This window comes from Acipenser ruthenus, chromosome 40, assembly GCF_902713425.1.
Source record: "Acipenser ruthenus chromosome 40, fAciRut3.2 maternal haplotype, whole genome shotgun sequence".
Taxonomy (NCBI): Eukaryota; Metazoa; Chordata; class Actinopteri; order Acipenseriformes; family Acipenseridae; genus Acipenser; species Acipenser ruthenus.
Window position 1 is genome coordinate 5,423,711 of NC_081228.1, and position 72,089 is coordinate 5,495,799.

The 72,089-nt window shown below is 40.9% G+C and overlaps 1 protein-coding gene across 3 annotated transcripts; it reads left to right on the forward strand.

Annotated features, from left to right (window-relative positions):
- Positions 1 to 9,729: 9,729 nt before the first annotated feature.
- On the forward strand, positions 9,730 to 49,653 carry LOC117397390 (protein c-ets-1-B). Of its 3 annotated transcripts, none has more exons than XM_059010107.1 (10): positions 9,730 to 9,848; positions 12,210 to 12,292; positions 14,273 to 14,420; positions 36,001 to 36,120; positions 37,074 to 37,274; positions 37,561 to 37,638; positions 38,178 to 38,423; positions 39,546 to 39,806; positions 44,534 to 44,652; positions 45,710 to 49,653. In XM_059010107.1, the coding sequence occupies exons 2-10, from the start codon at positions 12,224 to 12,226 to the stop codon at positions 45,923 to 45,925; spliced, it is 1,458 nt and encodes a 485-aa protein (XP_058866090.1). In that variant the 5' UTR covers positions 9,730 to 9,848; positions 12,210 to 12,223; the 3' UTR covers positions 45,926 to 49,653. The 3 variants fall into 3 exon arrangements, with proteins under 3 accessions (XP_058866090.1, XP_058866091.1, XP_058866092.1); XM_059010108.1 differs by having other exon boundaries at positions 9,731 to 9,848; positions 37,564 to 37,638; XM_059010109.1 differs by lacking the exons at positions 9,730 to 9,848; positions 12,210 to 12,292; positions 14,273 to 14,420 and adding an exon at positions 23,836 to 24,263.
- The last annotated feature ends 22,436 nt before the right edge of the window (positions 49,654 to 72,089 follow it).

Below are 72,089 nucleotides of genomic sequence, written 5' to 3' on the forward strand. Positions count from 1 at the left end.
AATAGTCTGATGCCTCCAGAGCTGTGTGATCTTCCACTCCACAATGACTAGGGGACTTGGAAAACAGCGCTTGAGTCAGTGATGGAGGACGGCTATTCAAATGCTAGCAAGCACATTGTGTTGAATATGTTTTGTCTGAATCTTGATACAAGCATTGTTGTAAGCTGAATTATATAATACCCTTGTTAACAATCACAAATGGCAACCTTGTTAACAATAAGTAATTCTTAGGAAAACTTTATACAGTATATATATATATATATATATATATATATAGTTATGTCCGAAACGCTGTAAATACTTTTGCATTTATGTTGTACTTTGTGCACCTTTAGTATTATTTTAAAGGTTGTTTTTTTTGTCTTTTTATATGTATGTATGTAGATTGGCTAAAGAAATGCTGATTAAAATAACAACAGCACTCTGGAGCATGCGTCCGGCCAATATGCTGAAGGGCTTTTTCGATTTTGTATAATGAAGACTTGTGTTTGTTTGAAACCCAATTCGGCTCTCGGTTTACTGCGTTCCCTGTTCACAGACATTTCACCAGGGGCCCCAAGCCCCCAGACGGGTTTGAAGTCAATGGTGTAGCAGCTGAGCTCAGTGTGGGCTGCTTACCAGGCTAAAAATGCATTCATCTCATGAAATCTGGAATTAATAAAGCAAACAGACATAGAGTCACATTGCAGGGGTGCAGTTTCAGTTTTCAGACACTAGGGGGCTCTCTACTATAGGCTACATTCAGCGAAGCGAACCAACCACCGACTCTTGTTACTGTCATCTGCTAAAGCAAATGTATTCAGACTAAGCACCAGCACTTGAGTTTTTGACAAATGAGCGAGAGTGAGTTAAATAGCTTTGCAGCAAACTGAGAAAACACATGCATGTATGACACCACTCTAAACCATACTCACTCAATCTGTACCCCTCTATACTGTAACAGAGCCCCCGACTCTCCCTCAGTCTGTACCCCTCTATACTGTAACAGAGCCCCCGACTCTCCCTCAATCTGTACCCCTCTATACTGTAACAGAGCCCCCGACTCTCCCACTGTCCCTCTGTCCTTCTCTGTACCTCATTGTAAGAGAACCACGTTCTGCTGTTGTTTATTCAAATACACTGGATTGCAGTCAGCTGGTATCGGGCAGCACGGGTGGGGTTGTTTTTTTTTTTTTTGGTGTAAAAATAAGCTCCAAAGTGAAATAAAATTAGCCAAACAATAAGGCGTCCATAACAAAACAAAAGAAAAACAGACTTCAAAGCAGTAGGAATGAGCGAGTCGGCCCGCACTGTGTTTGTATGAGCGACTCTGTGTTCCTGTAAAAACCGCAGCATTCTTACGCTCTGTTAAACTTGCATCTCTTGCTAAAACGCTGAGCACACGATAGAAGATACAGATACCGAGTTCTTCCTTTTTATTTTAAACTTCAAAACGCAAGACGTGATTCGAACATACCCCTAGGCATATTGAACCCGGGTCTCTACATATTGCATGGGACGTGGTAATAAAATGTTTACCCCCCCCCCCCCCCCCCCCCCCCCCCAGGGTTATAGAACGGGCACGCATTCTTTCGGTTAGGGTGAAGTTCAGCAGAAAGAGGCTACACGCGTTTTCTCACGACCCACAAACAAACAAAGGCATTTCTTTTTACATGCGGTGGGTTTTGGTTGAGTTGTAATATTATAAATGCAAATGTAAAACACATGTCTGTTACTACTACCCTATTACACATTTACAAACTTTCAATGAAAAGCAAACTAACACACAAACACTTTTTCTAATAAGCTATGTGGTTTAATGCACGCCTTAAATCAACGGGAATTCAATTGGCATCTATCTGGTTTCAGTTTAATTGTTGGCCAGTTTTACCTCACTGTCCCAAACTATCGTTTTACAAACAGCTTTGTAAAAATCAACCCCTTCAGTTGAACAATCCCTCTTTCTGCTGATAGAGGGCGCAGTGAGCTGAGAAACGAGTTTCTGTAGAATTCGTGCACAGTTTGATTACAGAACCCTGCCTTCGTTATTAACCTTTTTGGCAATCATTACTTTCAGGCAACGTTAGGTTTTCCTGTTTAGTGTTTTGTTCTCGTCTATTAAGGTAGCTATGGAGCAGTCGTTACATATTACAGTAACATAATATTGTAGCCTTCATGTTTTTGGTAAACTTCACTCTCTGATGCAAAAAAACGGGTGTTCCCCGTGTCTATGAGACCGGAATATGATTTATTATTATTTTTTTTTTGTAAAATGACAGTACCAGGATTCCATTTGTATTTACAAAGAACCCTAAATACAGTGTGCTCGTCAGTTCATGAGCAGCCCCACTCTCAGTTCATACAAGACAGCTCATTTAAACTCGTGCTTCATGTAACCCATCGTTTACTGTACAGCGTTCCTGTTGTCGTTCCATGGTCAGATGTTCTCGGTGTATTCTGCGATACCTGGAAGTCTGATTGAATTGAACCGTAGAACACAGAAATAAGTGCAGCTCAAAAGCAGGCATCGCTGTATTTGTGGATTGAATCACAACAACTTGACATTTCCCCTGTCATCTGGTGTCAGAGGAGAACGCTTTTTAAAACATTTCCATTCTTCATGAAAACTGTTCTGGTTGCATAGCACTGCTGCATCCATCGCTGTTACTACATTTTGGTATTACATTCTATTAGTTTATAATTACAACACATACATCTTTTGGAGTGAGTGAGTGAACCTCTCAAGTTTCGTCCTGGACTGTTATATCGCCTCAAGCTGCTGAGGGGCCCCTGACAACCAGATTGATGAGGGGCCAGATTAAACATGAGCTGAGCACCGAAGCCAGTGACACACTGCTGATAAGACTTTTCAAAGATTTTTATTAAGAGGAAGAGGGCGAGAGATACTGGAGAGAACGCCAGGCTGAAGGCTTCCTCCTGTTTCCTAGCAAACTCACGACCCAGGATAGAGTTTGCATCCTAAGCATGTCAAGAAACTTCTAAAAATATCTGGGGTGCCTGCCTGCACACAGAGGGGGGCTAGCAGAGAGCAGACACTGTTTATCCAGACCTGATCTGGCCCCCTAACAGCGCAAAACACTCCACGATCGGGGAAAGGCACAGCCATTTAGCTATTAATTACAGGAATGGTTCTGTAAACATTTCTCCAGGCAGGGCTTAAGGAGGATGAACCCAGGCTAAGGTTTATGAGCCTCTTCTCCGGCTCTTAGGGTCGATACAAACAGGTTGACTCCCGGGAGGTTGCTGGCTTTATTTAGAATAGCGGTTTAGAATGTGTTCCATAGCTTGGGGGGGATAAGGCTAACTTCTGCAGCCCAGATTTTGGCAAACCCAATCAGTTCATGGATCTTGACTGGACTTTAAAGAACAAACTGTGATGATATGTTTGCCTAGTGATTTTGCACACTCTTTCACAATGCTCTCCTGTGTGCCCTACAATGGCTGCTATAGGTTTACTATCATTCCCTATGTCATATTTTTGTCCTTTGCTATGGTTGTATTATGATTCTGCTATGATGTGTGTCTTTAACATGCTTCTTTTTCCTGTGACGGCTTTAACATGATTTTACTTGGTTCATTCTGCACTGCAATGCCTTTACTATACTTCAGATCCTCAGCAATGCTCTTGCTATTCCTCACTTTGCTTTGCTGTGATTTGATCTGTCTGATTCTGTGTTTACCCTGCTGCAATGCGCTCCACCCCACTTTTACTATCCCTTTATCATAGGGCAGTAAACTCTTCATGAGCGATCAGCTGCACTTTCTCAGAGATGCACAGATGACGTTTCCGGTTGTTAATGTAAATAGGTAATGGCACACACTTAGTTTTCCAAAATCATCAGTTCTTATCTCGCGTGATAGATAACAGGAGGCCAGTAGCGTGTAAATATAAAGTCTGCAGACCAGACGAGGTACAGCATATGCAAAAATGACGCTTTCAAAGATCTTGTTATAGATATAGTTTATGCACTCTCAGCTGTAGCCAGAGTGGAATCACTAGCCCAAACCCTCACAGTGCCACGTGTAACAGTTTCACAAGCAGGTCGGTGCAGTTCATGGGAGGTGTTAGCTTAAGGCTTTACAGAACTAATGCGCAAGATCTATTGAGCAGAGGGGGAGGAGGGGAGAGGGGAGGGTTGAAAAGGTCTCTGCTGACCCTGTGTCCCAAAGCACAAGCGATAAGACTGACCTGTATCCTTGCTTCACATCCCACTTTGCCCCACAAGATTTCTTCTTTTTTTCTGTATAATTAATAGGAACTTGTTACACAAGCTCTCAGCACACTCCCTTCCTCATTAGGAGACAAACATCTTGTTTTAGTGACTAATTAAGAGAAACGGCAAACGATGGGACCAAACAGAGGAGGGGGCTGAGGTTTGTCTTGGCTGTTTCCCAGGACCTTATCGAGAGCTCCCAGTGCTGCCAGCGCCTGTTTTCTCTCCAGCCGTGTGCTGCTCAGGGGATCCTCTCCTTATGATGCACATTTCTTTTAAAAATCCTTTTTTTAAGGCTTTACCAGCTGTTGGTAGAAGATACTTCAGACAGAATCAAATCAAATTTTTTTTGGCACTTACTGGTCTGAAAGTCCTTTGAATTAAGTTATCCAGTGCAGATAAGTCTCCCACAGTAAAAGCACAGCAAAGTGAATGCATGGTAAAAGCATGGGTAAGCATTGTAAACAGTAGCAAGGTATGGTAAAGCATATTAATAAACATGGCAAAGCATGGTAAACAATAGTAAATGCATAGAAAAACTTGGGGAAAACTGCAAAAATACTGTGCATGAATACCAGGGTATTTATGAAGGTGGGCATTTGAATCGATTTCACCGCAGAAGCCTTCAGTTAGGCTGCAGTTTAGCAACACTACTGGCTAGTTTCACAGACCCCGATTAGCACTTGTCTTGGACAGTATTAATTTATGTAAGGTAATCCAAGACTAGAGCTAATCAAGGTCTGTGAAACTAGGAGTAAAACTGCAGGTGCAATACCTTACCTAAATTAGCATTGTATTCTACTGAAAAACCACTACAAGCCACACAAGCTCATCCACTTCAGTGGAGACTTCAAATGTGGGGGTGAATTTTCTCAGAAAAAAAGAGAATTGAAGGTGCTAAATATTCTCTATAACACTTGCTTGAGCACTCAATTGATTCATGTAAAGAAACCTAAATAAAGGACTTCCTTTGATAAAGGGAAGTAAAACTAAACTTCACATGTGGCCAATATTGTCATAAAATATTACAGACTTACTTTTTTTCATTAATAAAAGCTTTTATCTAAAAATAGCCAGTCCAGTCAGTAATAAAAACCAAATCTGTTCAGAGATTACCCTCTACCTCTGAAAGTATCAAAGCTTGGAAGAAAGGGGGACGAAAATAGATATTTCACATAAAGGCCCTCTCCTCAGTAATTTTGGAAGCAACATCTGCAGTGCAGTTTGGGAAAGAAAAGGGTTGGGCAGGGAATCAAAGAGATCCTGGCTCTCCTGCAGATAGAGGGGGAGTGAAGTTTTCTTTTCAACTGCAACAATAAAGAGACACTTAAAAAAAACATATAATAATAGTAAGAGCCATTGGAAAGTCTTGCCAGAGAAACTCAGAAGAAAGAGATTATTACTGTGGCTGACTGATTTGATCCCATCTTGCAGGCAGGTGGCATTGTGTGGGGAGGGAGGTACTGCTGGCTGGCTTGGGTATGTTCAGCATGCAGGTTTAACCAGAGTCACACTACCACTGCGTGACTCGTTTGGTTTAGTTGGGCTCATATTTATGTTTTTCCCTTTTTTTAATGATTGAATAATTTTGCTGCCACTACACCGTGACTTCAAAAAAATTAAATAAATAGCATTGACATGCCAATAATCCCCATTCTTCATGAAACTGGTCTTGTTCTGCATGATCGCTAACAGGTGGCCTGGAGTGAGCACGGGGGACAGTGAGCTTCATACAAAGACATACACGTAGACCAGTTGGGATCACCAGTATCATTTTATTATATAGATTATATTATAGTATTTAGATTGTGTCTGCATTTTAAAAGCACACTTTTGAACACTGAAACATTACAGTAGTAGCCTGGAGTGTTTACTAAAGTTGTTTGAATCTCGACACACAATCCGATGGTTAAAAAGACCCTGTTTATAAGTGTCAAGGTTACAAAAAAGCTTTAACCCACGAGTGATTTAAAGGTTGTTAGTCACCCAAGGGGCAATCCCTTTAAAATAAGCTGCACTTGTCCAGCCTTTTGTTAAAGTGTTAACAAACTCTAAAACAGTTTCATAAAGAAAATATAAAACCAAACTTAAACTGGATATGATTTAAACAACTTGAGTTTATATATTTGCCAACAGGGCAACTATATAAACTGTTTAATATGAATCAGGATCAGGCAGCAGAAGGAGGGAGTACGTTCAGAAACGTGACGAAATCGACAGGGTGAAAGGTGCAGAGCGAGGGTTCAGTAACGTCTTGTGTGGAGCGCCGGTGTATCTACTGTATGCGCTGGCTTTGAACGGACAGGACGCTAATTGAAACAGGATTGGAGCATCAAAGGTCTGGATTCAATTCATTCTCTCAGTTCAGTTTGGCCTGTCAGAGAGTGCACCCCCCCCCCCCCCCACCCCTCCACACTGCAATAACTCATCCCCCATCACCCCCCCCCCCCCCCTTCCCCCCCCCCCAGCTCGCTGCTGCTCTGCTGGCTGAGGTGGCGAGGAGCTCAGCGACACGTTGAATATCTGCAGCTAGGCCTGGCGTCAGACAGGAAAATAGAGCATTAAAATGCTGGATGACACGCGAGTCAAGTTTTTTTTTTTCCCAGAAGTTTTCCCAGATCTTTCTGTCCAGATAATTTCCCAAATAACTTTGGCAAGGTTTCAAATAAGAGGTTTGCTCCACAAAACAATATAATGATTTTTTTACATTTTTCTTTTTAATATATACTGGTCTGCCCAAAAAAAAAAAAAAAAAAAAAATCTAGTTGCCGCTCAGATTACTTAATAAATACTATGGTCTTTAAATATTTGAAAATAATTCCAATACCCAATCCAACTCAATTGAATTGCTCATTTAACTGGCTGGTGGCTGGGAGGCAGGTTGCTAGGCGACCCACAGTTTGGCCTCTCTGCCTCTGAGCCCGTAGCTCCATGTCAGACTACGTCAAAGGAAACCAGGCCGGCTGACCGTCAGTTTGTCCTTTCCTCTCCTTCCTGTTTGTACATTTTATTAACTAGCCTTCCCTCCCTGCTCACCGACAAACTTGCAGGGTTAAACACTGAGACAGGAAGTGATGTCACTGGCAGAGTACTGATGGCTCACAAAATGGCCTTCACAGTCACTGCGTGATCTTTCCTGGCAGCTAGGTTTCCATGCGATTGGTAAATGGGGGGATGTGAACGGTGGGAGAAGAGTACGTTATGACATAGCTGAGGAGTGAGTAAGGGTCTCTCGTAGACTATTCCCTTAAGCATGGTACTGTTTCCAAAAATAAAAATGCCTGTTATTTACGCTGAAGGAGAGTCTCACTAGCATTGAAAACACAGTGGATCTGGAGGAAGATTATACAGCACAGCAGTGCTGGTTTGATAGCACACACTGGTATTGATCTGACAGTGCTACAATGGGTTACCATGGGGTGTAGCTGTTGTGGTGCCATTGGCACCTCACACCTTTGTAACAGAGCACAGTTTTTTTACAAGATTTCCAGATTGAAAAAATAAATGTTCTTCAATTCATTGACCCTGTAGCTACTCTGAAGCAGTTAAATTAACTGTGTGTGTGTGTGTGTGTGTATGTGTGTGTGTGTGTGTGTGTGTGTGTGTGTATAAAACAGTCGTAAAAATTTCTGTTAAGCAAGACACAATTGGGACTAACTTAAAATGGCTAGGTTGGTCCAATAAGTTAAACAGAATATGAATTCATAAATACATAATCAGAATTAGTGAACTAATTATCCATAAGATAGTTTATTTTATTTCTGAGCTCTCACAATGTAATACATTATTCTGCTGTTAACTTGCTGAGCAAGCGGCTACAGTTTTGCAATTAAAAAACAAAAAAGTGAATCCAGTAGGAAAACGGGGATGATTTAAACAGTTTTACTGTTTCCAACTGGGACAAAAAATGAAGGCTGAAAACTGGGGCAATCTATGAGGTAAGTGTTGCGAGGGATACTGCAGTAAATATCACAGTAAAATATCCCTATAGCACATTTACCATGCTAACACTTTCCACAACATGCCTCTAACTACACTGCAATTAAACTACACTTGCACAGGTGGTTAATTTGTAACAACGGGTTCCAGATTTCTACAGTCATATCTGACTACTAGAAGAGGCACTGATGAACCACAACTGCAGTGAACACTGCTGTAAAGAGTCCATTATGACCCCCCTCTATGCTGTTCCCATGGTTATACGATGCATTTACCATAGTTTACCCATGACTATTAATATGCTTTACCAGACCTTGCTGTGCTTTCCAATGCGTACCTATGTTTTACCATGCTTGTACTGTGCTTTACTACACTTTGCAATGCTTTTAATAGACTTTTAGAAGGGTTGCCCCTTAGGGACTTAAGTGTTGCATTACCAGTGACATCTAGTAACAAACCTAATAGTAACCCAATAACCCAATAGCTACTGTGCATAGTAATCTGTGCAGTTAACATGGTTACAGAATTAACATACAAGACAAAAGCATTGGTGAGATGTAACAACTTAGGAGGCTGTGTGGTCCAGTGGTTATAGAAATGGGCTTATAACCAGAAGATCCCCGGTTCAAATCCCACCTCAGCCATTGGCTCATTTTGTGATCCTGAGTAAGTCACTTAACCTCCTTGTACTCCGTCTTTCAGGTGAGAAGTTGTTGTAAGTGACTCTGCAGCTGATGCATAGTTCACACACCCTCTCGTATCTTGTAAAGTGCTTTGTGATGGTGGTCCACTATGAAAGGCGCTATATAAAGATTATTATTATTATTATTACTACATGGTACCATGTTGTGTTCTCAGTGGTCATTTAGAGGGAACAGTTACAAGGTAGACATAAATGTTAGTGCTTAATAAAACATGAATGGTAATAATTACTTACAGTTAGTAAGCTAAAACAATTCCCCAAATGAGCACAGTATAATGATTCCATTAGAATTCCCAAACAATTTCCCTGTAATTGCTATAGAGCCTAATTTGTTCCCTGTGACTGAAAACATTAACAGAATCAGAGGCATATCCATTGGGAAGAGATGACTTCCCGTCCTGTTCCGGAACCGAGCTGGATGGGGGGGGGGGGGTTCCATGAGGTTCCGCAGTCAAGCAACAAGAGAAAGCAATAGCTTGTCATTTACACTAATTTGATGTTTTGTTCTTCCTAATATGAAGGAACATCATTCCTGAGCCCCTCACTGGTAACCGCTGTTCCTAAAACACACGCCTGTGAAGAACGTACATCACGTTGCTCCTTCTATCATTGCTCTGCAATGCAAACTACACTTGAAAGCATTGCATAGCAAATAGGGAATACCGTTTTATTTATTTATTTACACTTCTGTTTTAGGCTGGCTGTTTTGCAGTGTTTTTTTGTTTTGTTTTAATGAATTACAGATACAACGTCCCCTTGTGTTTTGTAGAACCAGGAGAAAGTGTGTGCGTGTGTGTGACAGCGTGTGATAACTCAGACCCCGGAGAGACGCGTTTGTTCAGGGTGTGCTTACTCTTATAAATACGGTAGCTGCATCCTTCTTTATCCTGGACTCTAAAGGGGCAGTTGCAGGTAGTCTGGACAGACAGAGATACCAAGCAGGCGATTCAGCGTCTCACAACAGCAAGCTCGCATTCCCCCCACAACAACCGGTAAGTAGGCTATATATTGTATAATTCCATGTGCAATACTTTTAAATAAAAATGTATACGCTGTAATTCCTAGTAAAATTCCAACTTTGGTGTACTAATTACACTGGCTTGAGGTTCCACCGTAAACTAGGAACTGCGCTATTTGAAATTAGACTTAGTTATTTTTCTTTACTGCTACTTGCCTGGGTCGGGATCTTCTTGTAATTGAAAGTAAAACACGGGTTTCCAGCTTTCCAGACAAAACACGTTAACTGGAAAATGGTCAAAGACTTTGTCGTCATTATTATTATTATTATTATTATTATTATTATTATTATTATTATTATTATTATTATTATTATTATTATTATTATTCGGCTTCAGAATTACAGCTCAAAAATGTTGGTGTCATATTTTGTTAAAAGAAAAAAACGTAGTTAAAGTAAGTATGATACATAGATACACACTTACACGAATTAATACATAAATAAATAAGGGGCATCGCTGAAGATGTTTGTTTTCCTAACTACGGTTCCTGACGCAGTCGTATCAGATTAGTATTAGAATGAGAATCACAGATTAATCTCAAATGACTGTACTTTATAACTAACCCGTGTAACCTGGCAATCGGGGTTTTGATCTACAGTAGCTATATACACGGAATGCCACAGCCCGGCACGGGGAAACTTCAGTGAGTTCATTTAACTCAGCGGCATTGCGCCTGCAGTCTAACTGAAGGGTGCTGCGGTTGGTTTTGCCAATACTGCACCTTCACAGCAGCTGAGCGCAAGCGCTTTGACAGAGTGGTTCAGAGTACAAGGAACTGGCTCAACCACCCCAGATTGAAAACCACTAAACGATGCCTAGAAGTGCATATGATACATTTGGATTATTTTAAACAAAAAAACTAAGTGAACCATTTCCCTTTGATACATTTATGTAAGGGTTGTTTAATAATAATAATAATAATAATAATAATAATAATAATAATAATAATAATAATAATAATAATAATAATAATTATCTATCTATCTATCTATCTATCTATCTATCTATCTATCTATCTATCTATCTATCTATCTATATGATACGTGTACAGTAATTGCCTGCACACATTTACTGTGGTCTACCAAAGTATAGTAGGACACTCTTGGAAATGTGGAGATGTCTGATGTGTTAGATTCTGTCTCACTGTGTTAAATCTCAGCATTGGTCTACAGTAGTTTCAAGCTAGCCAGAGTTGTGCTGGCTTTCAAGTAATCATACTGGGTACTGTATTAGCAAGAAGAATACTACCATAGGTGTTATGAGGAGACAACATGTGCCCCTCCCCTCCCTGATGTGGTAAACATATTGAGGGGCTTTTACCAGCTTGGTCAACAAACAGGATGTGAACGGTGGGGTATTAAAAGAATAAAAAAGTAATAATAGAAACATTTGAACCACTTCCCCTTTTGAATACAGCAACAGCAATGCAATGGATCTTCTACAGCTGTGCCCAGGTGCAAACCCAACACAGCCAACACAGGCAATCCATTGTGAACCAGGCTCTAACATAGGAGACACTTATGAAAACTAAAACTTTATTTGGCCAAGGCTGTCAGGCTGTTAAATAAACTGATAAGGATATCAGCTGTGCACGCCACAGTGTGGAGGTAGATCATTGCCTGACACGGTCAGTGCAGTGTAGGGGTTTTAAACTGAAGCAGCACCCTCACAGCTAATCAAAACTCCACATGCCTTACCAGGTAGAACTCATCAGAGACAGAATCCGAGACTTTAAACACTTTAAACTTTCAATTTCTTTGAACTATCCAAAGCCAAAAAAAACCCCAAAGAGTTCTGTATGAAAATCAGCATGCAGCTAGAGTTTTGTATCTACCATTCTAAAGTGACAATCTTCTGTCGTAACTTACAATCAACAATCCAGAATTGTAAAGAGAGACCGTTAAGCTTTAAAAAACTAAAACTGAAAAAAAAAAAAACCACAAAGTGTCAGAATGGAAGCATAACTACTAATCTGTAGAAAAACTCTGCTGTTGAAATGCCTGCGGTGGTTTATTTGTGACTTATTAAACACTGTGCGCTTCATGGCCCCTGTGCTGCAGAAGATTGACAATGAAGACATTGCGATAACCATCCTGTTATATATACTGTGGTAAAGGCAAAGCAAAGTGACGTCAAGCACAGTAAAAGCATGGTGCAACACATTGCAAACTGCATTGAGAAGGAATGCTAAGCAATGCAAATTCCCTGCACAGATTTACCATGGTCAGTGTTTATTAGGGTTACATGATCTGCATGCTGTTGAGCTGTAATGAAGCTGTACTCATTGATGGTCTGATTTAACTGGATCTGTTTCTCGTTGGCCTCTCCTTGCAGTTGAAGATCTCAAGATGAGTTACTACATGGAGCCCATGTCTGTGTGTCTGGCCTCTCACTCCTGTGGGCGTCTGGGTCTCATGGTAAGGACCTGACATAAATCACCAGGCTTGGGTTGAGGTGCTGTGGCTTGTCCTGCTGCAGTGAGTGTGTGTGTGTGTGTGTGTGAGTGTGAGTGTGAGTGTAGGTGTGGGTCTGGACTTAACCACAACATCTGCAGGATTGAAGGCAGACTCACGTCAACCTGAATATATATCCTCAGAAATTGGGACACATGCAGAATTAGCCTGACTGAACTGTCAGAGCTAGAGAGAGAGATTTTATGAGATAGCAATGACCCCACATGTCATAGATGTATATGTATTAGGAGTTTCAAGCTGAATAGTCAGTTCTTTGAATTAATTTAAATATTTAGTCCTCGACTAGTGGATAGATCGACAGGTCACTGAGAGATTGTAGGGAGGAGAGGAGTTGGGATTGATATCCTGTTAGAATTCCAAGACATCACTGTTTTAATTTGTATGCATCGTGCGGACCGATTTGATACAGAAGAGGGGGTCACATGCTAATAATACCCTGACCTACCCTTTCACCAAGCCTCTCAGAGTAAGCGTGGGTGCAGCTAATTGGCTCAGGTGAGTTTATCTGACTTGATCTGATTTGAAATTGAGATTACTCTGCAGAAGACTCATGTAGTCAAAAGGTTAAAGCAATCCTTTGTTTTGCATTTCATTTTTCAATAGATGAAAACAATAGGGTTTTCGTAAGTTGCCAGTCTTTGTTCAAGCAGGGGTGCTGAATTGGAAAGCTAGTTAGAATAGTGGGTTGAAGTGATATAATTTACATTTTCCTAATATTTAATTTGTTGTAAACTCCACTCCTAAACACTGAATTTTCTAAACATTGCCTTGAGGTCCATTGACACTAAGTTCCAGTCTTCCTCCCAGTCTCTCAGCTCTAACCACTAGGCCACCACACTGCCTACCAGACCTTCAGCTCTAACCACGAGTCCACGCTGCCTCCTAGTCTCTCAGCTCTGACTTCTAGGCCAGTAACCAGTTCAGCCTGTCTCCCTCCCAGTCCCTGATCTCTAACTCCCACTCCAGCCTGCCTCTGACCGTCCCTCAGCTCTGCCCGCCAGCCGCTGCCACCTAGTCCTTCAGTTCTGACCTCCAGGTCACTCTTTCTCCCAGTCCCTGGGCTGCGACCCCCAGCCTGACCTGGCTCCTGTCAGTGTGCTCCTTCAGCGTATACAGAAGGAAGGCAGCAGCCCCTGTGTTGGTGCAGAGATAAGCAGCGCGAGCCCGGGCTGCATTAGCAGGTTGTAAAGCAGAGGCGCAGCTGATAAACCCCGGTCCTGCATTTGCAAAAGCCCTTATCAGATTGGCAGTCAGTTAGCACGATGCAAGACTCTGCAGACAGTCAGTAGCTCAGGATTAAGAGAAGAGGCACCCACACGCCTGTCCTAAAAGTTCTGTCAAGATTTTAAAAAAAAAAGTTAAATCTAGGTTTAAACATCAAGGGCTTCAAACGCTCACTCATAAATCCTGAAGTAAAAGTATATAAAATGTTTTGGCTTAAGCTTTAGACTTTCATTCCTAATGATTTACCTTAGAAATGTATGTGACACAGGGCTGGTATCACAGACTCTGAGAGTCCTAGATTAGTGCAAATGGGGGTCTGGGAAATTGGAAGCAAGCAAGGAATTCGGGCAAGTTTTACACACACAGTCACATGATAAGTTACAGGGTAAGGCTGTGAAAGTAATATGAATATGTTTAAGAAAATAACACAAAAAACTGGTACAGAAATAGCATCGGTTATTACTGTGTTCTGTTAGCGCTGATCATTTGAAATAGCGCCATCTACTGATGAGAGAGCTTGGTGCCACAGTCGCTGGCAATGATTCTAGTAGCAGGGGTTTAAAGCTCAGAAAGTAATTGACACGCCAGTTTAGAAATGTTTAAAATAGTGTGTAATGAGTTTCATTAATTAGACTCTCTTGTATGAAATATAAACTGTATAGGACAAGCTTCTAACAGAGGGTTCTTCTCTCATTGCAGAGACAAGATGCAGTGGACGTCTATCATGACCCCTATATATCAATGGGGTACCCCCCTCAACCCTACTACCAACCCAGGCCCCCTTACCCGACCCGAGGGGAGGTGTCAGCACAGGAGGTGCCGACCGGACATGAGTACTGCGCTTCAGGTAGGATGAAGCAGCGAGGCAGCTTGTACACCATGTCTGTTAATTACACACTGATAAAGATACCTGCCCAGGTTATCTCTGTAGAAACCCTAAGCAGGCTGGTGTCTAACACCAAGAGATGCCACAGATTGAATTTCAGATCTCTGTAGTGTGCATTTTGAAATATTGTGTGTAAAACAATTTAAAGTGCTGTTATCTAACTTTTATTATCGTGATCATTTTGCTTGCACACAGCGCCGTTCGGTGGTAGAATATGGTAACTGCGATTGCCAGTTCTCTACTGAAAATTCTATGCTTCTTTAAAATACAAAATTGGAAAAGAAAACCCTACTCCCTTGAGTAACACTGGTATCAAGAAAATGAAACATTACTGTGAAACTGACGGCTTTTCCAAAACAATGTATCCAGCGCTGAGTGCAAGCAGGAATCCAAGAGCACTCTTTAACGCTGCCACTGACCTCCAGGTGGTCTGCCTGCTTCGAATTCCCCACAATGTTTTATTTTCGCCTGTGTGTTATTTTTTATCAGATCTTTATTTGTATGGCTCCCAGAAGCATCTTACCCTCACAGCTTAAGCCCCACAGAGCCCTAGCCTGTTGAAACTCTGTAGGGGACTGACCCCAGCGCGATGCTTTTACCAGATGCATCATATTTTCCGTCCAAACCGGCCACATGCTAGGCATTTTTCAAAGTTTACTTTTCTGCCTATTTTTATCTTGAACATTCTTCCCAATGCGCTGCCCCTGTGTGACTCTCTCCCCCTCTCTCTGTCTCCTGTGTTTAACGTGATTTATTCAGTGGGGTGAGGGGCATACAGTGCTTGGGACACATTGTACCCTTGGCAGTAGTTTTGTTTTTTGAAGTCCCAGCACTACTTGAGGGTCTGTAATCTGTTCCCAAACTCACGCGTGCTATGGTGGAAAGAACTTCTGTTGGGTTTGTCCTGAGTTCATGAATGCTTGTCTGCTGACAGAGCACTAATAGCAACGTGCAAAAAGAATACTGTGGCTAAAATCACTTCACCCTTAAGGCTATAATATGTATCTATTTCTAAACAGAGGCAAATAGCGCCACCTGGTGGACAGATATTGCCATGCTTACCTTGGTTTTGTGCCAAACTGGCGTAGTGCAGTGTGGAGTCATTGAGTGAAAACAGAATCTTAAAAGCTCTCCCCCCTCTGCTTTACTCTCATTTCTCCATCTGTATTTTAACTGAATTTGTGATGATGTTGACCCCATCTATTTAGCTTCCTGGCAAACGTACCCCCCCCCCCCCCCCCCCCCCCCCGTTCAACAAAAAAGCATCAAACCATGTCCCCCACATAAAATAAATCATTAACCCAAATGATCCTGTGAAAGAGAAGGCAGCCCTGACGAGGGGAACTGTTATATAGTTCCCATTGAAGAAAATATCGTTTCATATATTGTGTAACCATTCCATCTTGGATTTAGACCCAGTCAGCGCTAAGCAGGGCTGGTCCTGTCCACCGCTAGAGTGGGAGACCTCCAAGGAACACCAGGTGCAGATGTGTATGCAGTAGTGCTGGGGTTCTCAATAAGGGGGCCACAGAGCCACAGAGCCAGCCTGACACATACAGATCTAGGGGTGTCATATACAGTCAAAGTGTCTCCATTGAAACCCCTTTTGGGTGCCAAATACGCTCTCTGCTTGTGCCCCGTGACAGACCATTAAAGGCTGCAATTGATATTTCCTTGTTAAATAAAGATTCTCCTAGATCTGGCCGGCTCCCTCTCTCTCTCTCTCTCTCTCTCTCTCTCTCTCTCTCTCTCTCTCTCTCTCTCTCTCTCTCTCTCTCTCTCTCTCTATCTCTCTCAATTCAAATTGGCTTTATTGGCATGACAGTAAAAAAATTGTGTTGTCAAAGCACATACATGGCATAAACAACATAAAAAGAGATAAAGAAAACATCTTTTAATTTTAAACAGTATCCCTCCTTCCTACATAGTGAATAACTCCCTCCCTCCCTCTATATTAAACAGCACCCCCCTCCCTCCCTCTATATTAAACAGTACTCCCTCCCGCTCTCTCTCTCTCTCTCTCTCTCTCCCTCTCTCTCTCTCTCTCTCTCTCTCTCTCTCTCTCTCTCTCTCTCTCTTTCTCTCTCTCTCTCTCTCTCTCTCCCCTCCCCCCCCTCTCTCTCTCTCTCTCTCTCTCTCTCTCTCTCTCTCCTCACAGCTGTGAGCTTGGCTGCAATAGGAAGGGGAGCATTGGGTTCTGTTTTATTTGATGTGACTTTTTTTTTGTTCTTGTAGGCTGCAGCTGGACAGAGTGTGAGAGAGGGAGGGAAGAAGGGAGGGTGGTGTGTGTGTGTGTGAGGGAGGGGGGGGGGCTAGTGGGTGGGGGGCACGTCCTCGCGGACGCAGGCACATTTTTTATTTCTAAAAGTAAACACGCCGCCTGCGGGGGTCTGGAGGTTATGGGAAAGGAGGAAGCAGCGATGCTAATCAGCCAGGCACACACTTCCCCCGACAATATTAAAATATATATATATATATATATATATATATATATATATATATATATATATATAAGCTCAAAGAGCTGTGTATATATATAACAGAGCCCCACCTCCTTCTGTTAACTTGTGAGTCACTGACACAGTCTTGAATATCCATGACAGAGTGTAATTATTATGGGTAGAAAGAGGTGGGTAAAAAATTGGTCCTGGATTGGTAGCATTGACGACAGAAGCCTTGTCTATTGATCCACAGAGCTGGGATATCTCCCCCATTGAAAGGGTGCGGTTCAGTCTCTGGGTCATTTGGTTAGGGCATTGGGCAGGTTATCAGAATCTAGGCTAAATGGAAGAACCTGTATGTCTGTTTGTCCGTCTGTGGTATTGAGTCATCGTTTGCCCTGATCACAGCCTTGACAGCCTTGATGCGACGTGACTCCACAAGGTGCTGGAAGGTGTCTCCAGGGATTGTTAACCCATCCAGTCTTTAATGGTGCAGAGAGGAGATGTAGGCAGAGGATCTATCACGTAAGGATCATTGGGGTGGCATGATAAGAAGTTGTTTCTGCCTGTTGTTAGTGACTGTCATTGCTAAGTCTCATTGCCCTGTCCGTCTGTCTTTCCCACTGTCTGCCTGTCTGGCAGCTAGCACTGTCTATCATGTGGTTTTGCACTGCGGCCCTGTGTGTTTGGATCTGGTTGAAAGACACTGTGTTAGTAAACATGCGTCTGGTGTGATGGAATCCGGCCACACGGCAGCTTTCGAAAGAGAAACTCAGCACAGTTAGGAAGAATACTGCCCTAATGAAACAGAGTACACTGCCCTACAACCTGGGTAATGTTGTGAACAAGTAGATGCACAAGTATAAAGTAAAACAAATTCTGATTCTTTAAGACATGCGCACAGCGCCATTTGGTGGACAAATATTGTAATTGCACTAAATGAATATTGTATTCATGCAAATCCTAATTTTTTCTTCACATCCTACGGACTAGGTACAGGGAATAAATGAAGCTAATTGAAAATACTTTAAAAAAAATTGTGTACAAAACATAAGAAGCAGAAAAATAACATCTTCCTGTGGATGCAGAGAGAGAGAGAGAGAGAGAGAGAGAGAGAGAGAGAGAGAGTCTTTCAAGGCCCACACTCAGGAGGGGAGGGTTTATTCAATTAGCTCCACAATAGAATGCTTGGGGGGCCACGTGGTGGCACTAATGGAGGGGGGAGATGTCCTTTAAGTGAAACTAATTGATTGGAAAGAGCCAGGGCTTTGTTACACCCAGCGTGATCTCTTAGGAGCTCGGTCCACCCCCTGCTTCTACAGACAACAGCCACACGGAGCAGGGCTGGCAGCTAAATAGAGGCTACAAGAGGGCTGTTACAGGGGCAGGGAAGGGATGTGTGGGGCCATGCAGAGAACACAGGGGTACTGACAAGCCTTCAATACACACAAACACAGAAACACTATATAGTGTACTATACCACTGCTTATATATTGATGCGTTGCAAATACATGTGATATATACATATATATATATATATATATATATATTATATTTATATATATATATATATACAGTGCCTTGCGAAAGTATTCGGCCCCCTTGAACTTTGCGACCTTTTGCCACATTTCAGGCTTCAAACATAAAGATATGAAACTGTAATTTTTTGTGAAGAATCAACAACAAGTGGGACACAATCATGAAGTGGAACGAAATTTATTGGATATTTCAAACTTTTTTAACAAATAAAAAACTGAAAAATTGGGCGTGCAAAATTATTCAGCCCCCTTAAGTTAATACTTTGTAGCGCCACCTTTTGCTGCGATTACAGCTGTAAGTCGCTTGGGGTATGTCTCTATCAGTTTTGCACATCGAGAGACTGAAATTTTTGCCCATTCCTCCTTGCAAAACAGCTCGAGCTCAGTGAGGTTGGATGGAGAGCATTTGTGAACAGCAGTTTTCAGTTCTTTCCACAGATTCTCGATTGGATTCAGGTCTGGACTTTGACTTGGCCATTCTAACACCTGGATATGTTTATTTGTGAACCATTCCATTGTAGATTTTGCTTTATGTTTTGGATCATTGTCTTGTTGGAAGACAAATCTCCGTCCCAGTCTCAGGTCTTTTGCAGACTCCATCAGGTTTTCTTCCAGAATGGTCCTGTATTTGGCTCCATCCATCTTCCCATCAATTTTAACCATCTTCCCTGTCCCTGCTGAAGAAAAGCAGGCCCAAACCATGATGCTGCCACCACCATGTTTGACAGTGGGGATGGTGTGTTCAGGGTGATGAGCTGTGTTGCTTTTACGCCAAACATAACGTTTTGCATTGTTGCCAAAAAATTCGATTTTGGTTTCATCTGACCAGAGCACCTTCTTCCACATGTTTGGTGTGTCTCCCAGGTGGCTTGTGGCAAACTGTAAACGACACTTTTTATGGATATCTTTAAGAAATGGCTTTCTTCTTGCCACTCTTCCATAAAGGCCAGATTTGTGCAGTATACGACTGATTGTTGTCCTATGGACAGAGTCTCCCACCTCAGCTGTAGATCTCTGCAGTTCATCCAGAGTGATCATGGGCCTCTTGGCTGTATCTCTGATCAGTCTTCTCCTTGTATGAGCTGAAAGTTTAGAGGGACGGCCAGGTCTTGGTAGATTTGCAGTGGTCTGATACTCCTTCCATTTCAATATTATCGCTTGCACAGTGCTCCTTGGGATGTTTAAAGCTTGGGAAATCTTTTTGTATCCAAATCCGGCTTTAAACTTCTCCACAACAGTATCTCGGACCTGCCTGGTGTGTTCCTTGTTCTTCATGATGCTCTCTGCGCTTTAAACGGACCTCTGAGACTATCACAGTGCAGGTGCATTTATACGGAGACTTGATTACACACAGGTGGATTCTATTTATCATCATTAGTCATTTAGGTCAACATTGGATCATTCAGAGATCCTCACTGAACTTCTGGAGAGAGTTTGCTGCACTGAAAGTAAAGGGGCTGAATAATTTTGCACGCCCAATTTTTCAGTTTTGTATTTGTTAAAAAAGTTTGAAATATCCAATAAATTTCGTTCCACTTCATGATTGTGTCCCACTTGTTGTTGATTCTTCACAAAAAATTACAGTTTCATATCTTTATGTTTGAAGCCTGAAATGTGGCAAAAGGTCGCAAAGTTCAAGGGGGCCGAATACTTTCGCAAGGCACTGTATATATATAATGATAAAGGCACATCAAATCTTTATAAAAATAAGGATGCTGACCATTATAAACGCTTTGAATACTAAAGAACGTCTCAAAAAAAACCCTTTACATTCTTTAAGACATGACCAGGTATAAATATATATATATATAGAAATAAATATTCTTTAATTTTGAGTTAGCTGGGAAAATGTGTACTATATTAAAGAAGATGTAAAATAACCCCAATCTCCCATGAAGTTAAAGAAAGGAGAGAAACACTCTCTGTACACTAAAATGTGTGTTATTTATTTATGCTACATCTATACAGTAAATACATATTCATGTATTTTTGGTCACTGAATGAATTTCAAGCAGTGCTTGTCTGAATATTTATCCCAGCACTATATGATAGTAGACCCTTTTCTTACCCTTTTAAGTGCGTGTGAAAGATGCTGTATATTTAATCACAGTATGTGTTTGCATAGTGTATAAACAGTGGTGACCATTCGGCAAAACATTGAGCATGTCACGATGTGTGGAACATTTACCATGTGTTTAATATTAATGCTTCTATTATAAAGCCAGCCTTTTTGATATCAGACTGGAGAGTCCAGTAGACTGGGTCGAAGTCTGAATTAACTTGGCATTGCAAGGGAAATATGGTAGACCTGACACCCTGTACAATTATGTATCCCAGAAAGAAAACACTGTACAGAAGAATGTGACTTCAATTATGCATTCATTTTTAATACCGACATTAATGCATTCTGTTATGGGAACGAACATGAACATCGTCATTTTGATACATCTCAAGCAGGCGTTGCATGAAAATTCAAATACGCGTCTCAGGAATAATTTTGTCCTTCTGATTTAAACAAGTTTTTGTTTTTTTATAAGTCAAGTCTTGAGTATTAACCATTCTGTAGACAACAAGATCACTACCTGAGTTTAAAGCTAAATGCCCCAGGTGAGATCTGAAAAGAGGGTCTTATTGGAGTTAATGGGTGCCATAATGGCTTTGTGCGGCCCTTTGAAAAAGAGCATACGTGGAGATCATTAAGAATAAAGAAGACAGATCAGTGAGTGAGTAAGGGAGCTGAGATTAGCAGCAGCATTCCCTGGCTTCTAGTTCTTAGCTCTGATCACTAAACCCCCCTGTGTCTCAGACATTGCCAGGCTGCAGCTGAGATCTGACAGGGGTAATACAATCCAGGCCAGCTAATGGATTCTCCTTCAGAAACAAAAAAAAATCTATAAAATCCAATAATCTATATACGATTCCTCCTAGGGACCTTTCCAAGGGACTTATACTCACAATTAGAATGTCTACAGATTCTTTCATAAAAGATTTGTGCTTATCATTGTAGAGGAACCCTATCAAGCTGTATTGATATTCAGATATAATTCTGTGATAGGACCATAGATTCATACCATTGTGATACCAGTAGTAAGAAAATATTATCACTGTGATGCCGTACCAACTATGCTATTGTAGCTACCATTGCAGAGTCACATATATCATTGGGCATGAGCACTGAGAGAATTATTGCATTTCACTTTCTAAGCTGTAGAAATTCCAATTAAAAATCGACATGCTGGGCTCTCTCAACTCAACCCCTTCCCCTCCTGGTTTCCTGGGTGCCCATTCTGCCAATTACTTTACACATGCATTGAATAAAGTGTTGCTAGAAATGATCAAAGTAATTGAATGCGAATTGTATCTTGAGTACTGTAACTCTCCCCTGTTTGCAGCCCCCCCCCCCCACGAAATAAACCTCCTGAAGCTGAGTAAGTTATTCCAGTTGTTGGACTTCACATAAGACCAGTGCGTCCGGCTCCTTGGACGTGGTGCTGCTCCATTGCAGCCCTTGTAAAGATCCAGGTCAGGTTTCAGAAGGGCCACAGCAGTTCTGTATCTCCACATTATTTGCACATCCGGTTCATGGTTTGTAAATAAGGACAGCCACCAAGATCTCGACCCACCTTCCTGTGTGGTGACTGTGGTAGGAGAGCCGTCTTAATGGGCTTAAATATTCTTTAAAGATGAAGCTGCTGTCAAGAAATCTTCAGCTGTTTAACAGAGACACCTCTAAGTTCAAGAATTAATTCATTAAAAGGCATAAAATAGTCACCAATTATTTAAAATCCAGTTTCTTACCTCTTATTAGCTTTATTAACTGGTCCACCTTTTAGTGTGTTCAGAATCCATCGGATTTAATATGTAACTAAACAAGCATGGCATTGTCTTTGAAATAGCTGCACTTTCCAAACGGGGATACAAAAACGGAACCAGTATTTATACAGTAGTTTGGCCCCTCATGCCAACCTAAGAGTGTCAGATTTAGCAAGCAGAGTGGTGGAGGAATGACAAGAATCTGCTTGTTTGTTGGGGGTGCTGGAGAGAAAAGGTTGCTGTGCTTTCTCCGGATTGTGTGAGTCACTGCGCAGAGGACTTCACTAACGAAATTACTAAAATGGCATGTTAATTGCCTGTTATTAAATTTGCTGTCTAAAAATAAAGCAAAATAAAATTTCACAAAAAAAGGAGTCAGATCCTGTTTGAGGACGGTCATGTAATTCAGTGTTCTAAGATAAAGAGCTCATTGACCTCAATACTGGGTGGAGAGCAGTGTGGTAGACACAGCAGAAGTCAGGGTCAGTAGAAGATTCTTGCCTGCAAACTGAGCCAGGACACCCTTGTAAAAGTTTACTGTGGTAAATTTGCACAGTAATTTTGCAGCTTTTCCCCGTTATACTATGCATTTACTATAGTTTACCATGTTTTGCCTTGTTTTTATAATATGCTTTACCATACCTCTGTGGGCTTTACAATGCTTACCCATGCTATCATGGTGCTTTATTACACGTTGCTACGCTTCTACTACGGGAATCTTTTGCAAGGGCAATCCACCAGCAATCCCTTTGAACGTTGTGTTGCAGCACATTTGAGCTGCAGCTGTATAGACAGTGTGTCCAGGCAATCAAACACCGGCAGCGATGCAGGATACTGCTTACTTGTTTGTTATTTTCTGTCCTTGGTGATTGTCTTTAGGGGGGGTCTGTCTGTTTCAGATGATCCTACCTTCAGATGGTGCAATCCACTCATTGACAGTTAGCCTGACAGCAGCTCTCCTGGGCAGATGTGGTTGTCTGTGCTGCCATCCACACAGAAAGGGTGGAATGCAGTGACACTACAGTGTGGCGTCTGTGCTGGGGCAGTGGTAGCGCAATGCAGTTACAATATAGGAGCTATGCCATAGAATACCATAGTATAGCACCTCAGTGGTACCCTTATAAAAGTTTGCCGCAGTATTTCTGCATGGTACCTTAAGAACATATGTGCTGTAAATACAAACTAAATACATGCATGTAACAGTGAATTAGTACTACTATGGCATAGTGCTATTTAAAGTAATATAGATTCAATACAGCATGTATGTTTGTTTGTGCTCTGGATAACGACGTATATAGCAGTCCTGCTATGACGCTTTTTGTGTTGCTCCCCCAGCTGCCTGAAAGCAGTATGTTCTATAAGCACAGCTACTCTCTGCGGAATGCTGCGTTCTGCATTTTGTTAATTTGCCTCTGATATGTTTGAACACGGTCCTTAATTTAGCCCCCCGTGAGGTTAAGAGATAGGTTGCTGTCACCAAATACTTTAAAGCGAGAGGCCAGACAAGAATGTAATTGAATTAAAATGCCCTGTGCGCTCCGACCCACCCCTTTTACGATGACAAGCTAACCAAGGACAGCCTCCACTAAGCGGTGAAACTGAGGGGCTGAGAAACGCCCTTAAAGGAATCAGAGGGAGTGAGGGAGTGAGTGAGAGAGAAAGAGAGAAGATAGTTATCAGAGGAGACCAATTACAATTGTAAAGAGAGAGAGAGAGAGAGAGAGAGAGAGAGAGAGAGAGAGAGAGAGAGAGAGAGAAGGAGGGAGAAAGGGAAATAAAAAAAGAATAGAAACTGCAGAAAGACAAAAACGTGCATTGCCTGGTTCTCAACAGGGCGAAAGAAATTAAAACAAGAAGGTTTTTTTTTCAGAGTTTTGTAATACTAATTATAAACATATACATATACATATACATATAGTGTGTTTTAACGTTGTGCTCCAAATCGCCGATCATGACGGCAGCTGTGGACATGAAGCCGACGTTAATGATCATAAAGACCGAAAAGGCGGAAGGTAAGTTAGGTTTTCTTCTTAGTTTTAAAACATTAAGCTCAAAGTTTGTAAATTAGTTTATTATTTCGTAACCTTATTGTTTTGCAATTGTATTATCATTTTCTTAATCATTAAAGTGTAATGGGTTAGCCCCATCATTGTCCTAGCTGCAGAGAACGAAGACAGATGTTGACGACAGTGCTGTGGTTTATAATATGTGGGCTGAAAAATATGAATGTTTCGTTTTGAATCAGATGTAACGGTAGTCCAGAACCGGGTTTCATTACAGCAGGACACCGCAGAGATCAGCACACTATTTTCCTATTTATTGACTGTAATAGAATAGATATTTCACTGTCATTTGAAACATTTCCTTTTATGATTATTTGCAAGTCCATCATTAAAACGCGCGGATTGTGCACGCACGGTAAATTACTTGCAACCGTCAATAGTTTCAATCAGCTGAAAAGTGATGTCGTTTCGGTCGCTCGATTGGTCCATTTTTTTGGAGCATCCCGTTTTGAACTTGAAACAGAAGTCTGCTTCCATATTATACTAGTACCGTTATGAGTGGAAGGGGTGCGTCTCAGAAGCATTTGACATGTTTTGTCGCTTGTTTTTCGTCAATACTCACAAATGTTATTTATATAGACGGACTCACATAAACATATATATCCCATCACCTGAAACTTCAAACAGAAAGATACATTGGGCGCATTTCATTAGTACAACCTTTTTTTGTTTGTTTGTTTTTGTTTTGAAACATTTCTAACCAACTTAAAATGAGTGCCCTATTTTATGCTGATGTGAAAAAGTGGAGGCTATTTCTAAATACTAGTGCCTGATACCAAAACACGAGGGGTGCATTATAACAAGGAGCCCGTTATCATGAACTGAGACCATTGACGTTTAACCCTTTACTGCCTGTGTTTTGCGGGGGCGGGGTGGTCTGTCTGCTTTCTGATTAATTGCGTCTGAGTTTATTTTAAGCCCCTTGCTTATTGCAAGGCAGGAGATGCACACGATACCACAGTTAATATCAATAGAACCCGAGCTCATCTGGGAGCCAAAAAAATGATTTATCGGAGGAGATGCTACAGTGCCTGACTGCCTTGTGTGATTCAAGCTTCTGTTTAGCACAGGCTGTGAAGCAGTGTAATACCTCAGATTCACCTGCCACGGTAAGCAAGCAGGTGCTGTTGGCTGTAGTACAACAACTTACTTCTTTGATTACTTTTTGTGTGCACCACTATTAATAATAATAATAATAATAATAATAATAATAATAATAATAATAATAATAATAATAATAATAATAATAATAAGCCCTCCCCACCCCTTCTGCTGTGCCAGACCACCCCCTTTGAGCATCTCTTTAAGCAGTGCTTGCCCTGGCTGAATGGTTCAGACTGTAGCATCACATGCTCCTGTTTTCTGTACTGTCATAAAACTGGCCTTGCATTGATTCCCTGAGAAGGTTTTCTTAGCACGGCAGCATTGTCTCACAGATACCTTATTATTTCTGTGTAGATTTTTATATTCACTTGGACTTGGGTGATTGTTCCACTTCTCACCTTAGATTCTCAAAGCCTTTTACTACCAGTTGGTCATCAGCAACCCAGTGAAGTTACCATCCCCAAAATAAAACAACTCTGACGTTTAATTCAGTGGCTTGTGATTCATCTAAAACAGTTTATTATTCATTTTTTTAAATGCTAGTTATGTTGTGTTTTTTTTTTTCATTTCTTTCAGACAATACAACATAGCCCATTGTGGCTTCTTTGTAGAAGTGTGAGCAGCTGTGATGGCTTCCCACTCACTCGCACCCTTGCGTGTGACATAAAAATGAACAGCACACCGCAGTTGGCTGCAGTACATTTTAGGCCAGTTTGAGCTGAAAGGTCACCTGTGCATGCAGTACTGTAGCTTTGCTTTGCTTGGGTAGAAATACTGTCTTCAACCCTAATTGTGCTGACTTCTTACTTTGTTGTGTGATAAACCAAATTTCACACCATCTTGCAAAAAAACATTTTGCAACCCAAGCGTATTCCTGCTTCATTGTGCTAGCATTGGGTAAGAGCCGTCACTCGCTGATTGCAAATGCTGGTGATGAACCTGGTTGCATGACATGAGGTGGTTGCCTTTCTCAGTGTCATAATGCAAAGAATAGCTTGGAAAAAAAGGGTCCAAACATCTGAATAGTTTTTGATGAGTGCAGGTTATGCTTTTGAACTTTCTGCAGAGCTTAATTTAAAATAATCTTTATCTACAAAACAGTCATTGCAACTAACAGACTCTGTTCCATCACTGACTGTATGTACCATGGCCTCTGGAGCTTGGGATTATTGATGCACTGGCTAGAATAGGGGAACATTTTCTTGTTTAGTCTCCAAAGGGCTACAGAAACGTGCTGGTACATTGCTAGTGCTGGTATTTTGGCATCTTGCCACCAGTGTAGCAAAACTTGGGACCTTCTTCTCTCTTTTTTTTTTACCCAGCAAAAAAGTTTTGTGTAAACATGAAGTACATCTGTCGTATTGCACAGCACTGAAGCCAAAGGGTACATTTCTTTTTCAGTGTTTCCGTTGTTCCTGTACATTCCCAAATGGAAAACTGCAAGTGCAGTAAATTGGCACCAACAGCAGAATGTAGTCAAATTACACTGTGCTTTATAGTATGTTAACTCCATTATTTCGGTTGCATTCTAACTAGATGCTGCTCTGTGTACCAATTTACTACACCGCAAATGTGTTTGATATGATTGCACAGGTCTGTGGTTTCTAGTAGATTGACAAACAGCAAACTGGTAAAAAAAAACATGCTTTCATGATCGCTTCTGCTGAATTTGAATTTGCAATGTGGGGGTATTACATTCATTATAACTGCATCTTAGATTTGTAGTGTGTATGGTGTAGAATTGCATGCTCATTTGTTGTCAGTACTGGATCACAAAATACCCTATAAACAAAACAAAACAAAAAAAAAATGAAGCCCGTTTCTAAAGAACACCAATTTGTGCGTTTCTTTTAACTGTGTATTCCCCTTGACTAGGCAAAGCGATTTCATTCACAGATTTAAAGCTTGTGAAAAACAATACATAGCTGACCTCAAACTTTGCAACTGAGCCCGTCTTCACATGAAAGCAGCCCTGAAGGGAGCCTTGTTTTTGTTATGGACAGCTAAGAAAACAGCAGAGGCTTTTTTATTTTGGTATCCGTGATGCTAAGGCAGAAAGTCCTCTGGTGCAGTTTGAACCTCATAAGGTGCACGGCGCTGTGTCTGTAGAGCTGGGTGAAAGCGACAGCCTCTTAGAAGAAAGATGACTCCTCAGTTGCTGGGTGCCTCTTTGTGGAACAAGAACTTCTAAAATCCAAACAGTTTCTACTTCAGCCTGCTGTTCCATAGGGCTGTATGCAATTCCTTTCTGGAAAACAGATTTACAGTTGGTTCATAATGGAAAGGTTGTTGTGGCACAGAATGCCAGGGTTCCTTGCAAGTGTATGTATGTCACATGATAGGAAAGCATTTATCTTGGCCTTAAGATCTACACTGCCATCCACCGAGTAACAGGACAACCAACGGTGAGGGTAGTAAGACACTGATTATTAAGTAAATGTAATATGGTTTGTGACACACATTTGGCTTGGGAATATTAAAATGTGTGGCACTATGTACTGTGAGCTGGACTAGTTGGATATTGTAATCTTCACAAGATGAAGAGGCTGGTAGCAGACTGAGCCATCTTGACTTGGATAATTGGCACTTCAAAAATAAAACAAGCAGAGTTAGTAACTGTTGTTACTTTTTGTGAGAGGACAGGGGGTGTCTGGAAGAGACGCCCATAATGAGCTGTTGAGAGTTTTAAATCAGTCAGTCACTCAGTACTATAATTGAAGCTGATTCTTTGATTCTGACTTGGGTCACTCTTCTTCTTCTTCTTCCTGATTCCCAGCAGAAATCTAAACTGTAGAAATCTGAGCTGGCAAATAACGTTGCCCTGGTCCGCAAGATTTCAGGACCTAGCTCACCCCCTGTAGCCTCATGAACATCTCGTACGTCACCTCAGCCCTTGATGTGGTGTCTTCCTGCAACAACTCTTTCTCTAGAACTGCACCGTCCAGCATGGCTAATTAGTGAGTCACAGGGCCCTGGGCGTATTCATCACCAATGAGTAACTGAGAGCTTCATGGGACTGACAACTTTATTAGGCTCTTAACATTGTGGCTGCCAGCTAGAATGGTAAATAACTGTTTAACCTAGCAATCAGATACAGTGTTAGGACGACTGTGGGCTTATCATATTCCTATTCATGCTTTATAATCTCAGAACATTCATACGTTTGTGTCTTTAGAAATACATTCAGTCAGAAACTTTTCCCCTAGAAGTCTTTTTAAGGGCCCGGCACTACTTCAATACCCCGAAGTGAAAGACACTGCTGTTGCAATGTTTTGTAGTATTTGGCGGAGCTCCCCTTCTCCTGTCACGTGACTCTTGACTTGAATCGGTTTCCAGGTGACGCATTTCCTCAGCGCGCACATGTGCTTTTTCAAAAGTAGTTGCTTTGGGAATTTGCACAGCTGTGCTTTTGTTCCCTCTGTACTGAGACATTTTAACTTGTAGTTCGGAGGTGAGGATTGCTAACTGTACAATTACTGTAGGCGTTTGGAGAGGACCCAAGGGGTCCCGGAGAGGTTCGCTGTAATGAGCACTTAGGCTTGACATCGTTTATGTGCACTGTTAGAACTGCTGGGAGACAGCATGCTCTGACTTTCTCATAAACGCTGTTAAATAGCAGTACTCAGAGTCTGTGTGTTTGTAATGTACATTTGTCTTAATTACAGTGAGCCAGAAACACACCACTTAAAATATTTAACAGCATGATCTGGTGAAAACCCCTAGAATTACTTCATCCCTTTAAAAAAACTTCCACTCCTTACCATTTTTACTCCTCTCCAATCACTGTTTAAAGGCCCTAAGAAACAATTATGGCTAAAGCGTTTCACTTTCCTGCCTGGGTCAACACAATGTGCTTTGTGTTTAACATACTGTCCCTGTCCTCCTCAGTACATTCTAAATTCGAGTGCATCATTATTTGTGTGTAAATAGTTTGAAAGTACTTACACAACACTAATTAGTGCTGCAAATGAAGTGAAATATAATTAAACCTTATGGAACAGGAAACAATTAGGTTGCAGTGTTCTTAATCTGTTTTTCACTTCCTCTTCAGTCTTTCCTGATTTAAGCGATTGATCTGCATCCAGGGAGAAGGTAAATGTTCCTTTAGCACACTACCTATTAGTCTGCATGTGTGTACGCGGTGTGTAAATACGATGTGGGAATATGCCAATTATACTGGGACTACTGACAGCATGTTATTGTTACCATCGGAAAGTAAAAAAATGCTCAGCGCAGGTTATAAAAATACTTTGCTAGCTAAATAATGATTCTGTCTCTGCGTGTTTAGTTAAGCGAATAAACAGTCTCTGCATTTGTGTTTCAGAATGAATGTCTCTGTTTATGAGCCATGGCAGTGTGTACTCGATTTCATGGATGATATATTAGTGATATCCCTGCTGCCTTCGTTCTCATACAGTATGCACACCCAGGACTGACCACCTGCCCCCAATCATACAGAACGGAAAATGGTTTAGGATTACAGACATGTCAATATTTATGTGGCCATGCATACAGTCTGTCTTATTTGTTATGTAAATACAGGTACTGTACAGGGTATTCCCAGGACACGCTGCCTCCCCCAGAAGCCTGCTTGGGTAGAGTTCCTGTCTGTTGCATGTAGCGTGTTGCCTTGCTGTCTCAAGCAGCATTCCACATGATGTCACTTAGAGTGCATGTGGTTACCATTCACAATCTAACGGGAATGCATGGAATTTCCATTATTTCCAGTGGGAATTGTGTCAGTCACTGTGTGTGCGTGTGTGCAAGGATGACAGGGTTCTGAGTTCTGAGTATGGAGTGTTGTAGTGTTCATTTAGGTGGAGCGTTAAGAAGGAAATGAGAATTCCTAAAAGTGCAAGGTGGCGGTGAGGATATTTTAGTGTGTGCTGTTAGGGTGCAGCGTAACAGGGATGGAGAACAGTTTTAGTTCTTATTATTAAGCTGCAAGGTGCTGGAGAGCTTGTCAGCAAGTGTGGGCAAAGCTAAGAATAGGTCAGGGAGAGCCAAACGTGTTTAGCTGCTAATAATGGACTCTGTGTGGTTGTATGTGGGCTTGGCTGTGGTTTGGAATCTATACAGGGTCTGTTCTATTCCTATCTACTGCCAGTAGCAAGCAGAAAGTCTAATGGAAAAAAAACCAAAACAAAACAGAACAGTGGCTTAGTGATAGGATTCACAGGATTCCCCCCTTTGTACGGTCAAGTCTGAATGCATTGCTTCATGTAATATGAGCATGATCTTAAGCACTAAGCAGTGGTGGGCCTGGTCAGTGTTTGGATGGGAAGACACTAGTGTAGCAGTGCATGGTGGTGGAATTATACAAGTATATAGTGGATTATAACTAGGGACACCTATTATTCCATGTCAGTCATGAAGTTCTGTCAAACTGCAGACAGCTGTATTTCCTTTGGTATTAGATAGTTCTTGTGCAGTTGTAAGATCTTTAGATAAGATATTTATCAGAGGTCATGTCTGCTTTGAGGACGTCACAGATTATACCCTTAAAGGGTTGGGGTTAAAACTCCGCTGTCCCGTTTTTAAATTCAATACAGATAGAAGCACAGTCTACACTGGTAAATTCAGCATCCAAAAGTCATTAACCCCCGATCCTAAACGAGGACTCAACGTCCTAAAACAGGATGTTACATTCAAATGCATCCAAAAAAAGCACAAGAAAGACAAAGCAGATTGTGCAAACTTAAGTTGTTTAGGAAAGACATCTCCCTTCCCCCCATAATCTAATAGGCTCTGTGCTCAGTGAGAATAGTTCTGCCAAAACCTTCTTATTCAGAACAGGGGCACCTCGTTTGAGTTGGTTTGAGGTCTGAGTCATAATCACAACAGCATTATCAGTGTTTTAACTCCCGTACCTGTTAGTTACGGAAGTACACAGATGATTGTGCCAGACTGTTTTTGGTACACAAAAAACGTTTGTCTGGCACTGATGACAATTTCAAGAGTAGTCAAATCAGATCTGTGCAGTTTAGTCGATTTGAGTTTGAAACTTCCCCAAGTTGTGTTGGCTCAAAGGGTGATAAAGTGTCAAGCGGATTTCAAGACAGAGAGACATCCCAGCAGCTAGAACTGTAAAGAAGTAAATAAAAAGGCTTATCTGTAAATAATCTAGAAAGCAAACAGCCAGGAACAATGTGGTTGCATTCCCATTTCTCTGTGTAACAGCATTGCAGTTTCTAAATGTGCCATTGCATCATCTTCAGAGAGCTGCTGGCTTTATGAATGAACACTGTTCAACATAAAGCAAGAAGTATGTATTGTTCCTCTGCTATGTCAGCAGTTTAAGACCCCTTTGAATATCCCATGAATTGTGTCTTGTGGCCGTCTCGCATTACAATCCTCTGAATCACCATGAACTGCCCCTCTCCACAGACTCAGCTCAGCCACTCAGCTGCGGTGCAGAATTGAAATTTCACGCACAGTTCTGACACGTGGGCACAGACACTGCTAATTAGATTCATGTGCTTCTATAGACTTTAGCTCTTCATGGTTGTCTGAGGGTAGGTGTTAGAAATGGATATTAAGGGCGGTCTGACTCGAAGACACGTAAAACCAATTCTTAGTGGCAACGACAGCGCAAAACTGGTGGAATGTGTATTTATAAAAACAATATGTAGCGCAAATATCATATTGCACAATGAAGCATCCCAGTACACGGTCAATGAACTGCTTGCCTTAGCTGTTGTTTGGTTTATCTGAACTATTCTTGAAACGTTATAACAGAGTTCAATAACACAGATGAACAAGAAACTGGAGTCCTGCTTCTAAATAGATACATTGCTTAAGTGCCCCCGTTATAGATCAATGGATACTGTATATGGCCGCACTCTAAAGAGGCCACGAGTTGCATTCAGGGATTTGAATAATGTAGTGGGATAATGATCCACCCTGATGATTGCATTGTAGGCCTCTCTCAAGTGGCCTGTCATCTAATCTCTCCAGGGCTCTTGAGATTTATCAGAGCTCCTGATAAGACTGATCCATGATCTGACGTCCCCCAGTCAGTAAGACACTGCCAGGACTGGAGGCTAGTGAGCTGTGAAGACCGTCCCTGTCGATGCCAAAGACAGATAGCCCTCGTCAGTCACCCGGGGAGGTGACACTGATAGCACCCTGTTGAGGGATATGAGAGGCTTTACATCAAGCGTTACAGCATGCCGTTAACACACTGGGGCAGCCGAGACAAGCAGGCTACAAAGAAACATGTAAACTCGTTAGTCTCAGTCAACAGCAAGGCAGCAGCAACCCAAAATAAACAGGTTAAGACCAATCCCTGCAACAAACCAAAAGATTCCATCTGCAGTGTATTAAGAGCTCATCTGTTTTTCGTATGATTGAGTGGTCTAGCTACAAATTAATACAAAAGGAATGCTTTCTAAATGCAAAAACGTGATGCAAGTTAACTAATGTGCTTGACCTGCTATCCATTACATTTAGCTATCTGAAAGTATATCCTGCTTAATATATATTAAACGTCAACAGAAATCCTTGATAAATCCTTGTGTCGGGTGCTATTGCTTTATTAATAATGTCTGTTATAGATCATTTTTATTCAAATGCGTTTTGCCATTTCCTGTTTTTATGTTAAACCGTTTTCAAATATACTTTCCTCTAGTTATTAATACATATGTGTTTCAGGCTGCTTTTGAATTCTCCTTTAATCTTTTTATCAAAGCAAAACTGCAAATCTCTGAAGTATGAAAATATTTTACCTCTGTAAGCAGTGGAGCGGTGAGGTGAAATTGATACAGTGGGCCAGATTTATCATGTTTTTTTTATAACGTTAATACAAAACTAGCAAGGAGGTTTGTGCAGGGCGTTGGCTTTACGATAAATATGATCTTCAAAGCAGGCCCCTGGTATTGCGAAATAATGCCTATTTTTGTTTGTAAGCTGCAATCCTGGCACATTTACTGTATACTGTTATGCAATTACAAGAGAAAAGGCTAAGATATTTCAATAGTACTACTTTCATGCTTGCGTAATCATTTGTTAAATTGGTTGGTTCATATATAACTTCAAACACTACATCATAAACACTGCATACTAAACTATAAGAAAACAGAAGTGGACATTCTGGCTATGGTAGTGTAATAGTGTAGAACTGCTGTCCAGACATTGATGAACCTTACTGTGTACCTGGAGTGCAGTCCAGCTGATGTCTATGAGTAGAGCGTCTCTAAAATCTCTAACTATCATGTCAAGGGGCTACCAACAGACCTTTTGATTCTTTTGACAATGCTTTTTTTTTTTTTTGGTTCCTAGCCTTTCTGAGACCCAACTGGTTTAAACAGGTTAAATAAATAACAGTAAAAAAGATTAATTTTCTATCCTGCAGTTACAATCCCTTTTTTGTCCAAACTCTGACCTGAACTCTTCTAAATTAAGAAAAAAAAGCTTAAAAAAAGGAAGAGAGTTCCAAGTTACCCGGAGCATTGCGAAAAGATCAGGTTTATTTTTTGAGATAACAGCCCTGTGTTGGGCCTTGCGATGGGTGTCACCGCTGTAAACCACATTGTCAGTATAAAGAGGTGCTTTTTATAAGGCCTTCATGTTAAACGGTTTTGCATTGCGTGGGAGAGCAGAGAGAGAGAGAGAGAGAGTGAGAGAGAGATATGCAGAGTTAAATAGAAAGAGGGGGTGTTCATTCCTTTAGCCCGGGTTCAAAAGGGCAGAAAAACTCCGCCTGATCCATTTCAAATAAACTGCTCCCATTAATTGAGTGGGGTCTTAGCACCTACTACTCACAATTGAGTTCCAAAGCAGCCTATTATACTTCAGATACAGCACTTTATACATGTGTGTTGATGTAGGATAAGTAATGAAGGTCTGATATGTGCAAAAATATATTCGCAGGACATCTCTGTTAAGTCTCTTACATTGAGTTGCTACACAGTTAATGTACATGCTGTTTTTCTGTTAAGATATTTATAAAATGGTACCTATAAGCATGCATGCTTATTCCTAGCTCGTGGCTGTATGAGGCAGTACTGTGCTTTAAACCATTACTGTGTTTGTACATCATTGGAAGGATAACAGATACAAATAGTCATTCATTTCAAGCTCAGATTAGAGAGAATTCTCCATTAAAATCCATTGTGGTACCACGGGATCATGCAGTACATATGAATCAGTTACTAGTACATTTCCAAATAATAATCGAATAGTTTGGGCACTACTCAGTGTAAGCCTATAGATTGCTGAATGCACTTAGAATGCACTTAAAAAAAAAAAAAAAAATCCGAGAAGTTTATTACGGTAGATTCTGAGGGCAGCTATAGGAGGTTATATAAGATCATTTGTATTTGTGGTATAACTGGAGTTTTTTTTACGTTGCTTGTGGTTGAGATTTTGACACAGAAAATAAGTAATATGACTAATTTTTAACACTGGAAGGTAGTTTACTAATTTACATGCATGCCTCACGGTGAAAAATGTACTCAAAAACCTTAAAAAAAAACAAAACAAAAAACCTTTTAACCTTTTTTTATTGCCTTTTCACTCCTTATCCGACCATTGTGTAATTGAAGTTCATGATGTGTATTATATGCTGAGGATGTTGCTCTCTTAGAAAAAGGTGCCCCAATCAGAGAGTCTGAGCTCATAAACACACATCAGTAAATGAGAACTTCAAGCACGGTGAACTAAAGCTGATGAAACTTTGTCATTCTGAAGTAGTTTTGAAAGTGGTTTGCATGAAATAAGAGAGGTGCCGCTTGCTCACAATCATGCATCGTTGTAAATGAGATTGCATTTTACGGGTTTGCATCTGGGTTAAATGCGTTCAGCTGAATTAATCTGGATATCTACTTGTCTCACTACATCGCAGTACAGGCTAGCGTGCCCCTACGGTGTCTGCGCTTCACCCTCAGCTCTCCGGCACCCTGCTGTTCATTTCCCCTGGGGCTGGGAGGTCTAATTAAATCTTTACTTGTCAACAAGGGCTGTTTAAGCCATCAAAGGGGGCTCTGTTTCAAACAGTAGCCCATGTGTCAGATAGGACACAGGGTTTGGAAGGGTCTGGTGTGACATCACCGCAGTGCCCTTTGACCTCTGACTCCTGCTGCGTGCCCCCTGTTGTGTTCAAGCACACTGTTCCCTCTGTGTCTGTGTGTATGTATTGGGGTGAGGGGCAGGTTGGAGATGCACTTTATTAATTAGTGTCTAAGGCCTCCAATTGTGTGTAGTAGGGAGCCATGGGTCTTGGCCCACACATGTGTTAGAGCCCCGGTCTGGACAGTTCAACTTTAGAGTAAAGTTTCCAGGGTCAGATGTCAGTGATACTGAAACCAAATCGGTACATATACTGAAAACAGTAGCAACTTGGGTGGAATGCAAACAAGCAGTAAAACTGCTTGCTTAGTCCAGTCGAAATAATGGAGTAACGTACTGAAATTGACAATGCCTGTAACACGTGTACAAGGTTTGTGATGTATTTTCTTCCCGCTGGTTTTGGCTGTGTACAGTCTATGGAGATACCCCCTGAGACCAGCTTTATGAACTGCTGTTGTGCTGTGAGGTGGTTTCACAGGTGATGGAGAATGTAATGCCTCTTTCTTTTTGACAGAACTGGAATGCGGAGATGTTCCCTTGCTCACACCCGGCAGTAAAGAGATGATGTCACAAGCCCTAAAGGCTACATTTAGCGGATTCACCAAGGAGCAGCAGCGGCTCGGAATCCCCAAAGGTAACCTATTAATAATAATAATAATAATAATAATAATAATAATAATAATAATAATAATAATAATAACCCTTCACTTTTTTAAATGGTTCTTTAAAGACATCACTATTAAGGGCATGATAAATTGTACACTTGATCACACTAAACCACGACCTTAGCTTATTCATGAAGCTACTGAATTAAAACGTCTCCTTTCAAAACCGTCCAAGACTCACGGTTAGACCAGCAGACGTTCATTGTAATAAAAAAAAGCTGAAGCCACCTCAGATAGACAACAATCGTGGCTTTTGCGCTGACACAGCAGAGAAAACAGAAAGCCAATCCATGGAAAATTTAAGTAAGCAGACACCAACTTAATTCCATTTCAGCATAGAACTGAACAGGCTACATGATACCACATAGTATACTTTGTTCTCAGGGAGTGGGTGAGAAACAGCGGCTAGGAAGGAGCCTGTTATGCACGGTTTAGAGTCTGTTTCACATGTAATACAACCTAATACCACCCTGGGGAGTTGAGAATAATCATTTTGGAAAAGACTAGGGGATGTTACGACAGAGGCATACAGATCACGAACTAAAGTACGCTGAAGGGATTATGGTATTGTGAAATCTTGCAATCCCATTAGTCTCATAGAAATTGAATCTGTAAAACAAGTCAAATAATGAAATCTTCAATGACGTTTCCCATAGTCATGATGCCGTTGAATTTAACATAATAAAGACATATTAGCGCCTTATGTTTTGAGTTTGGTACTGGAACCACAAATGCCATATTGCTTGTGCTGGTCTGTAGAATGGCCACATATGTATCTACTATAATACTCTGCAATTAGTTCCAAACATCCCTGCTGCCTTTTTTAATGCTGGCTGCTGTTGCATTACTGGGTGACCATCAGTAGGGGGCTGTCTCCTTCCCAGCCCTTGTTTCTCACCCACTCCCTCTCTTGCTCTCCCAGACCCCCATCAGTGGACACAGAGCCACGTGGCGGAGTGGCTGACGTGGACGGCGAACGAGTTCAGCTTGAAGGACCTGGAGTTTCACAAGTTCTGCATGAACGGCGCCATGCTCTGTGCGCTGGGGAAGGAGCGCTTCTTAGAGCTCGCCCCAGACTTCGTAGGAGACATTCTCTGGGAGCATCTGGAGATGCTGCAGAAAGGTAAGGGCTCATTTAAGCCAGGTGTGGAAGGTTATGGATCAACCAGAAACTCTAAATGATTGACCTCTGTTTAACCGTGCATATATTGCAGCATTCGTGGCCGAATAAAAATCTAACAGCATAAAAATGTAAAAAAGCTGTTAAAATGACAAGCGGCTTGCTCTTTAATTGTAGTGTGTGATCTTAAACGTAGTCTGTGTAGCTGACTTCCAGCTTGCCCTGTACAGTATTCTGCATTGATTCATTGGGCAAGTTTCCTCACTCACACACTTTCTCTTTCATTAAGAAGACGCGAAGCATTTTCCTGTCAGCGGATTAAGCTCCACTTTCCCAGAGTCGCGCTACTCCTCGGATTACTTTGCTAGTAAGTACCAGCTCTCCACTTTACAGATAAACTGCTATCTTCAGTCAAGCATCGTTAAGTACAGCAGGTCCTACTGCAAACATTATTTGCCGTAATTGTTTATCACGGTCTGTTTATTTTCAGTTGTGAGGCTGACCAGGTGTCACCTGTTAACCTCACCCACCGACACACACACACACACCCACACACACACACAAACACACACACACACACAGACCAAGTTCCTGCTTTAAAAAAGATCTTCAGATTGTTAATCTATCAGTGTCAATAGTCACCCAGTAACTCCCTCCCCCTTTGATTTATATTTAAAATGTGAGCGAGTATGTTTCAGAACTTCCTCAGCACATTTTAGCACCAATAGGAGAGCTGAATTTGTTTTACTCTTCCTCCAAATTTACTAAAATCAACCCAATTCAGTTCAGTAAGTAGCGAGGCGACACATGAGACAACGAGTGATGGACCTGCATCCTAAATTCATTCTATCAAACATCAGTGAGCAAAACGAATTCAAAGCAAAACCGCAATTGTTCTCTTCCCAGGTTATGGTATTGAGCATGCCCAGTGCGTGCCTCCCTCAGAGTACTCGGAGCCCGGTTTCATCACAGAGTCCTACCAGACCCTGCACCCAATCAGCTCCGAGGAGCTGCTGTCTCTGAAGTACGAGAGCGATTACCCCTCTGTGATCCTGCGCGACGCCCCGCTCAACCCGCTGCAGGGAGACTACTTCTCCGTCAAGCAGGAGGTCATCTCCCCGGACAACATGTGCGTGGGCCGCATCAGCCGAGGTGAGAGCGCCCCACACTTGCCACAGCGCCCCCTGCTGCACAGGAAGACAAGTGGCTCTCGAGATTTAAAAAAAATATAGGGTTAACATGATCTATAATGCAACTTAGCCCCCAAGTCAAAATGCAAAGAGGAGTAGACTTTCCTCTATATTGTAGCAAAATGGGAATTAATATATATATATATATATTAATAAGTTACTCTTGTGTAAAAGTAATGTAAAATTCTGACTTTGTATCATACTGTAAATAAAGCTTGCAAAGTTTTGATATCTTGAAACACATTCGTTCCGTGCTGTGTAAGCCACTTAACTGTGTTTCTCAAACTAACAACTTGTACACAGTGGCCCAGCTCTCTAACCCGTCTGTAACTTGTTTTTGTCAGATAACCTTTAAAAGCGTCTTCTCCTCGCTTAGTGTGTGTGTTTGAGGGTTTATTGAAATGAGGTAGGTGTTAGAACAGAGAGACGCAGACACAGGCATGTTCTGTTTTGTTTCTTGCTATCTGTTTCAAGCGGTTTGGGGCACAGAGAGGGAGCTGCCTGAGCGGTGTGATTCAGACACAGTGCACAGAGACACAGCGAGAGGCAGAGGCTGCTACTGTTTCTGGTACTATTTCACAGCAGCGTTTATAACCGCTTGACCAACGGAAAACTCTGCAGGGTCAAAAGGCATTGCTTAGTATTCATACAGCTCTTTAAATACAGGACTATATATTGCTTAGTTGCGTATTCATACAGCTCTTGGACAAAGATTTAAATATATATATATATATATATATATATATATATATATATATATATATATATATATATATATTTATATTTATTCCTCCCCTTTTATTGTTACTGTGGCTTCAAATAGCACTGATTATAAAATCCCATTCAAATACCATAACAATACATTCATTACAAATTCATACAAATCCTGCTGTCCCTGCTCTTTTGACCATAGACTAACCAATATTGTCTGGAAAATTAAACAAGACATTGTCAAAAAGCGTGATAACCCACTTCAGTTTTCAGAAAATTGCATTTGGCTGGTAATATGAATGAAGGTTTTTTCTAGGACAAGCCCTCGTATTCAAGCTGTCCTGACCCGTCTCCTCCCCCTCTCTCACCCCAGGGAAGCTAGCCGGACAGGACTCATTGGAGAGTATCGAGAGCTTTGACAGCTGTGACCATCTCACGCAGTCCTGGAGCAGCCAATCGTCATTCAGCAGCCTGCAGCGCGTGCCGTCCTACGACAGCTTCGACTCGGAGGACTACCCCAGCACCGTGCACGGCCACAAACCCAAAGGCACCTTCAAGGACTACGTGAGGGAGAGAGCCGACCTCAACAAGGACAAGCCTGTCATCCCAGCCGCTGCACTCGCCGGCTACACAGGTACGGACGCCACCGGGGGGGCTGTACCATTCCGGGCTTCGGTTAGGGAGGTTCATGTCCAGCACAGGAGTGCTTCCAAAAGCACATACATGGCTGAAGTTTGTCGTCAACCCTCGTCCCTAGCTTTTGTCTGGTCACCATTAAACAGTGACCGTGAAAGTGTAACGCAATTGCAGTTAATGTTTTTTTTTTTATCAAATTCTTCCAATGTTTTCATAACAAACACTCTCAGCACGCTTTAAAACAAAATTGGTCCTGGCACATAAAAATGAAACAAGCGGCCCCCCTTTCATTTGATCTAAAATGCGTGTTGGAGAGAGTGGTTTTATTTTATTTGCACCAATTTTAGTGGAGCAGCTTTCTTTACAGTATATACTGGCACTGCTGCATGTAACTACTGTCTGCGGTATCTGTATTCCTTGCTGGTAAAGTGTGACTGTGTATGTGCTTTAAAACCCCATAGAGATTGTCTATCTGTGTTTATCGGTACTTTCTGAAACAGAACTGAATCCACTGAGGTGAGAGAGTAAGCATTTTACAGGAAGTAGAGCTATCTCTGGCTGCGTGTTTTTTTTTCTTTCAACATAAGTCGAAGAGTTTTCATCTGCAGCGTTATCTATCCCACATCTTGACCTATTTATCGGGTTGTCGTGGCAACCTGGGAGCGGTACAGAGCGCTAGTGATACCTGTCTGTACTTTTGTGAAGCGTCAAAGAGAGGACTTACCTCAAAAACATGCTTGTAACCTACATACAAAAACATTCTTAAAGCGTTTTTTAAAAGTGCAGTATATAATTAAAAGAAAAAGTTCGGAGTGGTTGTTGTTTTTCTGCCTTTGGTTCGATTTGTGGCCTACATTTTTAACATGTGGTTTAAAATGCTGGCTGTTTTGTTTTAGAAGTTGTTTAGCGCTAGCAGTTGTTTTGTCTTTACCAAAGAGCAGTACAAATGGGAGACATACAAGATATGTAAATCAATCAGGAGCACCGACTGTAGCACTATTAATATGGGGTGGGCCTGTCATGGGCAGTTGGTTGTTTACATTACTCTCCAGGAACTGTCCGCAACCTTTTCAGTGAAGAACAGAGGAAGAAATCTGCAACAGCAGACAAGTGAAAGCGATGTTCTAAAAACCCTGTACCACTTGACACGGCATGATAATGCAATGACATGGTATCTGGTTTTAAATGACAGCCTCACCATTCACTGCAGGCAGGAGTTCCATGGACATGACATCTCTCAGACGCCACATGATTTGATCTAGCTTTAAGTTATTTACGTTGCCGTGGAAACCCTTAAAGAAGCACTGTGAGAAACGAATTGTAATTGCTGTAGTTAATGATAAGATTTGTATACATGACCTACACAAATACAGCGTCCAAACAATCATATTAGTGCTAGACACGATATAAACGGTCAACCCTCTGCTACAGTATTTAGGTTAGTATGTGTTTGGGGACTATTGCCTTGAAGAAGTATTTATCGGCAGGTATTAAATAAATCCATTGATTTCAACACAAGAAAAGCTGTGAGCCTTGAGGATTAAGTACGGCAGTGAAAATGTCAGTACCTGGGATGAGAGGAGAATGATCTTCCAGTCGGCTTTTAAAACACTCGATGTGAAAGTTAATTGTCATTGATTGGTACTTGGTTGTAAATGTGAGGGAAGGCACACAGCTTTTCTTGTTTTCCTGCCGATTAAATACTTAAAGGCAATTTGAGTATGCGTAACTGCAAACCCCTGTTATGTGTACATCTTCTGAAGATTATTCGTTGTGTGTCTCAGACAAGATTGTGGTCCTTGATAGATGACTATATTTATATGGTTTTGTGTGTAACTTTCATTAATAGCGGCAGTGGTGTATTAAAATGTTTTTGTTTTGTTGGTTGTGTAATTTAATCCACGTTTTGTGGGATTTTTTCTTTGTTTTGGATGACTTAACTTTTTATGTTTAAAAATAGGAAAACATTTTAATGTAGATGCTATGCCAAGAATGTAAATAGCAGAGATGGCAGTAGCAGTGTGTTTAAGAGTGTTTACTCTTGAGCGGTTTACGAAAAGTTTTAAATATTTTTAGCTAATAGAGTTTCTGGCAGAAAACTTGCAGTATAAAACCTTTTTTTTTTTTAATTTAATATCCTACCCCGAGCCAAGAAAGAAAAGTAGTAGATAATTCAAGTATGAGGTAGCGGCGTGCTTCTCTGAAACAGAGCAACAGCTGAGAAATGATATTAAAAAATTCATAATCGGAATAACAGTTTATGAAAACGCGAGGTTCTGTTTCCTGCCACAGCACCACAGGGACAGACATCGAGAGATCTTTCGAGATGGAGCAGCTGATAAGCAGGCAGAGAGAAAGGTGAGAGATTCACTCCTAACTGCCTCCACCTTGAGGGTTTCTTGTTTTTCATTGCAACAGCCCATAACGACAAGCGAGAAGTCAAGAGTCTTAACAAATTCTGAAAGTCTTCTCATTTAGTTTAGTTATTTAGTTAAATGTTCTGGTCCTCTTTGAATAATACTACGTATGTTATTATTAATAAATAATATTAAAGTGTTGAATTATATAACTTACAGGAATTATTCAAAAGCAATGTTTTCCAGGTGGTATATTTTGTTCCTTTACAAATTCTTTTGGCAGCGTTTTGGTACTTGTTATAGAGTAGGAAGGACTACAGACTGAAGCTGTCTGTTTGTCTGGATCAGACATACACTGTAAGAATCTTGTGCTTGCCGTGTGGATAGACAGACAGACAGACACAGTGCTCTGTCTGGAAGCTTCGTTTCATTTGTAAGAAATTCACCACCAAGCACCTTTTAAAGGTTAAAGGCATGAAAAGAAACAGGCACTTGACAGCGAGGGCAGACTGCCAGTGGTTGGGTTGTAGCTCTGCTTTTTCATAGCTTCCACCCACACTGTGGGGCTCGAGTCAGCAGCAGCCTTTAAGAATGTGCCGTGCAGGAAGCTGATCGAGAATGAATCGCACTGTATCTCTCGTTGACCCCTAGGCCCTGGCAGCGGGTAAGAATAGCCGAGTTCTGAGCTGCGGGCCGTCACATGGTGCCCGCTCCACAATGGTCACATTGTCTGGCTAGTGACATGACAGGAGATTGCAGAATGCTGATCATGTCTATGTCCCCAGTTAAATTGTTTTGTGCATTCTTTAAAATAGCGATCACAAGCTGGTCTCTTGGTGCGGACTGAATGTGTACTGTCAGTTTTCAACAGAAAAGTTGATCCAGTTAGTCTGGGCCCCAGTTAAGTATACATCATTGTGCCTTAACAAAAAACAGTTTCTCCTTGCTGCAAAACTGCAGATTGCAGAAAGCACACTGCTACTTTTCATTGTGATCAAACAGGACTTAATTCACTACAGTAGATAGCAAGACAAATGGAGCATACTGTAATAACATGTATTGAAAAAGCTTTTTAAATGTTAATTTTAGTTAAGTAGAACTAAATCTCACCTAGCTCTTTTGCAAGTGTGATGGGCAACCTTACAGCCTCAAATGCAGTCGCCTTCGGTGTTACAACGGTTTGTTTTAGAAATGGGGGATCGCGACTTGATCCTCAGTGGCAATGCTGTAGACCACAACGGCAATGCTACGGTCCTGCATGGAAAGTAGTGGCTCAAGGCTATATTAGTGAAACTGCCATCGATAGAATGAGACCGCAGTGGTAGCGGTTTCCTATGTCAAGTTTTATCATAATGGTCATTCATTGCAGTACGTGGGATGCACATTGGTATTATCCCAGTGGTATTTTGTGTTGTTGTGGGTGCCAGGCTCGCCTGTTAAGCAGCACTAAAATATGAAAGCCACGGGAGAGTGCGTAGAGAATTGTGAATGAGAGCCGAGTCTTGTTCCTCAGGACACGCCTCCCTGGCGCAGTCATGCTCTCAAGTCTCGTGCAGAAAAAGAAAAATACCCTTTCTGAGAATTGCGTGATATCATCTGCGTGGAATTTTTGGAAAGACTGAGAGAATTAGCCACAGGGCGAAGGAAACAAACAAACCAAAAACAAAAACCCCACACAGGCACAATATCCTAGCAGAGAGCCACTTGGCTGCAGAGTTAATTCGCTGGCCAGCCTTGCAACCCAGCAAGCTGCCTTTGCAACCCAGAGCTCTCTACCGACACGCAACAAGCTTAGAAATGGGTTCCACTAGACCAGCTGTCCCATTTTGCTATTGCAATAATAAGTGCTACAAGTACCTTGTTGTGAGGAAAGGATTCAGAAAAAACAGAGATACTGGTGTGGACATTTATCGTAAGCCTTTGAAGAGCTGTGTTTGGAAGTTTAGATGCTTTTCTTAGTAAATTCTAAGGATGCAGCTTTGAAAACCATTTACATACTTCAGTCATGTTTTTTTTCCCAAAGAATTACGAAAAAAGAGTTAATTATTTGGTTGGGCTGATTCAATGAAAAAAAAATAGTTCTTTACAACCCATTCAGTTTCCTTGTTCGATCTTACAGATATAGGCAAACAAGTCCTGAAAAACACTTTTTTGGAAGCATCTGATAAGCTCTTAATTTGATTCAATGTCAATATAGTGTTATAGTTATATTTTTTTCAGATCCTTAATGCTTAACAGTTATTGAAGAGGCAGAGATGTTTGCTTCTCAGCGTGTGCCGCAATCACGGGTCCTGTGAACTGCATTAATGCACTGCGGTTTAGCTTGTGCGTCACGTTTCTAATCCATGCCTGTTCTCCTCTCTGGCAGGTAGCGGACCCATCCAGCTCTGGCAGTTTCTGCTGGAGCTGCTGACGGACAAGTCGTGTCAGTCCTTCATCAGCTGGACGGGGGATGGCTGGGAGTTCAAACTCTCCGACCCCGATGAGGTGAGCGCTGGGTTTGTTTTTTATTACATATAAACAATCAAATCAACAAAATCTAAGGAAAGCACTTTACACTACATATACCCCAATCCTCACACCCTCCCAATCTCACCCTTCAGCCCCCCTCACCCCAGTCTAACAAGTAAACACATCTATAATAAAGAGGATTGAAATAACAGTTAAAAATATCAAACTTAATATTGGAAATAAACAAACCAATAAGTAAATAAATTTAAAAAAAAAACATATATATATATATATATATATATATATATATATAGACAGATGGCTAAATAGACCAATTCATAAATGAATAAATATATTCAACAAGTTGCAAACCAGAGATGAAATAATGACAGTGTTGAGGGTGTTATCAGTGGATTGGTTTAAGCATTAATACTCACTAACCTAGAAAGTGAAAACAGGGATTCCAGACCATATCAAATTCTGTGGTTTTATCATGAATTCTTGCAGTGAGTCTCTCAAGAGATGCATGTTCAGTCATTACATTAAGCTGGTGTGTGAATGAGAGATTAATCCTATTTTACCAGTTTTATAATATTGCAAGAGAGAGAGAAGCAAGGGGAGTGCTGTTAATTAAAAACACCTTCATGAAGGTTCGATTAACTGGGGTGGCATTTTGGAAACAGTACATGCAATATATTAAGTTTGATATATTTATAAGGTCCTTCATGGATTAGGGCCATCGTGTTTCCAGGAACGACTAACTCCATATATTCCTAGTCATTCTTTGAGATCAGGAAATGCAGGACTCTAGTTGTTCCAAATAAATAATCTTAAATCAACTGCAGCCAGTTCAGCTGTTGTTCGCCTTGTTTGTGGAACTGCAGTTTGAAACATTAGATTCTTTTAAGTCTTAATTGAAAACATCCTTTTTTGAACATGCTTTTAATAACTGGTTGTCGCTGGAGTGTGTTGTACACATGAGCTGTCTTGTTTTGTTTTTAACTTTGTACAGCGCTCTGGGATGCCATGGCTTGAAGGGAGGGCGCTATATAAAAATACATTTGTATTGATTGAGTTGTTTTTTTCTTTACAGGTAGCCAGACGATGGGGAAAACGGAAGAACAAGCCCAAGATGAACTACGAGAAGTTGAGTCGAGGCCTGCGCTATTACTATGACAAAAACATCATCCACAAGACGTCAGGGAAGCGATACGTGTACCGCTTCGTGTGTGACTTGAAAAGCCTGCTGGGGTACACGCCCGAGGAGCTGCACGCCATGTTGGATGTGAAACCGGACGTGGATGAGTGAAACTGAGCGGAGGTGGGGTGGGGGGGGAGGTGTACGAAGGAAGGACCAGACTGAAGGCTTTACTGACAGATTGGTGGGTGCGGTGGGATTGAGTCTTGAGTTGCTTTTTTTTTTTTAATGCAGAGCTGTTTGTCAATTTACTTTCTGAGCTTTTCAAAAAGAAAAAGGGGTCATTCCGTACACGTGCGACAAAGACAAACGTCCCCTCCAAAAAATTGCAGCTCAAGACAGAGACAAATGAAAAGCTAGCAATTAAAAAAATTAATTAATTTAAAAAAAAAAAAAAAAAAAAAAAAAAGTTTGAACAGTTTTGCTTTAATAGCACGAGTAACTGACATGGAAACAAGACAGAAGAGGGAGGAGAGGATTCTGGGATGGAAAAAAGATGGACGGAAATGTCCTGCTACGAAAACTGTTGCCAAATAAAATGAACTATATAGGTATATTATCTGTGTTTGTTGTTGCTGTCTCACTCACTGACCCTCTGTCCATGTGAACAAAGGGGAACAATTCTCATCACTTGGGACCAAAAAAAAATGTAATTTTTAATTATTGTTATTATTATTATTAATATTATTATTGTCATTTTATACAAGTCTGTGCCAGTATTCCTATTGTGTCTTAAGCTCATGTCTAAACTGAATTCAGTATTGTATTTTTGTGGCCAAGTTATCCGTGTGTACGTTTTTTACATAGATGAAGGTAAATGTATATTAGACCCCATCGAAAAAGGATTTTTTACAAACCACAATGTAAGTACATCTCCTTAAGACTGGAGATGGAGAAGGAATGAGAAATTCTGTGCACAGAGCTGGATAATGGTTCATTTTTAAAGGGTAAACCACCCGATTGTTCTTGTACAACACTGGAGTCAATGACGCATAGTATTGGCCACTTATTTGCATAGAGGTGTCCACTCCCATCAACTTAAAAGCACTCGCCACCTCATACCAAAAGCAACTGGTTTAGATAAATCGAAAGTCTCGGATAAAAATCTACCTGACTTCTGTAACAGCAGCAACTGACAGAGCCACCTGCTCTCCGTGTGAAAGGTTTTACTGCAAAAAGTAGCAACGTGCAGACATCGAAAGGCATTAATAAAGAGTAGCCAGTCAGATCTGTACATGTCTGTTTGCTGGAGTTCTACCAGATTGTATTGTGCTGTTGCACGCTGGCCCTGTGTGCAGGATTGCTAAACATGTCATAATGATCTGCAAAATGTGCTTTCTTATATTCCTATTGAGAGTGTTATTTTTTTTAAATAAAATTGCTACAAAACTATCCCTTTTAAGGAATGTCTGCCCCGCTTTGTCTAAAAAATTGAGCTTTGATTTCTTTTTATTTTACGTTAACGCATAGAACTCTCCACACACTGCTAGAGATTGCAGCGAATGCAAGGGGTACAGGAGAGCTAATTATAGTGAAGCACACTGTCACAAACTACTGAACTGTTGGAAAACAGATCCCAAATCAAGGCTTGTGTCGTCTTGCATTCATTCTCCAGCTTTGTTTTTCAGTGTTTCGCATTCAGCTTGTCATGTTTTGAGAAGTCTGATTTATTATACCTCTGGAAATGATGGACATTGTAAAACAGTAACTAGTAAATGATGGGTTAAGATGGGACTGAAGGAGTTCTGAATGTTGTTTTTATGGTCCTGACTGTGTCACGGTATCTATAAGCTGATCGGTTAGTTATTTGTTGTAAAATAAAGAGATTTTGAGTGCTGACTATATGTTCATAAAACTTTTAAATAACTCCTGAGTTTTGTGAATGGGATGCATAGTTTAAACAGAGAGCTTTAGCACGGGAGGGGATGTAGAACGATATAGCTTAAGAGGATTGAACAAAAAAAAGTTTGTTTAAACAGAGCACCTTAATGAGGGTAGGTGTTTTTTGAAGAGCTGTTTCAGAAAGAGAGACCGAATCGTGGACTGAAAACGTTGATGAAAAAGAGTGGGCAGACAAGGCAGTAGTAGCACTGCAGGCCTTTGAGCGTTTCCACTGACGAGGGAGTTCGCTGAAGCGGCTATCAAGGAGCACGGCTGTTAACTCCGAGCAGTCAACACTGAGCTGTAGATCCACTTAGATAACTGGTCAAACCAACAGAGTGCTGGGGCTGGATAGTCATTTTTCTTTTTTTGTAGAGATTGAAAATGAAGGTGGAATGTAGCAGAACAACATTGTAAAGAAAGTATTATAAAAGTGAGGGCGGATTGGATTTCATTGTTTTACTTAAAAAGATGGGGTCTGTATACAGTGTGCAGTGCAGGTGACCAGAATTCTGCTGCATAAAATGAAGACAGTTACTTGTCTTATCTGTCGACTCAAAAGAGACATTGTTGATTTGCAAGATAAATATGTGTTAGACTAAGAAAAAAAAAACACGTCTCTGTTTGAGTTAGGATAACTAAAATAACTTTCCCAAAAAGGATTATTTTTACTTGGTAATTATCATAATTATCACCTCTCCAGTTGAAACGCGGTATTTTTAGTTTGACTAAAACGCACACATTAGCTCTTAATGTTTCCCCCCCCCAAGCCGGAACTTGCTCAGGAATATCCTTGCTGGACCGCACAGGCCTGTGCTGTTGGGTTGCTATGGGGGTGACCACTGCTACACTGCTGCAGTGGTGTGACAGTGGCGTTGCTGTGACCTCCTTCTGTGCAACGCCGCAGTTTGGTGTCCTGGACCTCTTGCCTCCCAATGACAATCAAACAGGCCTCTCGGTGTCAGCACCTCTGTTGTAGTTAAAACCCCTGTGTCTTCACTCGAAACCTCACATAGGTAGGAACAGAAAGAAAGTAGCTGATTCTTCGTACTTTACAATGGGGTGGAACACTCCATAAGTAAGCTAGTGAAAGCAAGAATTCTCGTCACCTCGCAGTATTTTTAACCATTCCAAAGAAGTGTTTGTATTCAAGCATACTTATATATGTGTTTGTATACATCTGTCTACAGTATGTATAATGTACTTATGTGCATGTATGTGTATGTAGCTGTATAGAATCCGGTAGGGTTTGCACTATATTGTTACATTGCGTGTTGCAAGATGTTTCACCCAAGCTTCCAAAAGTGTGGGGGAGAACCTCAGAACCAATATGTTCAAGTTTCTGAGAATATCAGACTCTGAATTGACAGTGCCTGTTTTGAATTAAGCACACATAGTGCATTTTTCTAAACTTTAGCAATGTGGCTACATGAAAATAAAATGATTCACGGAATTAAGCTGAAACTTCTTGCAATGCTTCGTATGAAATATTGAGTAAACTCTACCACACATGGATCATTCTCAGTGGAACCCTTTTTACAGATCTATATGTATACCGCAAGGAAGCCATTATTTTTGTTGTTGAGATTATTTTATATGGTTTTGGTTTTGTTGCTGTTGTTTAATAAGATCATTTTTTTTATGTATGTGTTTCACAAACTTTCTGATATTTTTCAAATAATTTATATTTTATAAAATTTGAAATAGAGAAGCAGACAAAAAGCTGGTGCTTTAAATGTAAAAAAAGACCGTTTAAAAAATGTAGCGACTTTTACTTTTTCTTTTGTAAATAAAAAAACAAACAAACAAAAAAAAACAGATTGCCTGTCTGCAAAATAATTGTTTTAAAAGAGGCTGATGCTGGGCCATCATTGAATTTCTGCTGGAAAGTTTTATAAAACAGTAGTCTTAAATCTTATTGTACTTAAAAAAAAACATGATAAAAAAATATTTCATAACTTTTGAGTCTTGTGTTTTTATTTGTTCTCTTTTTTAACAGTGGTGTAATTCTGAAAGGTATTTGCTCCAAGATCAGAGACCAGCTTGCAGAAGCATCTCTGTATTACCCAACACAGATTTCATTACAACTGGCCGCAGACACACATGTACTCTGGGTGAGATTCCCAGTACAGCTCTGTCAATGCATCTGAATATAGTATCCTCACACAAAGCACCACTCCTCTTCTATAAAGTCTTGAGATTCTTTCCAGCAGAGGATTCCAGTTATGCCACTACAAGGTCACCAGACTCCTTTTGCTTTTTACCTACAGTAAATTAACTCATTCCTCCAAACACAATTTTGTTTAATCCTGTCCAGACCAGGGCTCCCCAAACCCGATCCCCCCATTGTCTTCTGGTTTTCATTCCAACTGAGCTCTTAATTACTTAACTAAACCCTTCATTAAAGTAATACTTTGACTAATTAGACCTTTTTAATTGTTTCCAGCTCTTAAACAGTTGAAGATTTCAACTATACGATGTTACAAGTAACATGAAATCTGAGAACAATTAAAAAAAGTCTAATTAAGCAAATTATTGGTTTAATTAAGGGTTTAAGTTGGGTACTTGAGAGCTTGGAATGAAAATCAGAAAACACGGGTCTCGATGACCGTGTTTGGTAAGCCCTGGTCTAGGGTGACACTTCCATGTTTGCTTCTGTATCCATGTTAATTTGGTTGATTTTACCCTTTGGTGGTCCAACGCACCAACAAAAAAAAAGATAGTTAACAATTTGCGTGGAGCAGCGTGTATTCAGCTCGTTTTCATTATGAATGTGTTTTAGAAGAGTGCTGATGTTTGAGATCGGGGTCATACCCACTCTGGTACTGTGTGTGTGTGTGTGTGTGTGTGTGGATAAACCAACCTTCTTAGTTTGCTGTTTGAGCCTCTCAGACCCACGTGAAACCTAGTCTCTTTATCCAATCCTCTCACCACCACCAAAATGTATCTTATTGAATAAAACAAAAAACTATTCAAATATGGAATGAGTTTGCTTCCACACAAATCTGAGATTGAACTGCATGAAGATCGCAAAGCTAATAAAGGAAGCTGACCAGCTCTCATTGGCATCAGGAATATCTTTTCTTGTCACACTTCTCCTCTGTTGGAGATCTTACGATTCTCTATTGTTTTTTTTTTTTTTAATTCAATTTGGCATTATGCAGATACTTGAAACATAGCTGCAAGTTTTCTGCAGCTTCCTGGTCCCTAAGCACCTAGTGGTATAGTTGCAGTAAGATCATGTGATCTACAGGTCTCTGGTGCATAACATATTTGCAAAAAAAAGATTGTTACCACCAGAAAATGGGTCGTAAATAAAGCTACCAACCGATATAAACATTGATTTGAAAGCACGGTTAGCACTCCTTAACATGCAAGCCTGTGACTGGGTGAAAACTCCTCCCATGTAAATAGTGTTATTCTTCTGATTTATTTTGTGTTAACCTATTTTGTCCCAGTACTTGTTTTCCTTCATTCACATTCTGCAGTACCAATGTGCAGAATTATCCCACCAGCAACATCAACTACAGCATTATCTTTACCATCATATTTTAGTGTGTTAAATGTATTACTTTATAAATGTTTCCAGAAAAGAGTCTTAATGATCATGTGAATGCAGATGGTTAGGCTAAATGGCTTAATTCATTGTCAATTTAGCCTGTCCCACCTCCTGGCCCTTTGTGCTGCATTTAGTTCTGTTTTGGACTCCCGGGAGAGACTGGCTACCTTTGTGTTTTGCTGCTCCGCTACATAAAAATATTTTGTTTGAAGCCTGTTAGGCAACTTTCGTTTGGTCAAACCCACACAAAGTCTAAAACAGAACTTTTGAGTTGCACAGAAACATGCACATGAGGTTCTCATGAAGGAGAATGCGGAATGGAGTTTGGCAATCCTAGTTTCCTGGTCAGTTTGAGTAACTTCAGTTGGCTAATAACTTAAGCAATATATTATGGCAGGTGCAGCTGCAACACATATTTCAATATGATTGTACTAACTTCAATTTTCATTACAGAAAGAAAAGAATAGCATATTCTATGTTATGGAATATATTGACAATATATGTTTTAGAGTCATGGAATTGTTTAATGGTTGGCTTCTAGAAAGTAAATAAAAACAATCAAGAATAGCTTTTAAAGTAGAGCTATATTTGGGGATTGTTAAATCCTGTTTGTTTGACAACAGTGGAGGTTTAAGAATGCATGATAAAAATTGTTGTCCATTATCAGTATGTCAGTATATTATAATGCACTTCTGAATAAGCCTTTTCTCCTCCTTGACTCGCAATCTTCCCAATCCCTACTTTCCCTGAGACTCCTTCAGCCAATCAGAAACACTGGGGACCAGAGCAGCTTGCTAATTTGTTTGCCCTGTGTCTGTGGTCACCTGAATTCTAGGTAACACCCCCGAGGCCTTGACTGACTGACAGACGTTTCTATCGCTGCATCTGGGTGAAGGGTTACCGTGGGAACACAGTAACTTGACCAGAACTTGACCGAAGGGAGAGATTATTACAGGATGTGACATCACACAGCTGAGGCGAGACCTGTGGAGATGTGTGTGTGTGTGTGTGTGCAGGGAATCACATCTTAACTGTACATTGTAACATAGAGTGGTGTTCTTAAGTATTCATTTCAATATTAATTCTGATGAACTGTTTTTAACACTGAAGGATAGCTGCACTTAGTCGATGAGGCTGGTGAAAATAAGACAGCTTTAAGTATTGTGTTGTTGAAACCAACTTGTTCAGAAGACATTAGCAAAATATATCAGCCATGCATTTGCAAAATGCCATGCACATTTTTAATAAAGATAAACTGTGTCAGTTCGTATAATATTTTATATAGCTGTTCATTTATTTTGGACTAAACGGAAAAGGAAGATGCATGAAAGTTAATGACGTATTTCATGAACTGCTAAATGACTTTCTGAAACCATCATAGTGCTATACCATTTCTGTGTCTTAACACCATGCTCTCAGGGGAAGTCAGAAGTATGAATTTTAGTACTCAGACCCGAAAGTTGAAAATGTAGCACTGAAAGCTTTTGCCTGGCATCGTGCACTGTTAAAGAGCTGAGTTCTGGTCCACGACCCACCAGCCCAGGCCCGCACTTTCATCCATGGCATGTTCCTGGTTAACAGGCATGTTTCTTCCATGCCTGACAATGAAGTCAGCCCAGAGAATATCCACACAGGGCCCATTCATGTGTTTGTAATGTCTGGCTTCTATACAGCCCACGTCTAAATAAAAAAAAAACAAGCACACAGCTTGTATAGTACATATAGTTTAGATTAAAAATAATTGATAACTAGAAAACACACACACACATACACACATATATATATATATATATATATATATATATATACAGTATATATATATATATATATATATATATATATATATATATATATATTAATTTTATAATTTTTATTTCTTAGCAGACGCCCTTATCCAGGGCGACTTACAAGATATCACATTATTTTTACATACAATTACCCATTTATACAGTTGGGTTTTTACTGGAGCAATCTAGGTAAAGTACCTTGCTCAAGGGTACAGCAGCAGTGTCCCCACCGGGGATTGAACCCATGACCCTCCGGTCAAGAGTCCAGAGCCCTAACCACTACTCCACACTGCTGCCCACATATATATATATATATATATAACAACCAAATATACAGAATTTTCATAGAATGTGAACGATATGATATGGAATTCACATACAATAATAGCTTTTACATTCAAATTGGGTTCAGAAAATATTAAGTCGAATCTGTCATATTCAGCTGGTTTCATACACCTTCAGTAGCTTTAAAAGACTAGAGCAAACCAGTCTCTGAAACTGGTCGAAGGTATTTTTCTAAGATTAAAAGGCAATGGGAATGGGATTGGGGAATTGGAATTGGGAATTGGAATTGGAATTGGAATTGGAATTGGAATTGGAATTGGGAATTGATTCTAAAAAGGAATTGGAAGTGGAATTGGAATCGAAAAACAGGAACTGACCCCGCAAGAGAGCAGCATATTGCTTGTGAAGTCTGGGCTGCCAGACAGGTATGTTGTGAATGCCAAGCACAGATGAAAATGGATGGTGTTACTTATCAGAAGAATATCTTTGTGTCTCGCTCCCTCTGGCTTGATCTGTTGGCAACAGCTCTCACCCTACTAGCACAGACCTGTTTCCAGTTAGTGGTGGGTCACACACTCCGGTAACAGGCACTGAGAGCTTGCCAGCTTAGACTAGAGTTGCTTCAGTTGATCCAATCTGCGCATTTCTACTGATGTACCGCTCCAAAATTCCTGGTTTGACTCCAGCAGTTTACTATGCCATAGCGAAAGCAATGCAAAGTACAACGAGGTACAGTGTGGTTTAAGGCATGGTAAACCGGTCTTGTTAAAACCTTTGTAACTCGACATGTTATTTGAAATAAAAAAAAGGATAAAACCGAATTTATAGTTCCTGATGGATCAAGCCACACACCTTCAATCTCCTTTGAGTTAATTCAAAAGCTCAGCTGTGCTTTTATCACAACTGGATGAATAGAGTTCTGTATAAGACGCATACAAGGTTAACAAAATATGGAAACTGTGGGTGCAATATGCTAGCAGTAGTTTGGTTTACGGACTGCAACCCATTAGTGAAAGTGAGAAAATAACATAGGCCTTCCCTTAGGAGACAGGGTCGAATGCACATGGTGAGAAATGCTACATTGTCTCTAACTACACAGTAACTACACATGTGTAGTTGCAAATGAAAATGAAAAATGGTGGTATTTCCTAGTGTCTTTTGTAACAATGCTGTATTATAAAATGTTTTTTTTTCATTTAGTGTGCCCAATTATTTTACCCCCTGATTTTCTCCCCAATTTAGAATGCCCAGTTATTTGTGTCCCCTCACCGCAGCAATTCCCCATGCAGCTCAGGGGAACTGAAGGTTCATTGGGCGTCCTACGATCCCACAACCAAGCCAGCTTCCTCTTTTATACCCAGGAACTCGAGAGCAGTCTGCAAGCTACTAGCCTCGGGAGGACAAAGACCAGCCCTGCAGGTGTCCACCTGAGCTCACTGGATTCCTGGCCAGCAGGGTCCGCAGTAGTACGATGAGGAGAAACAGTCCCTGCCGATTTTGCCTCCCTAACCTACAGGCGCACCAGAGCTAATGCAACGCTCCCTCCAGAATCCCCAGCGAAAACCGGTGACCTCGCTCAGCCAGGACACAAACCTGCACTCCCCTGACTGAATGACTCACCCTGCACACTATGTGGCCATGCTTTTACCAGATGAGCCACTCTGGGACCTCTAATGACGCTGCATGTACATGTGTAATAACAACGTTATTACTTTGCAACCACTCATGTAATTATACTGTAATTACATTGTAGTTACACACACTTAGTAAAGTGTTTTTATTTTTCGGTTGTAAAACCAATGCTTTATTGTTTTTAAAACAGGAGTTCTGTCTGTCTGTCTGTCTGTCTGTCTGTCTGTCTGTCTGTCAGTCTGTCTGTCTGTCTGTCTGTCTTTGTGTTTATCAATCAGATAGTCTCTTCAGAAACCTCGAAGTCGCAGCTGCACGGTGTTTCAGCGACAGAAAAAAGTACCTGTTCAAAACGGGGGAATTCACGGCGGTTATTTTTATCTGCCAAAAAAAAAAAAAGATTCTGTTACTTTTGCCAAAAAAGAAGCTCCAACACCTGTTGCCTGACTGAAGACCTCATACACTGACTGCACACTCCACTGCTCATACTCCACTGTACTTGCACAGCAATATAACAACTATATCAAACAGCTTTGAAGACAGGCACTTTATTTAGTGAGACATTGCACCCACTGTGTTAAGTCTCAAGATATGGTACTTTGCTAATATTCACACCAAACAAGTGAGGTTACTAATGGCACTGGTGCTCAGTGTGAACATAACAGACAATTCTCTCTTGTAAAATGTAAACTTTTGAGAACTTGAAGACAGGCAATATGCATCGCACACTTAGTAGAAGATCTGACAACGTTTGACAGACTTGGCATTCAGTTAGGACACTCATGCTTTCATGAGCTACTTATTTAGGATATAACACATCTCCCACTCACTATTGTACACCTCTTTGTATATGCAGGACAAGCATAGATATATACCCATGCATGCTGTATATGAATTACCTAAACTCTTATCTATGCTACACCAGCAACAATCTCATAAATAATTTTTTTATAACATTCACACAGCAAGCATATTTTTGAAAGCAGGCGCTATCGCATGACAGTTGATGTGAGGGTCACACAGTATCTTTACCAAATGATCTTCAGTAGCAATTTAGTGGCACCACAATGGAAATGCATAAGGCCAGGCATACAGGATGCCATTGAATGAATAGTACCACAATGATACAACAGTTTCATATTCTGACATAGCAATGGTGTGAACTTGTACATACTGCTATTTAATTGCAGTGATATAGGGTGATATGCTACTTTGTCAGAATCACTATGCAGTATTTGACCCCAGTCCAGGGAAATGCATTGGTATTGTATTATAATGGTATCTCAGTGGCATGTTGGGGTATTTAAACTCAACAGTTGACCATGCTGTAAGAAGATTGGTAAGAAAAAAGGACTAGTCTGGACTAAGAACATAAGAAGATTTACCAACGAGAGGAGGACAATGGGCAAGTAGCTGATCAATCTCAGAACTTTGTCAAGTTAGGTTTGAAGGATCCACATGCCTCGACAACATGACAGTGACCACAGGCATTGTTGACAGTGGAAGACTGGTTTTATTGGTGGGCAGTGAAATTAATTTGGGAGCAATTCCCCAGTTGATTTATCAATCTTTTTCTCATGAGAAACTTGCTTTTTTTTCTTTTTACAAGCAGCTTATTATTGTGCAATTATGTATCGAGATAATATTGTTATTTCTTTAACAGGGAAAGTCAAATGTGAATTCTCTGCAAAGCACTAATAAGCAGTGCTTCCAGATAGCGCGGACGCAGGGGTCAGGCTGAGGCTGTTCTGTTCTTATTTGGATTTGCATTTTTATTGCAGCTGCCGTCGCTGCCAATCACCCTCCCTGCCCTGTCACGGATCTCGCCAGGTCCAAAATAATCAGAAAAATAAAAGAGAAATATTCATGAGGCACGCGGACGGGCGCAGCACAAAGAGGACCCCAGGTTTGCATGAAAATGAAACCATTTCAGATGGTAATTCACGATTCCCATTAGTAATTATGATTGATTTAAACAGAGGAACAATGCTACCACTAATAACAAGAGGCTAGAAGAGAGTGAGTCATTCTTTTGTGAAGAGGTGCTGCACAGCCGCAGATCTGGGTGCAGATTGGAAGCAAGCGTGGTTTATTACTAATAAACCAATTCAGATCTGTGCAACCCAATGTTTACTGTAAAACAACGCCATAGCATTACAACACCAGTGTATTACCCTAAGGAAAAACTAGTAGAATTACCAACAGTATTACCAGAATACTGTCTATGGAAATGTTTGGGGGGTGTGTGTGTACGCATAGTTTTTGCGAGAGTGTGTTTGTGTGCGTGCAGCTGGGGACTGGAACACTGCGCAAGTCTCCAGTTGCATGAGTTCATGTTTTTACAGCATTTTTACATCCAAACCATAGGGATTCATCAGTGTTCCCAGGACATCTGCACTTGGAGCCCACCATGTGACCCTTAAACCAATGGGGCGGCTTGAGCAAACCCCCTGGCCAGACCGTTCTGTCCTCTGATTGGCTGTGGAGGCCAGTCCTCAGAAAGGGAATGCTGCAGCCTGAGAATTTTCCGAAATTAAACCCCCCCCCCTCCCCAAGCCATAACTTTGTCAAGCATCTGCTTCGAATCAAAGTGTCCTGCCTTTCACCCTCCTCTCTCTCTCTTTCTCACACTACTAACCCCACTATGTGTCTATTTTTAACTCTTTTTTTTGTAATTTCTTTTGAGGGCCATTAAAGATCTAACTACCAAGCTTTTACCTCACATTAGCACAAAACCCTCATGAACGTATTTCAGACTCATTTTCACTATGACTCAGGTAAAGCTAGAATTCTCATTTACATCACCTTTTTTATATATATTTTTTTGTTAAAGGAAACTGCTACGGTTAAACTATGTTTTCACTATTAAATTATCTTTCTGAGTATTCAAAGCTTTGTAACATCAATGCTTTCTTCTTTTCTGTTTTTTTTTTTTGAAAACTAGAAATATGAACTTTGAGTAAATGGGACTACTGGGGGTCAAGTGGGCTGCTAACACCCTGGCCTTCCTTTGAAAGACTGCTTGCAAAGATGCCAGTGCCACTTGTGCTAAATTGTTTTTGTGATGTGTATCCTTTCTTGATACATCCAAACTCATTTCAGTTGTGACTTAAACCAGGCTTGAACCCGTGTCTCCGGAGGTGAAAAGCTACTAATTTCCCTTTCAAGTTCTGTCACTTTCTCCACTCCATGATCTCCCTCTCCCACTCTCACGCTATTTGCCTCACCCACCTTCATGCATTAACCTCATATTGGAGGTGGAATATTGATTATCATCTATCATCAATGTTCAAACGTTTAAAAAAACAATTTGAGCAGCTGACTGTGGTGCTCGGCTTGCTGTTGATATACACCTCCCATCTTCTGTCTCTCTCCCTCTTTTTATATTTCTATCCTCCTTTTTTCTTTCTCTCCCTCATTTGCTTTGGTGTGATTTATCCTGCTGCCAGTAAGTAGCATTGGGAACAAGGCAACATCAAGAGGACTGCCTACTCTGGCCTCATTTTTCATTACAAACAGATATAAAAACCAGATTTGAGTGAAGGAACTGCTGCTTTCAGCACTCTCCCTTGCTCCCTCCCCCTCCCTGAAAAACCAAACATTGGGCCAGTCCGGCATGCCAAAGTCCCCTGGCTTCCAATCCCACCCTCTCCCCCCTCTCTGCTCAGGGCACTTTCTTAGAGCTTGTTATTCTTTTTTTTTGTTGTTGTTTTGAATGTAGTATTTTTCTTTCTTGTGTGGTCCCTGTTTTAGCTTTCTTTAAAGGCCTTTCAACTGGTCTGTGTCAATAAATATCAAACCTGCTTGTAAAAACAGGTACTTTCCATAAATATATTCGAAGAAAAAAAAAACATGACACATCTTTATTGAGGCTAGCAAAAATAGACACACACCGAACCCTCATTCTGCAGCTTTGCACTCGTAGTAGTAGTCTCTGATGTAAGGTTGCAGCTTCCGCCCCTTTCACGAAGGCTTTCTGTTCTGAAGCATACTGATATACACCCTGATCACCCTCTGCTCTACTGCTGTCTATACAGACCCCAACGGCATGATTGAACACCCGCGGGCTTGCTTGTGGTGGCTGCTGTTGCACTGGGTTAGAAAAGGACCTCACTGTCCTTGAGTGAAATCGGTATCACAACTTGGTCAGGGTTTAATCCCGCTGCACATCTGAAAAAAATAATAATGATATACTCCAATTCAGGGCCACTGGTGGCAATATCTTTTTAGTTTGACCCAATTGTGTTTCGAGGATTAAGGACAGGAAGCGGCTGTCCAGTTGGTCGGCTGGTTGCCCAATGACCTTTTCCTCCCCTGCTCCGCCACACGCTCTCCTCAATGTCAGCCCAGTGATTCAATGCCCAGTAGCGACTGTCGTTTCCCTTGGCTAATCTTAGCAATGGCTGGCTCATAAATCTGTGCTAACCAGCAGAGCTTGAGGAGACTGTGTACGCACACCCTGAAGCACGGAGAGAGTTCCACCATCATTACTTATCCAACCTTCCCAGCCAACTTGTTTAGAGTTACGATACGGATTTGAGGTGCAGATGACTTTTCCTGCCACAATCAATATCCAGTAACACAGATGAAAACCAGAGTTCTTCTATCAAACTCATTTTTGTTACAGAATAAATAGGATTAGCCTGAGTCAAAGTTTAATGATTTCAATTCAGGGTTGGGAAGAACTCTTATGGGAAAGTCAGGAATGGAAGTCTGATTTCAGCAACAGAAACTGTTTGTAGATCTGCCACTGTTCAGAGCCATAGAACAGCCCCCGGAATTCCATTCTATCAAAAAAAATTTGGTTTGAGGCGCTGCAGCCAAACAGCCAACACAACAGAGACCCAAATGTTTAACCCTGATTTTAAATACGACTGCATCAAAGCAATGAAAATGTTAATAATATGTTTTCATTCGCAGTTGAATGACTTGACAAGTTTCAGTGCCCGTTGTCTGGACTGTGAAATGGGTTTTCACTATGCTTAACCACGTTCAGTAGTGTTCACATACTCAACATAATAGCAAAAGCAAAGGCTGGAGCTAAAAACCTTAATAGTGTAATGCTGTCCCTCCTCTCGGATGACAGAGCCGTCTTGGCACAAAAAGGTGAAATACAAAACAGGTTCAAACTCCAGCCTCCACCCCCTCTCTATAAGTACCTTTCAGGTCTAACATATAAACCAGAGCATGAGGCCACAAGCTCCTGACACATGGAGCTGAAGGATCTATAGTCACACACACACTGCTCTTGGCCTGTCTTCCTTATCTCACTAAGCTCTGCCTTGCTTGGGCACTTTTAGCATGCTCCACAACCAATCAAACCCATCCACTTGTATCTCCCTTGTGATAGACCCAAAGAACAAGAGATTCAATGTCCTTACCAAATGTTCTTCATTGCAAAGGCAATGCAGTGGTTCTGTACCATGGGTCAATGGTGTCACAAGGATAGGAGAGTAGTACCACAGTGGTAACATTTTCTTTTTTTAGTCACGCTAATGGCATTTCAATGGCATGAGCCAGCGTTGTACCATATCACTGCTGTATGTCTCCCAAATCTGTGTTTGCTGCTGGGCTCTGATAATTGTACTATGCTGATATTAAACTCGCTTTGACCTAAAGGTCTGCAGGTCTGCATATTAGCCGGTCTTTCATGCAGGCTATGTCTGTCTAAACGGGTGTGAGTGTGGGGTGTCATGCTCCTGAAGACTCCCTTGGTACTGTGGGAACGGACTTTGCTGCACTTTGTTTATTGGCACAGAAGCCAAAGCTGCAGTAAGTAAGCTGGAGGGGAGGACAAGAAAGAATCAAGCTTTCATGCTCACATAGTTTGTGGCTCAGGGCAGCCTGGAGTGATTTACTATGTTATCATAAGAGAGCAAATTCATTTATATATCGCTTACGACTGCGTTCACACAAAGTTAGCAAGATTCCTTTCCCACAAAGCCTTAACCTCTGCAAGGCAGCCCCAGATTACTGTTAATTTCAGCACTTTTCGGCCAGCCAAAATGTATTTCTTTTCGAGTTTTCTTGATTGCATTAATAGCATTATGTTTCATGCTATACGGGACTCCAATAGACCCACGCTGGTCATTTAGGTCTTAACCAAACACAGAACATTTCTGTCATCTGTAGGTCATTTACATTGACTAAGTTTGCAAAGAACAAAATAGATAATATGATAAAAAGTTATACTTTTCAAAGTGACAGGAGCTCATGGTGTGGATTGACAGGAAGGTCTAATCTTAAATCATCTGTTTCTCAATTGCTAAATGCATTTCAAAAGTACCTACTCTCCAACTGGTATTGACCAGAAGCAGAACAGTATTAATTTATGGTGGTTAATAACTACAGCAGTAGCCCAAACCCCAGTATTATCCGTTTTACTACCAAAGCAGAAAGACTAGGGGTGGAAAGTGTGTTTGTCATTTTACCCCAAAGGTGACACTTTACACAATGCAATGCTGTATATGATCATGCGCAAGCATAATACATATTTACTCAAACACTTGCAGAAACTGGACAGGAATGGACCGACGCTGGGAACCAGATGTGGGTGCATGTCATTTCAGGATTTCTTGTGTAAATAATCCAATCTCTTTTTTCCCCCACCAGCATTTTGGAACAGCTTTATTTCAAAGGGCCTGGCTTCTCCTTTTTTCCATTGCTATTATTTCTGACGCCAGCTTTACAGAAATACATTTGGAAAGCGGTTTTAGAAACTGCTGTAGATTAACAAGACAAACTGCAAGTCAGTAGACATTGTGCCAGGGGAACTCCAAGTCCCTCTTGGCAGAAACCAAGACCAAGATTTTTTTATTTCTTGCTTCCAATGACTACAGCCAAGCCACGTTGGATGATGGACTCATCAGATTTCACAAGATACAGAAGTTTGGGTTTGGGCAATATCTGGATGATGGACACGTTAGATTTCACAAGATACAGAAGGTAGGGTTTGGGCAATACTTGGATGGACATCCTCCAAGGAATACCAGGTGTATGAACAAAGGTTGGCTGTAGATAAGCAGGCTGACAAGACCAAGAAAGTCCTGCGTACTATTGGAGAGTTAAACGTGTAGTAAAGTTTCCTATCCTGCTCCACACTCTTTGTGGTTGTTTATTTCAATTAGAATTTTTAATTAATCTTAAAACACCGGAATGCTCAGAGCTCTGTGTTGGTTTACAAATCTTCAGGTCCCCTAATGGTATCTCTTTCAGAGGAAGTATATTTATTCACCTCTGTGTTGTCCACCACTTCTAGTGCAGCAGGGTGGCACAATGACATGAGTTGTAACCAAGCACTGTAGGACAGGGTCTTGGTCAATCTTGTATGTTTTTCAGTACCAGTACAAATTGTCTAGGTAGTAGTCATAAACCTGACTAACTACAGAAAGCAAGTCAGAGATCAGTCATAATGTGACAAAGATAAAAGTCACTCTGACAATGATATAGCAGAATAACACAGTCGCCTCGCTCTCACCCCCTTTCTATTCTCGAGGGCCGCCATCCCACCCACACCCCCTAAATTAACCCTCAGAGGTCTCGTCTCTGGGTGTAATCCGACCCTTTTCAGAAATGTTTCACCAGGGCTTGTAAAATAAATAAGTACATAAATACAAATTCCCTCAGCCCCTTGCCAGTGTGCAGGCTCTGGCAATGTAAACACAGCCTCTGGAATGAATCACGTCTAATATAAACCAGAGACAGTCTGACTGAGCCAGCTGGGCACCACCCCACTGAGTCAATGAAACTTTAAAAGAAAAAATAACAACAATACAAAGTACTGCACACACCGGCTAGGGGAGGATAAAAGCCTTTTTCACATGCAGAATGGAAAAAAAAAAATACTAGAAGACTACATCAAGGAAAAGTTTTTAATTTACAGTGCATTTCCCATGGTATGATGACCCCTCAAAAATGTATCCTTAATTGAGCACATTTGTGCTACAAAAAGTAATTTTGATGGGACAAAAACAACAACAACAGCATAATTTGAGGGTGTCCATCCTAGAATGGAAAACACTGACCCAACTATTTGAGCAAATGAAAAAGAAAAGCTTTGTTTCCACTGACTACAGTCCATGCTCATCTCAGATATGTTCTTGTTTTCTGCTGGCTGAGTCCTTAAAGGAATAATTTCCACCTGTAGTAAAAAAGACACCAGCTCCAAGTATGACGTATTTTCTTGTTTTGAGCCATGCCATGTGTGTTTACTGAACCTGCACTGAGAATGCTTTACTACCCACCAAGAACTGGGACACATAATAGACCATGATCCAGAGAGTACTGGGGCACCCAGTGCTTGGGTGGTTGTGTGTATAGATGGGCCTGGCAAGTCAGAAACTGGTTTGTTTCCAGGAGTGAAACAGAGCAGACAGCCCTGGCATTTATCTTTGGGAAAGAGCGCTTTAGATAAAAAATAAATCCGCCCAGCGCTCCCCCTAATTAGACACCAGGGGCTCGTATATCACTGGCCAGCTCCTAGAGGGCTCCCTCCCTTCAGAGACCGAGGGCTTTCCAGCCTCACTGTCCCGATACAGTGAACTCTAAAAACAACAGAGACTCCCAGCCTCCCGCCGCTCAGAAAATCAAAACCAGCTCCTTCCCAGTTCCCATTAACTTGCAGCAGTGATGAAGGATTCTTGCGTTCTCTGACGTCAACTGTTTTCCATTGCGTTACATTCTTGCCTAATTTACAGTTCATTTCACACCAACTTTTCCCAGGACACCCCAAACCAGTATCAAATCAAGAACAGACCAGTTATTAACACAATTATAAAGCTCACACAGGGATGTTAACCTGTGTGTATAGTGTATTCACAGTAGAATTAGTGGCAGGAGAACTTGCTTGTTTGGCTCAGAGAACAGCAAAGTGTGCTTCAGGAGGGGGAAGAAGATAATGGTTTAGAGGTAAATCTACATTGGGAATGTGTACAAACTACAATAAAATGAACGAAAAGAAGCAGGTTTGCATGATCAAAATATGGACACACTGTAAGTTTTTAAAAATGTAAGCATTGGATAAGATCAATGGTGCTCTCAATAAACACAACTGAAAAGGAGGGGGGCACTTGATTGCACAGGAGAGGTAAACAATAGGAAAGCTCCACTGCATCCAAGGTCAGAGGTCAAGTCAGCGAGACCAGTGCCAGTGGTTGCCCAAACCCAGATGTTCCAGAGAGAACGCCTCTGTTCCAGGGACTGACCACAGGAAGCAACCCCAATTAAGGTGCTCAACTCTGGTGAGGACTTTTTTCCATTTTATGCTGTGGTTTGAGATTCGTTTGCAACAAACTTAAATGGGACAGACTACAGGAAACAAACGTTATCTTTGCACACACCGATTCGTGCATCAGTTTGAGAGCCTGACACACATTTTTAAGATGTTCCTGGCAAAAAGAACATGCATCTACAGCAGAAGTAGTGACTTACAAGCAGCACTATTCAGGTATCAGTTTCCATTGATAACAAATCATAAACACTAATGGGCCGGAAGGCCTCCTCTGGACTGTACATTTTCTAATGTTCTTATGTTCACTGGTTTGTCAAAATATGAAAGTCCTGTTCTACATGTGACTCACATCACTGTAGGTACCATCATCCCTCAGTACAGAACCGTTCCATTGCTTTTGTAGTGGCATTGCCATTGAAGATCATTTGATAAGGGTTTACAATTGCTGTGGGCTGAAACCAGCAAACAAGCAAACTAAAATGCTTCACACCTGCAGCCCACATGGATTGCTGTTTACACTTTCTCATGTACTGCTGTTGTTTACAGTGTATACACTCTCGAGCAGAAAGGGGAGTTCAAAGTGCTGCACTGCAATCCTGCTGCAGGTGGCAGCTAAGGATGTAAACAAGACTTGCAGGGTGTTGCAATAGCAGGCATGGTTGAGACAGAACGCTCAAAGTCTTTGAAAATGATCTTTGGCTTGGTGTCTCTTCTCAAACTACCAAGCCACCTCTGCTTGGGTATCTCCTCTAGCTTTTACAGACATTTACAGATCTGCATTTTAAAGCATATTTTTTAAAGAACAGCTTGAGAACTGTCTATAAACCAAAAACTGGGAAGCTATTAAAATATACAGATAGGTTTATTACACTGTATTACTAAATCAATTCATTTTTTTTAAAAAAGAAAATAGAAATACATATCACACTATCTCTTATAAAAGCATACCATAGTAAAAGCATAGCAAAATGTAATGACGCATAGTGAATGTATGGTAAAGCATTGGTAGCATTGTAAAGCCCAGAGAAGCATGGTAAAACATATTTTTAAAAAAATGGAAAACCAGGTTAGACTATGGTAGATGCATGTATAACTATGGGAAAAGCATGGGAAAACTTCAGAAATAAAGTGCAAAATGATGTTGGTAAACTTTTATAGGGCATATACTGTATTATATACATTTTAAAATATATTTATTGGGAAAATACATTTGACTATATTATTATTCTTTTTCAACTCATACAATATTAATATGTTTGGCAAACGTTTAATGACACGTTTTTGTCAGTGGTGTTGTGGCTGATATGGAAAGATAAGAAAATGCTACTCCTGCACAAATATTTTCCACACCTGCCGTTTTGCGCTCTTTTAAAAACACACATGGTACATATTGGAAACATGTAAGGTTCTGGCGGGTTCTGTATCTCGCTCATCAGAGAGCTCTTTAACACTCCCCTGCGGCTTCCGTGTTGCTGATTTATGTGATCGTTATAAATTCCTACATCTTCATACCCCATTCACTACAGTGATGTATCCTTGTGACAGGGTGAGACACCCTCTCGTGGAAACAGGGTTTCGGTTAAATGTGTGTGTATTAGCTTGACGCAGCAAAGGGTTCACTCTGAGCCTGTTTAAAATACATTTCCATGTGAGAATGTTAATGGAATGGAGTAAAACGTGGACCTTGATTGGTGGGTAACTCATTTATTGAGCTTGTTTAACTGAGGCAGGTGTGTGTATAAAAGGCTGCACCTGGCTTGTATGGTCAGTCTTGTAGAGGCTGGGGGTTAGGAATGAGCTCCACTGGGTTGCTGCCAAAAGCAGCCAAAATGTAACTGTAGCTTGTTATTATTATTAGTTTAAAAAGTCCTCAATAGCATTGCTATTTCAACAGCTGCCTGGTTTCCTGCATTTGTGCCCGATCGTTTACACCAAGACCTCACAATCAACCGCCCACACATGGTTATATAAGGACACAGCACTGTGTATATAGAGGGTTACCCTCCCAGCACGGCACTGTCGAAGTCGAAGACATTCTGCGAAACCTAAATGGGCACAGTGGGGAGAAAAGTTTTGTGCTTTTGAAACAAACAGAGTTTACAAGTACTGTTTTTTTTTTAATACAGCTGCTGACTTGATAGCAAGGAGGCTGCCCTAGTGCATGAATCAGGAAACTTATAGTATTCTGATTGGTTCCCACTGTTCAGCAAAGGCTGACGGGGAAGCATTTGCAGAACAAAGAAAATCCAAAAAGAAAAAAGCAAGCGTACAAAACCCAATGCTAAATATAACAGCAGTTTATAAATTCAAGAAGCATATCAGAGTCAGGAAAAGATAAGACAAAAAGCATCTGCTGAAAGATTTCTATATATTTTTAGCAACGAGCATGTTTTTAATTTTCCTGCAGATGCATAAAAAAAGTGATTTATTGATCCCCATTTCACCCAGTCTCTAAAGGACTATTAATCAGGTGTCAGGCACATGGGATAGACAGGGAGGGAGACAGGGAGGGGGTGGCATAATTCAAATTGAAAACATATCCTTTCAACAACTCTAATCCGCGGATCTTATCTGCAAACCGGGGTGCGGTAACCCCTCTGCTTCAAAGCAGGGCGCAGTTCAGAGATCTGACCGTGGAGACACTTCAATGACGTTTCGACTGTTGGGCATCAGGTTGGCTCAGTAGGCCTCCCCTTTCTTTTAATATTCGTTTCTTTGATCTCAGGCTGGTGTGTTTTAGCCACGGCACGTCACTGAGTGGCAGGCTCTATTTTTATCTGTGCCAAGGTGAGATTGAATCCAGATGTGCACCTGATGTTCTTTATTAGTTTCCTTCCGACATGCTTAACTCTTCGCTTGCCAGTTCCCCAACTGTACTCTAGAGCAGCATTAAACATCCACCATCATCGTTTAACCTTCATAGTGTTGTACTGCCCATGCATTCTTTTTGAATTATAAACTACTTTATAATGCTGGGTGCTGGGTTTTGCCATTCTCTCGTTTTTCTGTTTCAGAGAGACCCGTCTCCTTGTTGGGTTACCTTAGTGAATCCATTAATATTGTCTGCACATTAGGGTTATCCATTTATGGATGTATCGCCTAAATTGTTCTTACGAAACCTTTAATAAAGCGCAGATATTTGTAAGTGCTTATTAAGAGCTGTTTTAGTCTTTCCTATTCCATATAGGTACTGCATATAATTGGAATACAGACTTCCTGCCAACAATAATTCATGGCATAATTTACCATCATAAAGCAATGATCAATTATCTTAATGATAGAGCAGCGGGTTGGAAGAACCAATTCAATCAGACACAAAACTTGCTTAGCTTCTTAGAACACTCTGCCCAAGAGAACTATATACCAGGTAAAACCTGGGTCTCAGTTCACAATAACTATCATCTCTACACCATCATTTTCTAGCTATGTGTCTGTTAGCTATTTTTACTAGCTGATGGGAGAGAACAGGTCAGTCAATTATAAATGAATGAATACATAACTACAATTTGTATTATTAACTGCTGCATGGGAACCATGAGAAAGCTTGTACTTTCTGTACAAGTATCTGTGAGAGGTGGAGGTGGGGGTGGGGGTTGGGGTTGGCTGGTCACCTCAATTCTACGCCTAAGCAAAGTGCACTGAAACTGGGGTCAGCTCAACAGGAAACCTGGAGGATGCACCCTATTAGGCCTCGGCTTCCTCTGGCTTTGAAGCTGTCTTTATCTTTGAGGAACTGCAATGAGGTCTAACATGGAGCGGATTTGATGGATTTCCTTGCTCCACATGCTGCTATTCATTCCAAAAAAATGTACTGTAAAAAACAGAATATACACATATATCTCTAAGCTCTTGAGGGCAAACTCCAAGCTCTGGCTAGACAAGCTGGGAAACATTAAGCAACTCCTGGCACTTTTTGTGAGATTTTGATAATACATTTTTTCTGTACATAAATCACCTGTATGAACTATAAATTAGACAATGCATTTTAGAATATATTAAACAGATCCTTTTTAAATGTGCTGACAACAGACGTTTAGAGGAAGCAATAAAATACTGTCTATAGAAAGCCTTGGATCTTACCTGTGCTGCACAGTTTCACATGTGTTCGTATCTTGCTCTGGGAACTTGTCAGATGTCAAAAGCCAATGAAAGTGGGTCAAGCCAGTACTTGGACAGGTGACCTCTGAGGAATATGAGGAGTTATTGGCTTACTTAAGGGCACATTAAATCAATGCGTTAGAAAAAGCAACATGTATAATTACAGTATATGTTAACGCACAATCCAGTGAAAAATTAAACAGTCATGAAATTCCTTATAGAAGTTTATTTTTGCATAGTATTTTGGCAGTTTTCCCATGGTTATTCTATGCATTTACCATAGTTTGCCATGTTATTTAATATGCTTTACCATACCTCGCTATGTTTTACAATGCTTGCCTACATATATACTAAACTACTAAATGGCTACTGGTGCACTTTTACAAATACACAATGCACCACTTTGAGTCAAACCATATGGAATTAGAAGTGCCGTACCTGCTGTAAAATAAACCTGGCAGTGCTATGACTTAAGCTGGGACAACTGTCTTTTGCAGTACAAGTAGTAGTTTGCATCAGTTTCAGGTAATGTTTTTTGTAAGAGACCACAGATAGAAGTAACATGAAGCAATGTATAAGAAAAGCCACAATGTTTTTGAAACATTGCAGCAACAAACCAAGAAATCAACCTGACAACCCCCAGCTGCCTCTTTAAATTCTTACACCAGAGTGGCATGACTTGGTGTGGCTTGCACAACATAAATGTAACACTATTCAGTGTTAAGACGCCTATCTGGGTCGTGGAGGGGAGGGGCTACTGGTACATGATGGCTGTGCCCTAACCACAGGGCTGCGCTGGTATCATTAAGAGAGGCACTGTGCGTAGACAATGTTCAATAGCATATGCAGAAACCAGTCGATGACATCATGCATTGCTCGCATTCTCTAGCTCGCCGTATTGCATGCAGGTTGCAACATAGCGTGACAGTGGCTGTGCAAACACAGCCAGATGTTATTTTCCAAAACTAGATAAGGCATATTAATGTAGAGAGCATCTCATACAAAAACCCTACTGTTAGTTTGGGACTGCTGCATTACTGCTACCACGACTACTGCGACTACTACTGTACTTCTGAAGCCATTAATTTGTTAAATAGCATAACTGATTTACAAGGTTGTGTAGCAGTCTGAAACTGTATATTATTTATTAGTACACCAGTGATAAAACAGTAGTGGGATATACTGTAGTCTGCTAACACAGTGTTACAGTACAACAGTATGTGCAATATTATTATTAGTCATTTAGCAGATGTTTTTATCCAAAGTGACTTACAGAGACTAAGTAGTGAACTATGCATCACAACTGCTGCTGCAGAGTCGCTTACAATAGGACCTCCGTTTTTTATGTCTCATCCGAAGGACGGAGCACAAGGAGGTTAAGTCACTTGCTCAGGGTCGCACACAGTGAGTCAGGAACCTTTTGGTAACAAGCCCTTTTCTTTAACCACTGGAACATCAAACCACCTTAACAGATGGGTGTGAGCAATCGACCTCTGTGGTTCCCAAGCAACATCTCCTTGAGTGGTTTTTCAAGCTCATATCCCTCACACGCAGGGTTCAGCCGTGTACGTCACGCAACACCTCCCCTTGCGTATGCACTGCTTAAAGCAATGATGTAGGTAGGCTTCTGAGAGTGGCAAGGGTGGTGATACAGGGACTGCTATATTTTTGGAATTCATGCAGTCACATTCACAACACCTCTGCATTTCCTGGGATTAGCACTCTATGACTACCGAGAATCGAGCAGATTCATATTCTGCAATAACAGTTAGGCAGAATGAAACTGCTTAGCCCAGCCGCTGTCTGCGGGATACAATTAATTTACACAGGAGAACAGTACTGGAAAGCAGCCAGATCATACCATATTACTGCACAGCATGGCATGTTAGAAGAACTGAAGTCTGTAATACTTTTTCTTTCACGTAGAACCAGTGTACATTATGGACCCCCAGTGCCCCCAACAGTCAAATTAATTATTATTTTCTGAGAAGAGAAGAAACAATTAGAACCGGGCTGTCCTGATGATGGCCCTTGAGCCATATATAACTCTTTGAGCTCTTGAGGTTCTTTTGAAGTATCACATTTATGGTTTGTAATGGGTTTGACATACACTTAGGTAGAAACCAGTACAGGCAAAATGCAGCAAAATCTATGTTTTAAAGAGCGGTGAGGTGGTGTTTGAGTGTAGTTGGTACTATTTAGTCAAACTAAACCATTTTCTGTTTGTGATGTTTTTGGTTGTTGTTGATCTGGTAAGTGGTATGGCTCTATTAGCCTCAAAGGGTGGCCACTCGCCATTAGAATATCATTCTTATTTGAAGAATAAGAAAAATACAATGTGGTGAAATGTCTCTTCACTGTTAAAGAAGCCAAGACCAGGACAGGTTTATCAAACTGCTCTTTATTTGTAAAGTATTAACGGAATGTCTCTGTTTAGCAAGGAAAGCGTGGGGAGGAGATATTCATAATCTGCACAATAATAAAAGGAGGAGTGAAAATATTGTCTCTGAAGCTAATTTTAAAATTCAGGGACTACACCTGAAATGACATTTATAAAGGTCAACATTTTTTTGGTGCAAATGTTTTGCCTATCTAGCTTAAATCAACAAGTAAACCAAAAAAAAAAAAAAACCTTCTGATCTTGACTAAACAAAGCGTCAGCCATGAAGTGAGAAACAACCAACACTGCATGCTTAATGCCCACAGACATGAAGTCACACACCACTGCCACCCTCACCCACAGTTAAACTAGCTCTGTTTCACAATACCTCTGCTGAACGATTCTGCCTGGGGCATAGCTGCTTCTTCATCTTTAAATAACACGGGAGCGCTTTACATTTTCAAAATTCACTGGAGTCGCTTAAACTCAAACAATCCTGACTAAAACCACATGAGATTACATCTGTTTGGAAGATGAGTTTCTGCTCTGCTTATAAAGGGCTAATGAATGTAATTAGAGGTTTTATCAATTATTACTTTTTTATCTTCTTGGGTGGCATTTACTGTATTTGCATTGCATTATAACACTGTTTAGTTGCATGCCGATTCAATACAAATATTTTAGGTTTTTAAACATGATTCCCAGCATTGGCGCACTAGAGATAGATCAAACAGATGTGTAATACTTATTTTTAGAAAACAATGCCCATTACTATACCAAAGGACTTCATATTTCTGGCTACATAAAGGAGTAATGCATTTTCATCGCTCTGTTTGTAAAGGGATAATAAATGCAATTAGTGGTTTTATCAATTATTACTTTTTTAAAATCTTGTTGGGTGGCATTTACTGTATTTGCATTCCAGTAAATGCATTATAACTGTGGGTTTAGTGGCACGCTGATTCAAGCATGGTAAAGCATAGGAAAGCATTGTGAAGGTCAGCTATGGTAAAGCATATAAAAACATGGTAAATCATGGTAAGCTGTGGTAAATGCATAGTAAAACCATGGTAAAAGCAGGGGGGGGCGGGTGCAAAAATACTGTGGTAAACTTCTGGTTGTGCTGCAGTTCAAACCAACTCCTGTAGTCTAACTTCAATCACACCATGGTCACAAGCATGGCTCATTTTATCAATAGAACCAAGAAATTCCCAGCATAATTAAAGGGAGGGTCTGCGTTAACTAAACTACAATACCCACAAAGAAGTAAGGATGCTGGAACTCATCATCCTGTTGACAATAAATTATTGTTAGCAGCCGGCCACCCTCGTTAGCTTTGAGCAGTGTCCTGCGTGACATTAACAGCAGAAGCCGTGCGTGTTTGAGGGAGCTCTTGATGGTGAGCGGGGATGAACACGGTGTTTGAT

What these genes read in the sequence shown, in the direction of transcription:
- LOC117397390 (XM_059010107.1), top strand. Translation starts at nt 12,224, where the DNA reads ATGAGTTACTACATGGAGCCCATGTCTGTGTGTCTGGCCTCTCACTCC. An exon ending in TCTGGAGATGCTGCAGAAAG is followed by an intron (nt 37,275 to 37,560) that starts GTAAGGGCTCAT and finishes TCTTTCATTAAG; the next exon opens with AAGACGCGAAGCATTTTCCT. An exon ending in CTCCTCGGATTACTTTGCTA is followed by an intron (nt 37,639 to 38,177) that starts GTAAGTACCAGC and finishes TTCTCTTCCCAG; the next exon opens with GTTATGGTATTGAGCATGCC.